This window comes from Talpa europaea (assembly GCF_964194135.1).
Source record: "Talpa europaea genome assembly, chromosome: 16".
NCBI lineage: Eukaryota > Metazoa > Chordata > Mammalia > Eulipotyphla > Talpidae > Talpa > Talpa europaea.
Window position 1 is genome coordinate 42,579,170 of NC_140084.1, and position 68,103 is coordinate 42,647,272.

The 68,103-nt window shown below is 45.4% G+C and overlaps 3 protein-coding genes across 3 annotated transcripts in view; all 3 read right to left on the bottom strand.

Annotated features, from left to right (window-relative positions):
- The window catches only part of LOC311186036 (cytochrome P450 2B4-like), a gene marked incomplete at both ends in the record, with an annotated part of 12,593 nt that extends 12,249 nt beyond the window's left edge, over positions 1–344 (bottom strand). The window contains one exon of the mRNA XM_084256923.1: positions 186–344. Coding sequence (XP_084113049.1) covers positions 186–344 — 159 coding nt within the window. The remainder of the gene's footprint in view (positions 1–185) is intronic.
- Positions 345–24,997: 24,653 nt separating this feature from the next.
- Positions 24,998–38,961, bottom strand: LOC311186037 (cytochrome P450 2B4-like; the record flags this gene model as incomplete). Its single annotated transcript, XM_084256924.1, has 9 exons — positions 24,998–25,128; positions 30,184–30,325; positions 31,200–31,387; positions 32,493–32,634; positions 33,423–33,599; positions 34,118–34,278; positions 34,982–35,131; positions 35,225–35,387; positions 38,800–38,961. The coding sequence occupies 9 exons, from the start codon at positions 38,959–38,961 to the stop codon at positions 24,998–25,000; spliced, it is 1,416 nt and encodes a 471-aa protein (XP_084113050.1).
- A 7,271-nt stretch (positions 38,962–46,232) lies between these two features.
- On the bottom strand, positions 46,233–59,121 carry LOC311186629 (cytochrome P450 2B11-like; the record flags this gene model as incomplete). Its single annotated transcript, XM_084257742.1, has 9 exons — positions 46,233–46,414; positions 48,548–48,689; positions 48,817–49,004; positions 50,772–50,913; positions 51,300–51,476; positions 51,983–52,143; positions 54,237–54,386; positions 54,531–54,693; positions 58,951–59,121. The coding sequence occupies 9 exons, from the start codon at positions 59,119–59,121 to the stop codon at positions 46,233–46,235; spliced, it is 1,476 nt and encodes a 491-aa protein (XP_084113868.1).
- Between the last annotated feature and the right edge of the window lie 8,982 nt (positions 59,122–68,103).

Genomic DNA, 68,103 nt, shown 5'->3' on the forward strand with positions numbered 1-68,103 from the left:
CACATTCCCGCCAATCCTTCACATAGGAATTCCAGAAACTTCTCTAGTTAGCACATTGGCCAGGCCTGGCCTGGAAGAAGACAATCCCCAAGCTGTCCTTCCAAGTCCCAACTGCTTTGCTGCCTTGGACCTGCTTCCCAGCCCCCCACCTCCTGCTTTCCATCCCCTTGCCCCACCCATCTCACCATCTGGAAGGACTCGAGCAAACCCTTATGGTTTATTTGCAAAATGTTTCCCAGGAAGGGCAGAGGCCAGGGCCCAGGTGGAAGGCGGCCCCTGGATTTCGGTTGGCCCCAGAGTACCAAGAGACCAAGGAGGACGATGAGAAGGACGGCCAAGAGCATCATGGATCACGCTGCGCCTGTCTCTATCCAGATGTTCCTCTTAAAGGTAGGCTGCTCAATAGTTGGTGGTTGTTTTTTTGCTATGATGGTTGAAAGAGGGTTTCCTGGAACCTGTGTTAACTCTCCAGAGACAATAGAGCATCTAAATGTGGCAGGTGCTGCAGATGCCTGCAGGTTGAACTCAGGATTGGCTCTGAGGGAGGTCTCAATGAGCAGTGCTCTTGAATGGAGAGCACCTCCCTCGAGGTATATGATGGGGTTGTGCCAGCTGGAGGAACATGAGGAGGCTGGGTCTGGGGTGGTTGCACTGCATGGCTGGCTTGCAACCAGTATTGTCCAACTGTGGCGTTACAGCACAGGCGATTGAGAGTCACTGGCAGGCATAACTGGGGCATTCAGTGTCCCCTTGGGACAGGGATTTATTCTGGACACAGAAGAGAGACATATGGAAGAGACAGGGACTGATGGGAGACATTGAGCTCCAAATTGGGTGTGTTGGGGATTGGCAAATTTAGCCATTCATTCATGCATTCATTCTTCAGTAAATACTTGCAACACCTGTCATGTGCCACATGCTGGCCCAAGTGCTGAGAGAACAGTGATGAGCAAGACAATGGGTTGAACTTCATGGAGCTGGCATTGAGGTGAAGGAGAAATTCTCACCTTCCATACACACCCCCAATGACCTGATAAAAAATGGGTCATAGATGAAATGGCATCATCACCTCTGACTCGGGATGTCAGGGCTTGGAAGTTTGAGTCTCAAGGAACTACAGAGGATTAGCAGGAAATTCAATGAACCGGTTTAGAATCACCAGCACAGGGGACCTTGGGCTGAGGAGGCTGGGAGAGAAATGAAGAGGGGGTCTCTGTCCCTTTACTTCAGTAGCCCTGCAAACCTTCAGTAGCCCTGATGATCTTGGGAAGGTCACTTCAAGGGTGAGACCCCAGGCACATCTGAGGCCTTTCAAGTTGTCGGGCACTGAGCCGTGTGGCTGTGTCTTTGGCAGATCCAGACCCAGGAGACGTGAGCTAGAAATGCTCAGGGCGGGCCTCTGGGCTGGGGTCTGTAACTGCCTCCTTCCAGAACCCCTGAAACCTGTTCTCTCCCTCCCAGCAGGGAATGGTCTTTTCAGCAGCTGACCAACTCACCCGTGAGGTCTTTAACTTAGAAGTCAGTGCTCCCGTTAAACTTTCCCTAACAACCCACCAAGATAGCTTCCTATTTGCTCCCAAAGCTCCTGTGAAGCCCTTCTCACAATTAGATTAATTATAATCACAATAATCATTGTCCCTATGAGAAGTTACTTGGACTCCTCAGGCACCAAGCAGCTCTAAACACACTGTAATCATTTATTTCTCTAATTGATAATTGTTTTGTGACCATATGATGAACGCCTCTGGTTGACTGTGCATTTCCTGGGGCAAGAACTGTATCTCTCTCTAGGTGACTTGTCCAGTGTATTATCTTCACTCCCCAATAGAAATTTTGGCTCAGAGTATTAGTGCTCAACAGGTTTTTTTTTTTAAGATGTATTTATGCATGCATGCAAGAACTGGAGTGTGTGTTGGGGCTGGGGGCAGAGAGGATTCACCAGAGACAGAGTGGGGAACAGAACAGGTGGATTGAGTGAAATACACTGCTGAGGGGAGCAGCGGGCGAGACAGGAGAGGTCTTCTGGGCCATGTGGGTCAGCTCCCTGGCTGGGGATCGATAGCTTGCCTGAGTCTTTAACCCCTGTGCCACCAGGGAGGGCCCAAGATGCTCATTTTCAAGGATATATTATCCCCTAGATGAGGCCAACTGAGGTCCCAAATCTCTCCTGTTTGTGCATTCTGTATTCTCTTAATCTCTGAATTTGCCCTGTTATTGGTTTTTATCACTAGGGTTCTCTTGTTTTGATATTTCAGGGGTGGAGGAGGAAATGGTAATATCTTTTGATCTTGCAACCTTCCCTCAGGGGGCTTAAGTATTTCCCATCCTGAACTGTGGCTCAATGTCCCACATTACACTAAGAAACCAGACACTGGCAACCCTGACCGCTGTCTGTATGCCGATGGGGTATTAAAGAACACTGAACGGGCCTCCCCGGTGGCGCAGCGGTTGAGCGCTGGGTTGCGAAGCTGCCCGCGGCCTCTGCGGCGCCGGTTCGATCCCCGGCTGCTCCCCGGCCACCGGAGGCGGGTCCCACATGGCGCGCAGACCTCTCCTGCCGCCCGCTGCTCCCCTCAGCAGTGTACCTCGGTCCTTCTGCCTGCTCTGCTCCCCGCTCTGGCTCTGGTGAATTCTCTCACCCTCCCGCACTTCTGACTGTACCCAGTGCATGTATAAACAAAACAAACAAATAAATAAATAAAAAATAAATAAAGAACACTGAACTATGTATCCCCTTCTCCACAGGGGAGATGATTTGATTGTCACTGCTTGATGAGATTTATGAGATGATATGATCATAAATTTAAAAACAGCACCTCCAAACAATCTAGTTATCATGCTTCTAGATGTTTACCTAAAAAGTATGAAAACACTAACTCAAAAAGTCATACATAGGCCTCCCTGGTGGAGCAGGGGTTAAAAACAGTGCTGTCAAGCTATCGCCAGCCACTGCAGCACGATTTTGATTCCCGACCAGGGAGCTGACCCACATGGCACAGCAGACCTCTCCTGTCTTACCTGCTGTTCCCCTCAGCAGTGTATTTCAATGGATCTGCCTGTTCTGCTCCCCACTCTGTCTCTGGTGAATCCTTTTACTCCCCTGCACCTCTGGCTTATATCCCAGTTCTTGTATACATAAATAAATCTTTTTTAAAAAATGTCATATACACCCCTATTTTCATAACACTATTTAAAATATTCAAGATACGGAACCAGCCCAAGTGCCCAATCATGGAGCAATGGGTAAAGAAGATGTGGTCTATATATACAATAGAATACTATTTGGTCATAAAAATGATGAAATACTGTCATTGGTGACTACCTGGATGGACATAGAGGGTATTATACTACCTGAAATAAGTCAGAAGGCAAAAATTCCATTTTTGGAATAGAAAAAAAAAAACCTTTAGACTCTGACAACATAAATGTGGTTACCAGGGGTAAGAAGGGTGGCATGAGTGGGGAGGAATCCATTTGTTATTGGTGGGTGGTGACTGAATATTTGGTAATGGGCATGGTGAGAAAATGTAATTGTGGAACCTATACAGTGTTATAAACTAATGTTATGTCAGTGAAAAAAAACTCCCTCTAAAATGAATAGAAAACTATTACTTATTGTATATAATAAATGAGGTAGTTTGTTAGGTTTACAGGAAAATAATGGGAACAGATTAATGTTAAGTCATGAATAATTGGATCAATAACTACATCACTCAAGCACTAGAGCAATTTATGAACACAAAGATTGATGAGGGCCTCCTCGGTGGCCTAGGAGTTAAGTCCCAGTGCTATCACTGGGATGGCCTACTACAGTGGCCCAAGTTCCATTCCTGGCCAGGAAGCTGACCCACATGGCACAAAGACCTCTCCTGGCTTGCCCACTGCTCCCTCAGCAGTGTATTTCAGTGAGTCTGCCTGTTCTGCTCTCTACTCTGTCCTAGTAAATCTTCTTACACCCCACACCTCTTGGGAAGTCCCTAAAAGTTCACCTGGAATTGCCTTTTGTTTCTCTTGTTCCATGTTTCCTTATTTGGCTGGCCTATTGGTGTCAATCTGTATTAGCAGTTTTGTAATAACAGAATGACGTCAATTTTCTAAGTAAAATCAATGTTCAGTTCCACTCCCTCCCCAAGCAACTGCTGATCTGCTGTTTATCAGTACAGATTTGTTTGCATTTCTAAATTTTATCATAGTGGAATCCTAGAGAATGTACTATTCCTTGTCTTCCTCCACTCAGAATAATTATTCTGAAGTCTGGGGGTAGCTGAATAACAGCCCCCCAAATATGTCTCTGTCTTATCCCCATGAGTGACGCTACCTTAAACAGTCAAAGGGATTTTCTAGATGGGATTGTTCTGAGAACAATGGGAAGAGTGCTTAGATTATCTAGTGCCTTGACTGAACTCATCAGACTGATTTTGGTGTGACCTCCAGAACTGTAAGAGAATATATTGTGTGTATTAAGCCACTAAGTTTGTGGTGACAAGTAACATCAAACTAAGGAATTAATATATGTTTCATTTGAGTTTTTCAGATAACAGTAGCTAATTCTTGTAATTGCTCAGTGTATTCCATTGTATGGATATGCTACAGGTTGATTACCTATTGATGAGTTGGTAGTTGGGGTTAGTTACAGTTTGGTGCTATTACAATACAAGCCATTAATGATTATTTGCTTGCAAGTGTTGTATGTACATGTGTTTTCATTTCTCTAGAACAAATACCTACCAACGGAAAGGCTGGGTCATACAATAGATGTGTGTATTTTGTAAGAAACTGCTTATAAGATTTTACATTTTTATTTTACATTTCATGCAGCAGTATATGAAAGTTTGAGGTGCTCTACATCCTTGACAACACTTAGAATAGTCAATATGTGCTGCACCTCCCCCTGCAGTGACCTTTAGGGCTAACCGTCCCTAGGTCCGGCTGGGCAACCAACACGCAGGGGGAGAACAGCAAAACACCCTGAAGCAGGGGAAGTACAGCGAAGTTCCCTGAAAAGACAGAAGCTTATCAAAAGATAACGACCACCAGGAACCACTACAAGAATGCTAAAAAACCTTATCCCGTCTTTCTAGAACTACAAACTTGAATCCCTTATTGTCTTTCTAAAATTCCTTCTTTCTTCTATAAAGGTCATTGCTTGTTTTGCTTGTTTTTTTTTTTTTAATTTTAAAAGCGTGGGTTTATTCAACCTAGGTAACATATACTTTTTATTTTATAACTGATGTGGCTTTTTTTTTTCTGTGACAACTTGTTTATTTTTTTTAAATAATAAATTTTATTTTTATATTCCCCCATACAATTGCAAACGCCCCATTCTGACCCCAATCCTTCCCCTCCCGCCCCCCACCCCCCAAAAAGTGTCTCTGGTTCATAGTTTTTTGTTAATTTTGATTTTCACTTTCTTATATTCATTTTCCTGGTCCCTTATTTAAGTTTTCTAGATTCCTGCTATGAGTGAGACCATCCGGTATTTTTCTTTTTCTTTTTGGCTTATTTCGCTGAGCATGATCCCTTCCAGCGCCATCCATGTTGCTGCAAATTGCATGTGTTTATCTTTTTTGAATGCTGAGTAATATTCCATGGTATATATGTACCACATCTTCTTGATCCAGTCATCTATTTTTGGGCATTTGGGTTGTTTCCAAAGCTTAGCTATTGTAAACAGTGCTGCTATAAACATAGGGGTGCAGGTGCTCTTTGGAATTGATGTTTCTGTGTCCTTTGGGTAAATACCTAGGAGTGGAATTGCTGGATCCTATGGAAGCTCTATGTTTAGTAGGTCCAAAAATCTCCACACAGCTCTCCATAGTGGTTGGACCAGTTTGCACTCCCACCAACAGTGCAGAAGAGTTCCTTTTTCTCCACACCCTCGCCAACATTTGTTGTTGCTAGTTTTTTTAATATGTGCCATTCTCACTGGTGTAAGATGGTATCTCATGGTAATTTTGATTTGCATTTCCCTGATGACAAGTGATGTTGAACCTTTTTTCATATGCCTGTTGGCCATTTGCATTTCCTCTTCAGAGAAGTTTCTTTTTAGCTCTTCTGCCCATTTTTTGACTGGATTATTTTCTTTGTTGTTGCTGAGTCTCGTCAGCTCTTTGCAGATTTTTGTGATCAGTCCTTTATCATTAGTGTTGGGTGCAAAAATGTTCTCCCAGTTGGTGGGGTTTCTCTTTGTTTTTGTTATTGTCTCTTTTGCTGTGCAGAAGCTCTTTAATTTGATGTAGTCCCAGCTGTTTATCTTTGTCTTCACTATCACTGCTTTGGGTGATGTGTCTGTAAAGATGTCTGACAAAGACATTTTATAAACATACTATTCACTATATAATTCACCTGTATGGTGCCATAATATATATATATATATATATGTTGCCTATGTGGCTGGTAACAAAGGGAGCTGCCATACCACCCTGCAATTCCACTACTAGGGAACTACCCAAAGGACACAAAAACATTGATTCAAAAGAACATCTGTACCTCTATGTTTACTGCAGCACTATTTATAATAGGTAAAACCTGGAAACAACCCAAAAGCGCAAAAATAGATGACTGGCTCAAGAAGATGTGGTACATATACACAATGGAATATTATTCAGCAATCAAAAAAGATAAACTTAAGCCATTCGCAGCAACATGGATGGAACTAGAAGGAATTATACTCAGTGGAATAAGCAAGAAGGAAAAAGAAAAATATCAGATGGTTTCACTTATAGCAGGAATATAGGGGAACCCAGTAAGACACCAGTGTAAAAAAATATTAACAGTACAAAACACAACAAGGCAAAAACAGACAATTATAAATCAGAGATATACTGCAGGGAAGGAGAGAGACAAATCAGAGGGATGGAGGGAGGAGCACAGGGGACTGTGGTGATGGTGCACGGGTGACTTGGGGAAGGAAATTCTATGGGACTCAATCTGAGGGCGGGGGAGAAACAGATATTGTTTTAAAAAAATAAAAATTAAAAAAATGTGATAACTTAAAAATAAAAAAACTATTAAAAGAACCATCACTAGGTGGAGGAAAGGAAAAACTTGGTTTTCTGAGTGGAATGTTGAAGGTTAACCCGGGAAAAGCAGTCAAGCAAGGACAAATATGACAGTTAGTTGCTATTTCTGTCCCCTGACAAGTGGAATCCAACATATACTGTCAGCAGGCAACTGTTTTCAGAAAACAAACCAACAAACCAAAAAACCTTAATGAAGCAAAATGGAATAGCAAAAAGGTTGGTTTTTGAGGGCATAGGATAGCTACCTAATGTCCTGAGACAGAAGGATATACATTCATAAACTCAAGGGATCATAATCTGTGGCAGATGAAATCTATGTGTAAGTAAATCAAGAACTGAAGAGATAACATCTAAAACAAGTAAATGCCTACATTTTAGAGATGTAGGTGGCTCTTCATGAACTCTTAGAGGTACTTCTGCTCAAGACTGCGACACCAGCACTGCAGTCTGCAGGGTGCTTCACAGCGAGGTTGCTTTGATATGTTAGCTCAACTTCTGCACACCTATGTTCCTTTGTGGCTTTACTGATGTACTTCTGTTGTAGAGCAACCCCGATACAAAACGGGGTGCCTGACTGTGGGGTCCTCACCCGCGCGCTTAAAAGGACTTATCAATGCTCTACTGCAGGCACACGTGAAAGGTTAATAAAAGGTTTATTTACAAGGGAAGGGGAAATGAGGAAATGTACAGCTCTGGGAGAAAAGTGGGAGACAAAGTTTTAAATGAGTCCTACCTGATCCGCCGATCAGGAATCCCAAAATGGCGCTCTCAGAGTTCGCCGCCAGCCAGGAGCGGTGAAGCCAGGAGGCGAGCGATCGCGAGCCAGAGAGAGAGCCCAAGGCCCACGTGTTTGTTTTTTTATATCCAACCTGGCTGCCCAACTCCACCCTCAGGTCCCAGCCACCCTCCCTTGGTGGTGATGGGATTTGTCTTTCCCAGAGTCTTGATGGCTTTAGTCTGGAGTGGGGGTGGGGTCCACAAAGCCTGTATGGGATTATCTCAGGACATCATTTCCCCCTAACACTTCCACAGTTATGCCCAAGCTTGATTTTCTCTCACATTCATTATGGAAGTTGAAATTAACATTACAAGGAGATACTATTATTCACCAATCTGAATGACAAAAATTACATATTTGCCACGGACCAGCACAGCAGTAGACAATGAGGCCACCTCAGGGTTGAGAGAAGCGTGCAGGGTGGTCAGGGCGTCGGTGAAAGAAATGACAAACAGCCACACTTCAAGAGTGAAAATCTGAGTGTAATTTTCTTTGAGTTTGTGACTAGTATATATATGTTTTCCAAAAGCACAGGAACAATGAATATCAATGAAATCAGCTTGCTCATGGGCTCAGCCTATCACCAACAGGGCGGTGATCTACATCTGGACTCAGCCTCATTCCTAAGTAGATAGACCATTAGTTTTGTTTTTAAACTATATAATCGCATTTTTTATTAACTACTTTTTTACCTAAACTATATTTTAATTATTACAGGGTTTAGTAATGTTTCATTTGAGTCAGCCTTGTTTTAAGGATTTCATATGATTTTTTAATTAACAAGCAATGACCGGACAGAGGGGGCGGAGCAACATGGCGGCGAGGAGACGCTGCGAGTAAGATCTCCCATTAAAAAAAGTTAATAGGGAGGAAAAGCGGCAGGTCCCAGTGAGAACTGGGACACGGAAGATAAACGGGTGACTCCAGCAAACTACCCGAAGAAGAAAGTGGCCATAAAAGAGGACTAGAAGGGAGGGAAGCGCAGAACCCTGCTCCCCTCCCCTGCCCACAGAGGCGGCACTCTCCGACAGGCAGAGAGGAGGAAAACAACAAACCAAAACGGCCAACAAGAACAAACGACGCAGCAAGCGGGACTGTGAGTGGAAAGGAACTATTGCAGCCACCACACCCCGTGAACGGGAGCTGAGGCGAACCCTGCAGGATTTGCCGCGGCGGTGAGCAAACGGCTCCGGGCGCCATTAGAGAAGAACAAAGACCCCGGGAGACGCGCACACAGCCTGGGCTGCCGGTAAGCTTGCGCGGAAAAGCGGCGCGCTGGGCGCGCTTGAAAAGCAAGTGCAGACCAGGATCGCGGCTGCCCAGGTCCCCGCGCCTGCGACCTAGGCTTGCGGGGAGACACGCAGAGGTCCTCACTGAGGTGAAGGTCCCTCCCTGAGTAAGCAGGAACCAGGCGCCCAGGCACGGGAGCGGTACAAAAGGCGCCATTTCCGCGCCACTGAACTGGGCTACAGCCCGCGTCCTGGAACTGAGGGCTTTGAACTGAGACCCGGGGCACGAAAATTCGGGGCGTGGGTTCTCCACGACGGTGGGGCACAAGGCAGACACACCACCCCAAAGCTGTTGAGGTGTACCCTACCATTCCCGCTCTGTTCCCTGTCCCATGGGGTGGGGGGAGGCGAAAAACAGCCCCCCAAGGACAATAGGAGAGATCTCTGGCGCCACCTAGCGACCAGGAAAAAAAAGTCACTAACACCCCATAGAACAGGAAATTTCTTAAGACTGCTTGAAAAGGGCAGAAGGCTTCTGGAGGACCCAGTGGCCAGCCGGGAAGTTAGCCCACGCCAGGCCCCTTCCAACCAGCAGTCTGAGCCCACAGAGGGAGCAGGCACCCACATCTGGGGCAGACCGGGTGCGCAGAAGAGTGTGCCTGAAACCGGAGGCGCAGGGACTGCATCCCGCTTCGCCATTTTAGAACAGGGACATTTCTTCAGTAAAAACTGCCTAAAACCAGCAGAAAGCTCCCCCAGAAGACAGAGATGGCTCCTGGAAGAGCCAGAGGGGAGCGGAGAAGTTCACCCAAGATGCCAGTCAGTCCGAGCAACACAGTGTCCCAACGCATACGACAAATTAGAAAACAGACAGTAGGGAATAGAAGAACCACACGCAACCTAACAACTCCTCAGGAAAGAAGCACACCACAAAAAGAAAACCACTCCCCAGATTGCAACGACAGCAACTTGGAAGAACTTCTGAGCCTTCCAGAAAGAGAATTTAAAATTGCCATGATTAAAAAAGTGATAGATCAGAAGAAGGAAATTGAGTCCCTAAAGAGGGAAGTAAAAGAAATGCAGGAGATCAAAGAATTAATGGAGGAACTAAAGAACTCTGGGAAAAGCAATGAAAGCAGAATAGGTGAAATGGAAGAACGAATAAGTACTCTTGAAGACACAGAAATAAAAAGAACCAAAACAGAAAAGGAAAGAGAAGTATGAAGGAAAAATAATGAAGAAAGACTTCGGGAACTATCTGACTCCATGAGGAAAGGAAATATAAGAGTTATAGGAATTCCAGAAGGAGAGGAGAGAGATGTAGGAACAGAGAAAATATTCATGGATATAATTGAAGAGAACTTCCCAAATGCGAAGAAGGAGCTGAAAATTGATATACAAGAAGCAAGAAGAACACCAAACTTCCACGACGAAAGGAAAAACACAGCAAGACACATAATAGTAAAGCTCCCAAGAATCCAGGATAAGGAAAAAATAATGAAGCTGACAAGAGGGAAGAAACAGATAACATTCAAAGGAAAACCAATCAGGCTGACATCAGACTTCTCTGAAGAAACACTACGGGCAAGGAGAGAGTGGAGGGACATAGTCAACAGACTCCAAGAAAACAGATGCCAACCAAGAATACTCTATCCCGCAAAGCTCTCTTTCCTCCATGAAGAAAGAATATGGACCTTCCCAGACAAAAAGAAACTCCGGAATTTCATTACGACTAAACCCCCACTCCAAAAAATACTACAAGGAATCCTAAAGCCAGAACCTCAGAGGGACGAATAACAACGAAAGAAGACCAAAAAAAAAAAAAAGTTATTAAAAGAATAAATAAATAAAATCAAAGGAAAGACAAACATAATGGCAAATACAGATGCTAACATATCAATATTAACTCTAAATGTAAATGGACTAAACTCTTCAATAAAAAGACACAGAGTTGCAGCCTGGATTAAGAAACAAAACCCAACCTTTTGCTGTCTCCAGGAAACACATTTAGCTACAAAAGATAAAAATAGGCTCAAAGTCAAAGGATGGAAAACAATCCTACAAGCAAATGGGCCAAAAAAGAAAGCAGGAACAGCTATACTTATATCAGATAAAACAGACTTCAAACTCAAAAAAATAAAAAGAGACCCCAATGGTCACTACATTATGATTAAGGGGACAATACTTCAAGAAGAAATGACACTCATTAACATATACTCACCAAACGAAAGAGCACCAAAATATATCAGACAACTGTTGTCCTCTCTGAAAACAGACATCAGAGAAAACACATACGTAGTGGGAGACTTCAACACACCACTATCAACAATGGATAGATCAACAAGACAAAAAATAAGTAAAGAAACTAAAGCTCTAAATAAGGACCTAGAGCATTTGGGCTTAACAGACATCTATAGAACACTAAACCCCAAAAAAACGGAGTACACATTTTTCTCAAGCGCACACGGATCATTCTCCAGGATCGATCACATACTGGGGCACAAGACAAACATCAACAGATACACCAAGATTGAAATCATACCAACCATCTTTTCTGACCACGAAGGCATCAAACTAGAAATAAATCATAAAAAGAAGGCAAGGAACTATTCTACCTCATGGAGATTAAAAGCCACACTACTGGAAGACCACTGGACTAACGAGGAGATCAAAGAAGAAATTAAAAAATTCTTTGAATTGAATGACAAGGAGGACACCAATATCCTAAATGTATGGGATGCAGCAAAAGCAGTAGTAAGAGGAAAATATATAGCAATAGAAGCTCACATCAAAAAACAAGAAAGAACTCAAAGAAACAACCTAATATCGAAGCTCAAAGATCTAGAAAAAGAACAACAAAAAAACCCCAAAACCAGTAGAAGAAAAGAAATAATAAAAACCAAAGCAGAAATAAATGAAATTGAAACTAAAAAAACAATCCAAAAGATCAATGAAACCAAGAGCTGGTTCTTTGAAAAAAATCAATAAAATAGACAAACCCCTAGCCAGGCTCACAAAGGAAAAAAGGGAGAAAGCACAAATACACAGGATCATAAATGAAAGAGGAGAAATCACAACGGACACAGCAGAAATCAAAAGAATAATCAGTAACTACTATGAACAGTTATATGGAAACAAGTTCAACAATCTAGAGGAGATGGACAAATTCCTACAACTCTACAATCACCCAAAGCTAGATAAAGAAGAAATAGAACACCTAAACAGACCAATTACAAGAAGCGAAATTGAAATGGTAATCAAAAACCTCCCCAAAAACAAAAGCCCAGGACCTGATGGATTTACAAATGAATTCTACCAAACATTCAGAGACGAATTAGTGCCTATCCTTCACAAACTCTTCCAAAAAATTGAGAAGGAAGGGACAATACCAAACACGTTCTATGAAGCCAATATTACACTAATACCAAAACCGAATAAGGACAACACAAAAAAGGAAAACTATAGGCCAATCTCCCTAATGAACACTGATGCAAAAATCCTCAATAAAATTTTAGCTATCAGAATCCAACAATGTATCCATAAGATAATTCACCACGACCAAGTTGGATTCATTCCAGGGGCACAAGGATGGTTTAACATCCGAAAATCAATCAACGTTATCCAACACATCAACAAAAAGAAATATAAAAACCATATGATAATATCAATAGATGCTGAGAAAGCTTTCGACAAAGTGCAACACCCATTCATGATAAAAGCCCTTGAAATTCTTGGGATACAAGGAACATACCTCAACATCATAAAGGCCATCTATGACAAGCCAACAGCCAGTATCATTCTCAATGGTGAAAAGCTGAAAGCAATTCCATTAAGATCTGGAACAAGACAAGGATGTCCACTCTCACCACTGCTTTTCAATATAATACTGGAAGTCCTAGCCAGAGCAATAAGACAAGAGAAAGACATCCAAGGAATCCAAATAGGAAAAGAAGAAGTCAAACTATCACTATTTGCAGATGATATGATAATATACATAGAGAACCCCAAAATCTCCACAGAAAAACTAATTCAACTCATCAATCAATTCAGTAAAGTGGCAGGATACAAAATCAACACGCAAAAGTCAGTAGCCTTCCTATACACAAACAATAAATCTGAAGAAGAAATCAAAAAAACCATCCCTTTTATTATCGAAACAAAAAAAATCAAATATTTGGGAATTAATCTAACAAAAGAGGTAAAGGACCTATACAAAGAAAACTATAAAACACTGTTAAAAGAAATAGAAGAAGACACAAAGAAATGGAAAGACATCCCCTGCTCATGGATTGGAAGAATAAACATTATTAAAATGGCCATCCTACCAAAAGCAATATACAGATTCAGTGCTATTCCAATCAAAATCTCAATGGCATTCTTCAAAGAAATAGAACAATTACTGATGAAATTCATATGGAATCACCAAAAACCCCGAATAGCCAAAGCTCTACTGAAAAAAAAAGAAGGAAATGGAGGCATCACACTCCCAGACTTCAAACTATACTACAAAGCCATAATCATCAAAACTGCATGGTATTGGAACAAGAACAGACATACAGACCAATGGAATCAAATAGAAAATCCAGAAATAAACCCACAGATTTATGGTCAACTAATCTTTGACAAAGGAGCAAAGACTATGCATTGGAGCAAAGAAAGTTTGTTCAATAAATGGTGCTGGGAAAACTGGGTCGCTACATGCAAAAGAATGAAGCTTGACCACTACCTCACACCATACACAAAAATCAACTCAAAATGGATTAAAGAACTAGACATAAGACCTGAAACCATAAAATACATAGAAGGATATATAGGCAAAACACTACAGGATTTGCACATCAAAGACATCTTTACAGACACATCACCCAAAGCAGTGATAGTGAAGACAAAGATAAACAGCTGGGACTACATCAAATTAAAGAGCTTCTGCACAGCAAAAGAGACAATAACAAAAACAAAGAGAAACCCCACCAACTGGGAGAACATTTTTGCACCCAACACTAATGATAAAGGACTGATCACAAAAATCTGCAAAGAGCTGATGAGACTCAGCAACAACAAAGAAAATAATCCAGTCAAAAAATGGGCAGAAGAGCTAAAAAGAAACTTCTCTGAAGAGGAAATGCAAATGGCCAACAGGCATATGAAAAAAGGTTCAACATCACTTGTCATCAGGGAAATGCAAATCAAAATTACCATGAGATACCATCTTACACCAGTGAGAATGGCACATATTAAAAAAACTAGCAACAACAAATGTTGGCGAGGGTGTGGAGAAAAAGGAACTCTTCTGCACTGTTGGTGGGAGTGCAAACTGGTCCAACCACTATGGAGAGCTGTGTGGAGATTTTTGGACCTACTAAACATAGAGCTTCCATAGGATCCAGCAATTCCACTCCTAGGTATTTACCCAAAGGACACAGAAACATCAATTCCAAAGAGCACCTGCACCCCTATGTTTATAGCAGCACTGTTTACAATAGCTAAGCTTTGGAAACAACCCAAATGCCCAAAAATAGATGACTGGATCAAGAAGATGTGGTACATATATACCATGGAATATTACTCAGCATTCAAAAAAGATAAACACATGCAATTTGCAGCAACATGGATGGCGCTGGAAGGGATCATGCTCAGCGAAATAAGCCAAAAAGAAAAAGAAAAATACCGGATGGTCTCACTCATAGCAGGAATCTAGAAAACTTAAATAAGGGACCAGGAAAATGAATATAAGAAAGTGAAAATCAAAATTAACAAAAAACTATGAACCAGAGACACTTTTTGGGGGGTGGGGGGCGGGAGTGGAAGGATTGGGGTCAGAATGGGGCGTTTGCAATTGTATGGGGGAATATAAAAATAAAATTTATTATTTAAAAAAAAAAGTTGAACTGGAAACAAAAAAAAAAATGTCTTTGTCAGTAATTCTGTATTATCATAAACTTTCTTATATTCCCTTTTAAGGCATATTGGGTCACAAAGTTCACCTTCTATGGTTCAGGTAGTATTTTAGAATTATGTTAATAAATGCTAAAGAGAATTTCTCATTTCTTTCAGAATTAATCTGTATGAATATAGACAAAAGGCTAGAGAGACATTCTATTTTCTAAAGAAGGACCATTGTAAATGTATAACAACAGGTGGCCTTCGATGCCTCAGTATGTACATCCCTTTACTATTTTTGCTTCTTAGACTTTGATGTTTATGAGGTTAGGTTGGGATTCAGCATGGAATTTTGTTTGTTAATGGCTAGGGTGACATAAGGGTGTTTGTCCCCCTGTTTGGCTTTAATAAGAAGGGGTTATTTTCTTCCTCTGATTGCTAAGTAATTGCCTGGTGTTCTGTGGTTAGTGTGTTTGCTGAAGCATGACTTTGGAGTTGTGGTTATATTTTCGAGGCTTATTCTTTTTTTTTTTTTTAAGTCTTTTTTTTTTTAAGTCTTTTTTTTTTTTTAATAGAGGCATGTTTTTTTTATTTATTTGTTTGTTTTTTTGTTTATACATGCACTGGGTACAGTCAGAAGCGCGGGAGGGTGAGAGAATTCACCAGAGCCAGAGTGGGGAGCAGAACAGGCAGAAGGACCGAAGTACACTGCTGAGGGGAGCAGCGGGCGGCAGGAGAGGTCTGCGCGCCATGTGGGACCCTCCTCCAGTGGCCGGGGAGCAGCTGGGGATCGAACCGGCACCACAGAGGCCGCGGGCAGCTTCGCAACCCAGCGCTCAACCGCTGCGCCACCGGGGAGGCCCTCGAGGCTTATTCTTATTATAGGAAATTGTCCATAAAAATTTCTGCCGAAGTGGTTACTTTTCTTAAATTCTCTTGATGTGTTATGACTTCTAAACTCAGGGAGAGATGGAAAAGATCTAATGTTCACCCGCTAATGTTTTCAGGTTTGTTTTACTTAAGATTCTATGCTAAAATGAGAGATATTTTTCCTCATAGTTTATGTCATTAAGAGTTTGGAGGTGTTCTATTTTGAAAGTTTATTATAATATTGTAGTTGTATTAGGCTTATATTTATGTTATGTATATAATCTGTAGGATCAATAATGAATCCAATCAATGGTTAATTAATTTGATGAACTAATAATCAACTAATATAATTATTGTGAGAATTTATTATAAGATATTCTAAGATTCCACCATTGCTAACATTGGATATATTTCCATATAAAAGAGTCCCCTATTATTGTGCAATTTTATGACTTGATCAAAATTTGATCACTCTCTTTCACTGTATAAACCCAATGCTCTTCCCCATAGTGTTGCTACCCAGCCCCAAAGAAAATAGTAATATTCTGGCTAATCTGAGCCATAGTCATTTATTCATCATTTGTGGTAGTATTATAAGATAGGTGAGATATTCAACCTATTTTCATACCTGTGGACTATACAAATTTACTGAATTTAGTCCACAAATCATGTAAGAACTCTGTCAGATTTTTTACCCTGATTTGTGAATATCTTGTAACTCCTGTCTATTAAATAGCTTATTTTCTGTCATCTTAATATTTCTATATCATGACCCTGAGGAACACTTACTGATAGTGTCAACTGGGTTTCCCAGGGATTTGCATAATCCCCTGGGTCTCCAGAATTTCTCCATTGAAGCTCATATTCCCTGGGGGGTAATTTGTAAGACTTTTCAGGGCTACAGATTTCCCTTTCTCTCTGTTCAAGTCAACAGCCTTCAAGTGTTTAGAAATAAGAATGGAATTTCATTTTTCTTGGATCTGTTGATAGGAAGAACAAAGGTAGTAGGTTGGGCAATTGGGCCAACATCATTAACAAAGAGTTTTTAGAAGGCACTGAACTCACCATTACCCACCAACGCACACAGCATTTCTTAACAACCATGGGCATTTACAGGTATCTGTGAACTGGTAGAGACCATTACTTTTATCTTTTTGTAGATGTGCCTCAACATTTGGATGACAAGTTTATACATTTATCTTATCAAAAGCAGGATATTTGAGTTCTAAGACCCTGCTGACTGGGCCAGTTGTTACCCCAGATTAGAATCTTAAAAGTGCTCATTTCCCCTGTAGTGCAAAGGTTTCCAATCCAAAGCCAACAAGCACAGTGCAAACAAACTGGAAGAAATGTGCATGACAACAGGGAAAGGACAGTCGCTTCAATAGATGGCATCTGAAACTGGAATGCCACGCGCACAGGAATGAAACTCGACCACTACCTTACATACAACAAAATTAACTCAAACTGGGTTAAACTCTTCAATGTCAGACTTGCAGCCATAAAGTACCCAGAAGAAACGATAGACAGTAAATCCCTTGACATTGGTCTTAGTCATTTTCGGGGCGGGGGGGTTCTATTTTGGCAAGGCAAACAAAAGCGACAATAAAGAAATGGAACTAAACGTCTTCTTCCCTATGAAGGCAACTATCAACTACATGAAAAGACAACATACTGATGGGTTAAGAGATAAATCAGGACCTCCCTGGCGGCGCAAGGGGTTAAGACGCAACCTGTGAAGCTGTCCGCAGCCATTGTAGCATGAGTTCGATCCCCGGCCAGGGAGCAACCCACACAGTGCAGCAGACCTGTCCTGTCTTGCCTGCTGCTCCCCTCAGCAGTGTATTTCAGTCAGTCCTCCTGTTCTGTTCCCCACTCTGTCTCTGGTGAGTCCTCTCACCCCATTCCCACCCCCAACCCCTCATCCTCTACCCTCCCCCCATACCCTAGTTCTTGTATGCATAAATCAATAAACCTTTTAAAAAAGAGAGATAATCAAATCTAACATCAGACAAGGAGTCAATAGGCAGAGATAAGGAGAACTCATACAAGTTCTCCACCCGCTTGCCTCACCCGTCTCATCCTCTGGAAAGACTTGAGAAAACCTGTGTGGTCTATTTGCAAAATGTTTCCCAGGAAGGGCAGAGGCCAGGGCCCAGGAGGAAGGCAGCCCCTGGGTTTGGGTTGGCCCCAGAGTAGCAAGAGACCAAAGAGGACGATGAGGAGAAGGATGGCTGAAAGCATCTCAGTCTCACTGTGCCTGCCTGTGCTCTGCAGTCCTGCTGAAGGAGCAGGCTCTACTTTTTTGCTTATCTTTTTATTGCTGTGATGAGTGGTGGAGGGTTGCCTCCACCACTTGGCAGAAACCCTGGTAACTCTCCAGAGTCAATAAGGGGTAAAGGTGGCTGGTGCCGCAGGTGCCAGGAAATTGAACATCTGAAGTTTGGGCCCCAGAGAAGGTCTCAGGGAGTGATGACCTTGAAAAGAGAGCCCCTCCCTCAATAGGGGCAGTGGTACCAGCTAGGAGAGTGTGAGGAGCCTGGGTTTGGGGTGCTTTCACTGCAAGGCTGGTTCTTCGCCAGTGTTGTTGAGCAGTGGCATTCCACATTGGGATTGCAGGTCACCGGGTGGTGAATTGCAGCATTCTGTGTATGCTTGGAATAGGGTGAAGAGACAAGATCTGGTGGGGGAATCTTAGCTCAGTGGGGAGTCATTTGGAGATAGGCTGATCTAGCCATTCATTGATTCATTTCTCAGCAAATATTTTGAACACCTGTTTGTGCCACACGCTGCTCAGAGGACAATAATGAGGAAGCCCATGGGTGTGACCTTCATGGAGCTGGCATTGAGGTGAAGACGTTCTCATCTTGCACACACATCCCTTGTGACCTGACAAGAAATGAGTCACAGGTGAAATGGCATCATCACCCCCTGACCCAGAGATGTCACTTCCTATATGTTTATTTAAATCTCAGAGGATTAGAAGGGGTATATCAGGAAGCCCAAGGCACTGGCTTGGGATCACCCATCTGTTTATGCATTTGCAAAATGGGCCTGATTGTCGCACCCCACCCCACATGGGGCAATTGCGAGGATTCGAGTGGGGTCTATGTGCACTCCACATAGGTGGTGTTAAAGAAGAGGAATATTGGGTTTGGGCAATGCCTTTGCTAAACCAAGTTCACTTCCCTGTGGGCACAAAGAATCAGGTGTGGCAGGAGGAACATGTCCTTCTTTTGCCCTGTCTTTCCCAAAGCCCAGACACCTGTGTCCATTGCAACAGATTTGCCTGGGTTGACCTTTAAGCTGCAATTCCAGGTGAACACTTGGGGGCTTCCCAAGCCCTGTGAAAATAGGCATAAATCTTCAAGTGGAGGTGCCATAGACAGGGCAGGAGAGCGTTTGTGGCTTCTGTTAGATTCCAAATGGTTCAGTGCCCTTCAGAGTGTATGTACTCACTTCTGGTTGGTATGCTCTGTGTGTGGGGGGGGGGAGGGTGTGTATGCGTGTTAAAATGGATTTTTTAGATGTGATTGAGTGAAGGATCATCAAATTAGAATATTACCCTAGATTATCCAAGTGAGCCAATGACGTGATCACAAGGATCCTTTTTTTTAAAAATATTTATTTATTTATGCATACACTGGGGTGTAGGCCAGAGGTGCGGGAAGTAAGAGGATTCACCAGAGATAGAGTGGTGAGCAGAATAGACAGATCCACTGAAATACACTGCTAAGGGGAGAAACGGGCAAGACAGGAGAGGTCTGCTGTGCCATGTGGGTGAGCTCCCTGGCCAGGGATCGAACTCGTGCTGCAGTGGCTGTGGATAGCTTCATAATCCTGAGTCTTAACCCCTTGTGCCACCAGGGAGGCCCCCAAGGATCCTTATAAGAAAGAGGCAAGAGGGTCAAAATGATTAGTAGAAGTGATGATGGGAAGGAAAAGCTTGGGGAGACAGGAAGAAGGAGCCACAAAACAAGATGCAAGGGACCTCCAGAAGGTGGACAAGGCAAGGAACACTGTCTGCTCTGAACTTCCAGAAGGAATGCAGCTGCCAGTGCCTTGACTTCAACTTCATGAGACTGATTTTGCCTTGACCTCCAAAACTGTAAGAAAATTAATTCTTTAAGTCACTGCGTTTATGGTGAATTGATACACTTAGTGGACGCATTTAAAAGGGCAAGTTTATTAGGAAAAGAGAAGCGTGGAGGAGGCAACTCGATAGACACTGGGCAGAGCTGCATTTGACAGTGACAGGTTTATTAAAAGAGGTGCCTGAACAAACAAAGGTGGGCACCCTTGGGAGAAGGCTTGTGTTTTGCCAGAGCAAGGGATTTTTGCAGGGGGATTCATTCCCTTGTGGAATTTTGTCTCCTGTGCAATCTGTCACATCTAAGGTCTGGTTGGGTTCATCTGCAAGGGCTATTGTTTCTTGGTAATGATCAACAATTCTCCATATCCCCACCTCTGGGTCTGCGCCTACAGATTTTCCATGGTTTAACAACTCCTTAATCATTTCTAGCCCCACCTCTAGTTTCTGTCCTTGTGAAGATCCCAGCCTCAATTTTCTACTCTTAAGCTTCTATTAAAAACTTTGTGAAGTAGGCCTTTAATGTTAATTTTTTCCCTGAAAATAACTTCCCTACCTTTGGGATTGGAGGAAGCAGTTGGCTGGGGCACTGGCTCTGGCTTGACTGCTTTTTGCAGGTCCACCTTCAACATTCATCTCCGAAAATCAAGTTTTTCCTTTAGTCCATCAGGTGGTGGTTATTTTAGTTTTACATGTAGTTAAGATGCTTTGCATCTTTTCCATGAGCTAATTTCTCCCAAGTAGTCTTATTTTGTGAAGTGTGTGGTCAAATCTTTTGTTCCATTTTTCTATCTGGCTGTTTGTTTTCTTTTTTCTTTTTTTTTTTTAATTTTTTTTTATAGAGGCATGTTTATTTATTTGTTTGTTTGTTTGTTTGTTTTGTTTGTTTATACATGCACTGGGTACAGTCAGAAGCGCGGGAGGGTGAGAGAATTCAGAGCCAGAGAGGGAGGCAGAGCAGGCAGAAGGACCGAAGTACACTGCTGAGGGGAGCAGCGGGAGGCAGGAGAGGTCTGCGCACCATGTGGGACCCTCCTCTGGTGGCCGGGGAGCAGCTGGGGATCGAACTGGCGCCGCAGAGGCCGCGGGCAGCTTCGCAACCCAGCACTCAACTGCTGCGCCACTGGGGAGGCCCTGGCTGTTTGTTTTCTTGCTATTGAGTTTGGAAAGTGCTTTATCTATGAGGATGCAAGTCCTCCGTCATATAGATGATTTGTAAATATTTTCTCCTGGTCTATGACTTGACTTCTTGTTCTGTTAACGCTGTCTTTGAGGGAGCAAACTATTTAAATTCTGATGTAGTTCAGTTTATTACCCTAGTGATGAATGGCAGTTCCCTTGGTCCATAGGTTTTCAGGCCTATTCTCCTAGCCAGTAACAGATCCCAGGCTGCAGGGGCAGCGCTGAGTCCCAGCAACTGGACCACCACGGGTTGGTGTCTCACAAAGCCGCAGCAGGAACTTTGCTGGCGCTCAGGCAAGCAAGTGAGAACAGACAGATTTGTTTAGAGAAGAAAGTTTATTAGGGAGAAAAGGAACAGATATAAAGTGGGACTCCCAAACCAGTGGAACCAGGACAGGGAGGGGCAAGGAAGCCGGAGTGGAGTCGTGTCTCAGGGAATATACGCCTTCTTCCCTAATTATTCTAAAGCTCCACCAGTTACTTTGTATTTGGTTAGTTCTAGGTGTTCTCACTCACTGCCCTAACGTTTCTGTACCCAGAATTAAGTCTCTGTGTCCCAGTTCTTATCTGAGCATACTTTTCTTTATCATCCTTATTCCAGAATGTCCTGTTGCCTCTAGTCCTGGGGTGTTTGATTTTGCCAAACATTTCATTTCTAAATCCTGAGAACACGCCAAGGTGCTATAACATGGCCAAATGCCAAGTGAATTGTAAAATAAATACTTGGTGAAGAGTCCAATGCAACAATAAATGATTTCTTAGGTCAATACATTGGTAAAATGACTTGCAAATCATAAATTATTTATCAGCAACCCTGCGTATTTTCTAACTAACTTTACAAGGTAAGGTGGTTTAGCATTTAAAATACCGAGAATCCTGAAAAGTGTTTGAAAAAGTTGAAGAACCATGTAAAAAAAAAAAATGTTCTTCAAAATTATGAAGCACCCTGTGCATGGTTTGAACGGTGCAAAACTACTTAATCCATTGTAAATTATTTTGTAACTCATAAAGTGATTTGTAGACACTAAGATATGTGTCTGCCAGGTGACAGCTTCAGAATTACAGCAGAAGCATCACAACACTCTGTTGTAACAATAGTGTTAGAAAAGAGAGGAGGCCAAGAGTATCAGGCTGAAGCCCGCTTTATTGTAAGTCCAGGAGGTGACGGACTCTCTGCAGGCCAAGAGTTGCACCCCAAAATGGAAGCATGGGTCTTTATAGGGTTAGGCAACTGGCTGAAATTTTTGGTTTAGTGAGGGGGTCTCTTCTGCCTGAGGGGGTCTGCTGGAATTGTTTACTCTTGTCAGCTTTGTCTCTGATTCTGCTTATCTCAGGTTCCCTGGGGCCTGGTTTTATGGGGGGCCTGCAGTGTGTTCTCTTTAAATAGCACAACACCTCTGGTGTTACAGCCGTGTTTATTCAGGCACAGAAACACTTGAGCTGAAAGCCCATGCAGCTGGTGGAGAGCATATTTATACAGACAAAAGGCGACTAGACTACTTTATGCAAAGGAGGTTCTTGGTGCAGTTCTGATTGGTAGAAAATCTGCCAAGTGGTGATTGGTCTAATTTCAGTTCTGGATGTGGCTTGTCAGTATGGCGTCTTCCTCTGCTCACCTCGTGCCCCTACAGACATGGGCATCTATGAGGTCTTTGGATCTGACCTTCAACAGCCTCTGTCTGATTGTTACCCAGACCTGGAATGGCTCCCTACTCACTTTCCTTTTTAATTTATGTAACACATGTGTTAACTGGAGAGAGTTTGATATATGGCAAAGGGTTTTCTAATGTTCCAATCACTGCGGGAGATCATGCAAATTTTACAGCCAGTGCAAATAGCATTCTCTTCCTCGCCCATCTCACGTTGTGATGTGGAGACTTCGGTCACAAAAAGTTGTATTTCTGATACAGCCTTCCATTTGTAACATGAGAGTGATGGAGAAAGGAGAGAAACCTTGGAGGTCTCTGTACCTACAGAAAGAGTGAGAGAAGAGGAGTGGGGAGGTCCTGACACTGACATATGCTTACTAGGGTAAACTGCAGGTCTGGGTTTGCAGTCATCAGGGTTGGGATGAGAAGGTTACGAGAACAAGCTGATAAAACAATCAAGAGATTGTCTAGTAGGATAGATTAGGTTGCTTGAACCTGTCTCATGGGGAACCCATGAGTTGCAGGGTGGAGCAAAGCTTCCTGAGAGTGACAAAGTGGAAACCTTACTGCCTCCCATGACCTCACCTTGGAAGTCACACAGCTTCCTATGTTCCCATATGAAGCCAATCCTCCCAACTCCCCTCCCCAGAAACTGGCAGAAATTGTATTTCTCTGCTCATTTAAAAGTAGATTTGGCCACATAACTTGTTTTGGTCATATGAAATATAATTTAATATGATCATTATCATTATTGAAAGGGGCGCTTTTATTATGTTGTTGCTGCTGCTGCTGCTGTTATTTGTGGACTTACAGTGAACCCTGGACCTGACGTGAGGGTGAAAGAAATCAGATATGGGGGACTGTCATGTCCATCATGCAGTAAATCTTTAATTTTTTAGTGTTCTTTTATACACTATTTTAAGTGCAGCAAGTGTAACATCAAAGCATACCATATAATGACAGTATATATGATTGATTATTCTGCTTTCTTACTATTATCTATTTCAGACAGTAGGGTGCCAGGTGGTTAGTTCTCAAGCACATAATCTCATCGCCCCCTAGCTAGAGCATGGGAACTTCGCTCATTATTTCTTGTTATTCTAAGACTGTGGAGACATAGAGGCCTGACTCCCCGCAGGTCACATTCCGGGCACTCAACACCAGGTCTGGTCACTCAGAGGTTTTCCTCTGAGACGCATGTGTTTTCATATGCCTTTGGGACTCAGGTTAAGGCCCTTCTGCTCACTGCGTGGGGTCTCTTCCAACAGTTATTAAAATAGAGAAAAACTCAGACCTGCAAGATGGTCTCAGTAGTTAAAGAGACAGAGCCTCAGACTGACGTTCACAGAGAAGTAAAAGTATGAGAAAAATGGTGAGAAGGAGAGAGAAGCAAAATGGATTTCTCTGTACAATGGATTTTATTCAGCCGCAAAAAGGAATGAAGTATTGATACATGTTACAACATGGATGAACCTTGAAAACAGGATGGTAAGCAAAAGAAGCCAGACACAGAGTCACTTAACATAAGCTTCCGTTTATTTGGAACATACAGATAGGTAAATTCATAGATTCAGAAGAAGCATTCTTTCCAGGGGCAAGAGGGAGGGAACACTGTTGGGATTGGGACTTCCCAATGGGGTAAAGGTCCCCATTTGGAGTGATGAAATAATTTGTAACTAGAGAGAGACAATTTACAGACAACTGTACCCTGTGGGAATTAGTGGTTAATTCCATGTTACATTATTTTCATTTCAAAAAAAGTTGTGCGAAGTAGAAAATATGACACAAAAGTAGAAGAACTTGATTTTTATCATTCTATTGCAGGGGACGGGATCAGAGAAGTAAGGGAAATATTTGGGATTCACACAGCACAAGCTGCAAGTCCTTTCAATACAAGAAAGGAACACAAGGATGTGGATGTGGGATATAGAAGGGGAAGAGAGAGAGAGGATGGTCTCCTGGTCCTGCTGCTGCTGTCCTGGGCACCCTTGGATCTAAATCTTTCCCTCCTCTGGCCTCAGTTTCCCTAACTGTGTGATGGGTATCACTAAGTTATGGAAGGTCTTAGTTTCCCCTCAGTCAACAGAGAAGACCTTCTGGGGATGGTGGCTACAGCAGCAGGTAGAATGGAGGGGCGACCACAGAAAGGACTTTCCACAGGAGAGTGTGAGGGTGGATTCAGGAGGCCTTCCTGCATTCACTCTGCAATCACTCCTGAGGGCATCTGCCTTGTTTCGCCCCCTCCCCGGTGGGGCAGGAAGCAGAGCTGGAAGTCAGGGGGCACTTTCCACATCCCATTAACCCCCCCGTATGAGTTCAATATCTTCTGGGGCCTTGGAACATCCCAAGGAGAAGTTCTGTAGAATCATGGTCAAGAAGAGGAAGAGCTCTGAGTAGGCCAAGCTCTCTCCCAGACAGAGGCGTTTTCCTGAGGGCATAAGGCTGGGTGTCATTGTGGGGATCCCAGGCAGCCCCACCCCATTGTGCAGTGGTATTTTCATGTTATTTGCACATATTTACATACAAGATGTTTCTGCTCCTATTCTTGTTCTGAGTGCCCATAATAGTATGAGTGAGAGTTTGCACGCGTGCTCGTGTGTGTGTGTGTGTGTGTGTGTGTGTGTGTGTGTGGTGTCCCACTTCCTCCCAGCCTAATCCATTATCTTTCCATCTTCTGTTTCACTAGGTCCTTATTCTAGCATTGTCTATCTTTCTCTGGGTATCTCTGCTTAAGTGTATTCTCAATTAAACCAGTTCATGAGAAAGTATGAAAACTGACACAATTTCTGCTAGTGTATGCAGGTATGCCTTGGGTATGAGGTGCTATGAGCAAGAGGTGAGAGGTAGAGGGAAGCAGAGATCTCCGTGGTCCTGTTCTGGACTGACGTGCACGAGGCAGCCACCATTCCTGTAAGGGCTGTTGAAACATTGCATCATCTGAATAGGTGGATATGAAGCTGGTTGGTGTGGAAGCACACTTTTAACTGTGGGGAGACACTTGTGAAGGTGTTGGGGTGAGCCAGGTGGGCAAGGTTCCCAGTAAAGAAAACAATGTTCAGAAAGGCTGACCCTCCCTACCCTACTTGGGACTTGAGCTGAAATGGTGAAGAGGCACTGAAAGTCTGGGCTGCATACTGTAGAGACATGGATGAGGAAACCCAGAGAGGAGAGCTATCAGTGGTTAACACAGGCATGAGCTGCCCCTGCACAACACTTTTACCACTTTTGACCAGACTCCTGCAGGTTCCTACCTCACCCCAGACATAGCAGCAGCAGATTAGTTTTCCCTGACCTACAGCGCCATCTACTGCAAAAGTGGAAGTTCTGCACCCAGAGGACATGAGAAAAAAGAGGACCTAAAAAAACTGAAAAGGGGAGAAAGAAAAATATAACACTTGGTCTCCTGAGTGCTCATGGGATTATTTCGCCACAGAGGAAAAACAAATCTCCAAGAAGCCAACTACCAAGATATTAAAGGTCTTTTCTTCTTCCTGTGAGATACAGAGTTCAAAATTGCCATAAGGAAATTCAAAGAAATGGAAGAAAACGCAGAAAAGCTGATCAGTGACACACAAGAAAGCTCAGAAAAATAAATGAATATTCTGAAAAATAAAACTATAAAACACAAGATAGAAATTGAATCTTTAAATAAGAAAAGAATGGAGATGCAGGATGTAAAAAGATTCATAGGGGAGAGTGAAAACTCTGGAGAAAGTTATGGAATTAGAATAGACCAAACGGAAGATTGAATCAGTGGCCTCAAAGATGATAATATACAAAGAATCCAGATGGAAGAAGAAAGAGAAATATGAAGGAAAAATGAAGAAACACCTTGAGAATTATCTGGCTCCATGAGAAAAGGCAATTAAGGATAATGGGTATTCCAGAAAGGAAAGAGAAAGAGAAGGGAAGAGAGAAGTTGTTCAAAGAGATAATAGAGGAAAACTTCCCAAACCTGGAAAAGAAACTGAATATACAACTCCATGACGCAAAAAGAACACTTGGTTACCTAATGTAATGAGATCTATAGATCTCTCTCTATGTAATGAGATCTATAGATCTATAATATGATAGATCTATATCTATCATATTAGTGAAACTTCCAAGAGTTCAAGATAAAGAAGATTGAAGCTGACTAGGAGGAAGAAGTAGATAACCTATATGGCTACCCCTGAATTCTCTGAAAAACACTGTGGGCAAAGGGAGAATGTAATGACATGATCAAAATACTTAAAGTAAAAACTGTCAGCCAAGAATACTCCATCCTACAAGATTCTCCTTCCTATATGAGGGAGAAATAAGGCTTTCTCAGACAAACAGAAGCTAAAGGAGTTTGCAAACACTAGACCTTCTCTCCAAGAAATGTTGAAAGGAGCTATCATAGCTAAATAGAAGGAAAGAACACCCACAAAGAACTGAACAAAGAAATAGATAGTACAAAACAAAGGACAAATTGGCAGTAGCAGACCATAGTATATCAATAGTCACCTTAAATGGCAATGGACTGAATAGACCAATCACAAGGCACAGAGTAGCTTCATGGATCAGAAAACAGAATCCAACTTTCTGCTATCTCCAGAAATATACCTGAGTTCCAAAGATAAGTATAGACTGAAAGTAAAGAGTTGGAAAACAATCCTATAAGCAAATGGGACCCAAATAAAGGCAGGGACAGCCATACTTATCAGATAAGATAGATTTACAGCTAAAAAAGATAACAAGGGACAGAGACACTATGTAACGATTAAGGGAACAATACATCCAGAGACATAAATTTGGTGAATTTCAAAGGAAGGATCCTCAAAGTAAACAAGGCAATTACTAGCAAATCTGGAAACAGACATTAGGAAGAACATTTGTAGTTTGGGACTTCAACACCTTGCTTTCACCAGTAGGCAGATCAACCAGACAAAATAAGAACACAATAGCATTAAACAAAGAATTAGGACACATGGGCTTATTAGTTATGTATAGGGCATTTAGGATAAAAACCTTCAAAAGATTGAAGGTAGAGAAATATACATGAACATAATAAAGGTCATACATAAATGGTGTTAGAAAATGGGATAGCCACGTGCAAAAGAAAAAAAACTGACCTCTATCCCACACAATACTAAAAAATTAACTCAAAATGGAGAAAAGACTTGGAGGTAAGACTTGAAACCATAAAGCACATAGAAGAAAACAGGCAAAACACTCCACGCCATAGGCTTCAGAGTTGTCTTTGTGGATTTGTCAACACCAAGGAAAAAAATTATAAACAACTGGGACTCAGCATACTGAAACACATTAAACTAAAAGACTACTTCACAAGCAAAAAACAAAACAACAAACAAACAAAAACAACTGTCACTAACATAAAAAGACACCCTACTGAATCGGAGAAAACACTTGCACAGCATACATTGACAAGGGACTGATATCCAAGATCTACAAAGAACATATAGAACTCAGTCAAAAGAAAACAAATAACCCAATCAAAAACTGGACAGGAGTGCTAAATAGACACATCTTCCAAAGAAGACATACAGATGGCCAACAGGAAGATCAAAAGATGTTCATCATCATTTATCATCAGGGAAATGAAAATCAAAACCACAAGGAGGCAACATCTCACATGTGTGAGAATGGCCCATTTCACAAAGTCCGAAAACAACAGGACATGGAGAAAGGATCCATTGCATGCTGTTGGTGCACTGTTGGGCACATAGACTACTATAACAGTGTTGGGCACTGTTGGGTCCAGCCCCTGTAGAAAACAGTATGGAGATTCCTCAAAATGTTAAAAATGATTCTGCTGTATGATCCAGTAATTTCACTTCTAGGCATCTATCCAAAGAATGCCAAAATGTTAATTCAAAGGAATAGATGCACTCCTGTGATCATACAGCATTACTTACAGTATCCAAGCTATGGGAACAACCTATGTGACCAAAGAGAGAAAAGTAGATTAGGAAGATGGGGGCTATTTTTCCACACAATGGAAAACTGGTCAGCTCTAAAAATGATAAATTCTTGCCTCTTTCGACACTAAGGGTGGAAATGGAAGGGATGATGCCAAATGAAATAAGTCAGAAGGAGAAAGACAAATCTGGATGGTGTCACTTATATGTGCAATATAGAGAATTAAACAAATGGTCAAATCAAGCCAAATCAATAACAAACTCTAGAAATGACTGTTGATCATCAGGTACCGCAGGGCGAGTGGAGTAGACAGAGTGAGGAGGGAGACACTGGACTGGGATGGAGGACTCTGGGGGTTTTGGTGGTAGAGTCTTCAGTAACAACATCTAAAGGGATGATCCTACACCACTTATTCAGATACAATGTTGTAAATTAATGTTCCCTTGGTAAAAAAAAATTAAAATAATTTAAAAAACAAAATGTTAAGGGGCCTCCCCGGTGGCGCAGCGGTTGAGCGCTGGGTTGCGAAGCTGCCCGCGGCCTCTGCGGCGCCGGTTCGATCCCCGGCTGCTCCCAGGCCACTGGAGGAGGGTCCCACATGGCGCGCAGACCTCTCCTGCCGCCCGCTGCTCCCCTCAGCAGTGTACTTCGGTCCTTCTGTCTGCTCTGCTCCCCGCTCTGGCTCTGGTGAATTCTCTCACCCTCCCGCACTTCTGACTGTACCCAGTGCATGTATAAACAAAACAAACAAACAAACCAGCAAACAAATAAAGCATGCCTCTATAAAAAAAAAAAAAAAAAAACAAAATGTTAGGGTATGAAAATTTCAAGTCAGAGGCTAAAAGTTGAACTATGGCAGGTGGTTGAACCAGGCACTTGCCGAACACTCCTTAAAATTTCATCCTCAAGTAACTCCTGGGTCTCACTACTCCCAAGCTTGGATTTTAGCAACTGACTAATAAAAAATAATGATGAATTTTCCTTCTATTCTGTTCTCTTTCTACCTTCCTGCCTTCCTTATTTCTACCTACTCGTTGGCTGTCCTCTATCACCTATAAGATAACTATGTATCTAGTGCTATCCATCCTCTACCTTACATAAGCCTACATAATTAAAATTTGGGTCATGAATTATCAAATGATATTCATTTTCAAATTTATTACTTTCTTGTTTGTATAAAACCTAGAAAAAAACAATAAAGTTAATTCAATTTGGAAGAAAAGCTGAAAGTGCCTTTTCCAAATCTTGGCACATGGCAGGATTCAAAAATGATTCACTTGTCCATTTGTGTGTGTGTGTGTGTGTGTGCGCGCGCGCGTGCACGCGTGTGCATGTGCAGGTGTGCACATATCACAACTTGATCTATATCATCAGTTTAGTGTTTGCCTTATTCCCATCCACCTGCTGTCTTTCCATCCTGCTCAAATTACTTTTCTCTATAGATGTCTTGTATTTACTTTCCTCCACAATTTCTCATCTTTTCCAAAACCCAGCACTTGGACTTGAACAAAGGGAACAAGTCACACACAGAAGAGGGGGTGAGCAAGCATTCACATTGGGGGAGGAGGGCCCAGCTTACCCATGGAGAATGGAATGAAGGCTTCCTGCTTCCGGAAGTTGCCCTCGGCATCAAGGAAGTGACCAGGGTAGAAGGTATCTGGCTTCTCAAAGTGGTGTGGGTCATGGAGGACGGAGCTCATAATGGGACAAACACGAGTGTCCTAAGAGGGTGTCAAAAGTCAAGGGGAACCAATAGTCATTGACAAGGACTGGTGGGTCAATTACAGGACTCCTCCTCTTGATGATGAGCTTCACCTGCTGTGTGCTGTGTGGTTGATGTAGTTGATAATGAAATAATTCCGTCTCATTTGTTTAATAGTTGTGTCCCTAACCATCCAAGTATCCCAACAGCCTTCTCCAAAGACCCCATTCCAGCAGTAATGTGATGGCTTGAGGTCCAGTGGGGAACTAGATATTGTCATTACCCTCTAGGTACTGGGGGACATGTGCAAGCAGGGAAAAAGTGAGTTCGAAGCACAAGCTTTAACCTGTAAATCCACCTACAGCAAGGACATTGTTCCATTATAAAAGGAAAAACGTACACACTAAAACAACATTCAAATTGTGGGCATGAACGTAAAGCCAGCTGGGGAAGGGAACGTGGCACAGTGGACACAGCGGCTGAGTGGGAGATATAATGTGAGCCAAGCTTGTGTCCATGTGGATATACTTGGCATATGATCCGGTGACCTTTAAGAAAGTGTGAGGGGAGAAACATCACACTGTGGATACCTCCTCATGAAGGAGCAAGCGGGAGGAGATGATAAAATCACTTTTCTTAAAAAGACAGTCCTGTGGTGCTAAAAGTTCCAATGAGTATTATACTTTTCCCAGCAAATCTAACATTTAATGCAGGTTAAAAAAAAAATAGAACAGATAGAAGAGGACTTTTCTTTCTGAAATCTACCTCCCTCCCATAGAGTCTAGGGGTGAATGTTCTCCTTATAGTTGCAACAGCAGAGACGTGAGCCCTAAGAATACAGCCGACAGCACCCCCCCCCACCCAAACAAGGTTCAGTGGCCCTGCAGCCTCACCTTAGGGAGATGATATCCCCGGAAGTCAGTGTCCTTTGTGACACAGTGGGGGATGCCCAAAGGCGTGATGTCACTGAACCTCTGAATCTCATGGATGACAGCATCTGTGTAAGGCATTTTGGCCCGATCTTCAAGGGCTGGGGGCTGGTGGGAGCCGATCACTCTGTCAATCTCCATCTGGACCTTTTCTAGTAGGGTAGGGGAGAGGGGCCATCAGTGAGTGCCCAGCACAGTGGGCTCCGCACAGTCACCCAAGAAATCCCTGTGGACAAGAGGACAGTCTCGAGAACCTGTTCCACCATGTTACATGTGGTTCCTTCTCGACTCTAGAATCGAGACAAAGTCAGTGTCTCCTTTGCGGGGACGTACTGTATGACACTTCAGCATGGCTGTGAGAGGGGCTGACTGGGTAAGGACGGATGGATGGAAATCATTCAATACTTAAAAGGCTGTTTTTTTTTTTTAACTTAAAATGAGTAGTTGGGGGCCTCCCCGGTAGTGCAGTGGGATGAGCGCAGCGCTGTGAAGCTGTCCGCAGCCTCTGCAGCATGGGTTGGATCCCTGGCCTGCCAGGGAGAGTCCCACATGGCGCAGCAGACCTCTCCTGTCCCCGCTGCTCCCCTCAGCAGTGTACTTCGGTTGATCTGCCTGTTCTGTTCCCCGCTCTGTCTTTGGTGAATCCTCTCACCCCCCAACACCTCTGGCCTGTACCTTACATAAGTCACTTCCCCACTCTGGGCTCTTAATTTATTTCCTATAAAATAAGGGAGTTTAACTCCATGAGATTTTCTCCAAGACTGATCTTCAGACATTTGCACAAGAATCAGCTGCAGGACTTCTTAATGAGTGGCAAACCAGCAATACACTCCAAATAGTCAAATTCATTGTAAAACGACAATATTAAACTACAGGAATCATGTGCTTTTGTGTTTGCAAAATATTTTGGCAAAGGTAATCCTTTGTGACTGGACCATGTTCTTGTAAACCATGAATCAACTTACCCCTGCCCAAATGTTATGGAAATTACAGAACACTTCATAAGTATAAAGTACCTTGTCAACCACTGCAGACTGCCTTAAATGAAAAAATACTTTCTATGTTAAACTGTAAAGTACTTTTTCAACCTCAAGCACTTTGTCTGCACCAACGATTGTTAATAGGTACAAATCCCTACAAGGATGAAGCTATTTTTCAGACTGAATGGGACAGAAGTAGTTTGACTCTCCCATCAAACTCCTTCCAGCCTGACTGACCCTTAACCCTCCAGCCCCACCCAGCCTAGACCCTTCTTACCTGTGACATCCGGGTGCTTCACAAGGATGAGCAGCCCATAGCGGAGAGTGGTACTGGAAGTCTCCGTGCCGGCGACGAACAGGGAGAGCACAGTGTGCACGAGATTTTTTTCATGGAACTCAGTGTCAGGGTTTGAGCGCTCCTGGAGATGGGAAGCACAAACCCTAGGGTCCCCTCTTGCCAAGATCCCAAGTGTCTGGTCTCCTTTTGCGATGCACCCCCATGTCATCTGTGACAGTTGTCTTTAGCTTTACTTCCTTTTTATTTATTTATTTAGCCCATCTTTCCAAGGCCAATAATGTAGTGAAAAGGTGGGCTCAGGGGTTCAGCTGTCTGGGTTTAAATTCAGGCACTGTTGTGAATAGCTGGGTGTCTATGCAAAGAAATTTGACCTTTTGGGTATAATTTTTCATCTAGGAGTGTTTTAATATGTCATATATATATATGTGCTCATTGAATAGGGATTCATTTGTTTTTGTTGTTATTTAATCTGTCCTTGGGTGTCCTTGCTCTCCTTTTTTGGATATTGTAGCTCTCTAGGCAGGATTGATATCGAAGATACTTAACAACCTATATGGGACTTATCATATAGGTTGTTATATGACAGCCTCCAGCCTATCAGAACAGACTTGATCTCTGACCAGTCAGAACAGACATGGGCTTCTGACCTTCAATGGCAGGAGGGACTAGGTCCTCTTCAGCTCCCTCCTGGACCAGATGTCAGCTCTTTAGTGTTACCACTTTACAGGGGTTCTGGGAGTAGGGTAGAAACCTAGTCCGGAATGCAAGTGGGGGCTTGAGCCAGTGGCTTTCTTACCAGCCTAGGAAAGTGTTTCAATGTTCAGCAGCACATACATTATACTCAAACTTACTCCCTAATATCAGTAGAGTGCCAACACTCTTACCCACCCAACCCTGCACAGCCCTTGCCTTTTCCATGCGGAGCAGGTAGCAATCAATGAAGTCCTTGGGGTTGCTGGGGTCCAGGGTTCTCCTGTGCAGCTCGATATTCTCAGTGATGAAATCTTTCACTTCTTGAATTTTACTGTACAGATGCTTGTGGGGCCCCGGAAAGTGTTTCAAGATGTCAGAGAGGAGTTCATACACCTATAGGGAAGCAGGAGAAGACCCCAGAGCTTGTTCTACTCAATAGATTGTGTTGCAGATCCAAGGTTTCCCTGGTGCTCAGCACAGAAACATGAGAAGGAACCAGTCCCCCATGAACTTGGATTGTGCCTCCCAGATTGCTCTGTCTCTCTCTGTCTGTCTCTCTCTTTCTCTCTCTCTCTTTGTCTCTCTCTCTCTCTCTCTCTCTCTCTCTCTCTCTCTCTCTCTCTCTCTCACACACACACACGCACACACGCACACACGCACACACTGTATAACTGTACCCTGTTCCAATCTCTTTCAAAATTTTCTGAGGTTTCTTCTCTCACTGTTCACCCTTTAGGAAGGATGAGCAACCCCCGTCTGACTCAGTACCCCAAAAGGGAAGATATAGGGGATGATCTGTTTAGCAAGAAAAGTGACCACTTCATAGGCTCTTACTTTTCTGCTCAGGACAGAAAGTAACTGAACCCTTCCCAGGGCGCACTCACCCATCCTGGCCCACCATCCAGTCTCACCTGACTGTAGAAAGAGCTAACGATGGTGAAGATGTCATTCAGTAAATTTAGCAGATTTAAGAATCTGGGGTCCTGGTAACTGAAACGCTCACCAAAGACAATGGAGCAGATGATGTTGGCCATGATGGAGTGAAAGAGAAAAGTGGGATCCAGATAGGCCCCTGAGGATGAGAAGTCTGTCATGGGGTGCGGGATTCCCTGCACTGTCCTCTGGGTGGCTCTGACCTTGTTGGTGCTGTCTCAGCTTGTTGACTGCTTTCTCTCTGACCCTTGGCCAGTGCTATTTTCCTGGAGCTCTGCGCCCACCTCGTTATCCCTGTTGGTTTTCTTGGACGCTATTTGGTGGGACTTTCCTGGTGCACCTTTGTCTTCCCCTGTCTTGCCTCTGACTTTGAGACTCATCCCTTTCATGCTGTCGTTTTCATGTCCCCATCTGTCTTTGTGGTCCTCTCCTTGGCTTCATAGATTCTTCATAGGTCCTCTCCTTGGCTTCCCCCCTTATCCTATTTCACATTTTCTTTCAAAAATTTTTCTTTCAAAGCTTTTTCCATGAAATTTACTGCTGGTTGTATCTTTGTCAGTGTCCTCAAATTTTCTCTTTCTTGCTTTCTCCGTTACTATCTGCTTTCTCTGTCTGTCCCTCTCTTTCTGCTTCCCAGTGTCTTCCTCTCTCTGTCTTCTGCATTTTTCTTTCCTCTTTCTGATTCTTTCTCCACTCTTTCCCTGAACCTTTTTCCTTTTCCTTCTATATATCTCTACCCCCATTATGTTTGCTTGTTTTTCTCTCTCTGTTGCAACGCCTGCCCCAATCTCAGTGGCCCTCTGCCTGCTCATTTGCAACTGGACCTTGAACCTGGGGCTCACCCTTGTATTTCCGCAGTTCCTTCACCACACACTTAGCTTCCTCCTTGATTCGCTCCTCAATGGTCCTCCTCCCCATGCCAAAGTCTCTCATGGTTGCCACAGTGAATCGTCGATGTGTCTTCCAGGACTTTCCATTGGCAAAGATCAAACCTGATTGGTGGAGCATAGAGGGGAATTTTGTAGGATACATGGGATGGTCCCTCATCCTCCCCTAAAAACCATACCCCTTCATCCTCCACTTACCAGTTCTCTCAAAGATTGGGTCAATGATGTCTATAGATCCTCGGCCAGAGAAAGCCTCAGCCTGATCCACCAGGGCCTCCCGCACTGCCTTGTACCCCCACAGGATGACGTTAGGTTGACATCCCAGGTAGAATGTGAAGACATCCCCATATTTCTCGTGAAGCTGTGGGGGCAGGGTCCAGATCTCATTCTCTATCTTAATAGAAAGGGCTCCAATCTCACCTCTAGATTGTTCCTTCCAATGTAGACTAAATCCCACTGGCTGCGGCTCAATCAGGTAAAAGGAATTTGTAATCAGGTAACAGGAATTTGAACTCTAGGAATCCCTCCAAGTTTCCCATATGTGCCCTGCTCTGGGCTCTCCTAAAAACCCTCCTAGTTTTAGTTTTTAAGATGTGCCGACAGAATGAAATGTGAGGAAAGAGAACATCTCAGTGGAATAATTAGTAATATGGAGATTGAAATGGTAATAATAATAAAAAAAAACCCTCCCAAAAACAAAAGCCAGGACAAGACTGCTTCATTAGTCATCTTACCAAAATCTCAAAGAAAACATACCTGTCTTTCTTCAATTCTTCAAACAACTGGAAGAAAGAAAGTTTCCAAAGGCATTCTACAAGGTCAGATTACCACGATTCAAAATCAGATAAGGTACCACACGCAAGAAAAATAATATCACAGGTCAAGCTGAATGTAGTTGCAAAATACGATACAGTATTAGCAAACTGAGTTCAAGAATGTATTAAAAAGGTCATATGTCGTGATCGTGTGGGATTTATTTCAAGAACACAAGAACGGCTCGACATATGTAACTCAATCAGCACATCTACCACCTTAACAAATGAAGGTGAAAAACTCACATGATCATCTCAACAGATACACTAAAAGCATTTCACAAAATTAACATGCATTTATAATAAAAGATCTCAACAAAGTGGGTATGGCAAGAATGTACGGTCAACGTATAAAGGTCATGGATGATAATCCCACAGCTAATATTATACTCAATGGTGAAAAAAAAAGTCTTTCCTCTAGGATCAGGAACAATGTGAAGGATGCCCACCATCCTCACTTTCATACAACCAGTATGGAAAGTCCTTGCCAGAGCAGTAAGATAAGAAAAAGATATAAAATCATGAAAGATTAAAAAAGGTAAAAGCATCCAAATGAGAGCAGGAAGAGTAAAATTGTCCCTGTTTGCAAAGAAAACCCAAGAGACACTTAGAATTAATCAACTTAGTAAAGTTGCAGTTTACAAAATCATTAGTCAAAGGAGCTTGCAATCCTATCACTTATAATGCACTAATAGAAAAATTACAAAAGCAACCCCAATGACAATCATGAAAAAGAATAAACTACCTGCTAATAAGTTTAAATAAGGAGGTAAAATACCTGAGATACTGTTTTTTTAAGATTTATTTTATTTATGCATACAAGAACTGGGGTGTAGGCCAGAGTTGGGGGTGTGAGCGGATTCACCAGAGACAGAGTGGGGAACAGAACAGGCAGATCACCTGAAATACACTGCTGAGGGGAGCAGTGGACAAGACAGGAGAGGTCTGCTGTGCCATGGGCTCACCTCCCTGGCCAGGGATCAAACTCATGCTGCAGTGACTGGGGATAGCTTGATAGTGCTGAGACTTAACCCCTTTTGCCACCAGGGAGACCCAAGTGATATTATTGATAGAAATTAAAGAAGACACAAATAAAATGGAAAGATATTCCGTGCATGTGATTTGGAAGACTTAGTATTATATAGCTCCATATCACCCAAAGGAATATACAGAATCAGTGCCTGTCAAAAGTCTGTGGCATTTTCCACAGAAATAGAAAAAGACAAATCTAATATTTGAATGGAACCACAAGAGATCCCAAAGTCAAAGCAATACTGAGAGTGAAAACAAGACTGAAAGCATAGTGCTCCCTGCTTTTGTTGCAGGGAGAGGATGTCCTGAAGGAACTCCACAAACTCAGGTTTTATGGATTCACCCCCATCCCAGGCCAGAGAGATTCAAGAGACTAAGGACTGCAAACCCCATAATGTAATCACCACTGAAGAGAGGATTGCTGGGAACTAAGGGTAGAATTAAGCAGCCAGGCTTGGTATAGACCCAGACGTGGGCCGTGGGGGTCTCTTGGTTTTTCGCCAGCCTTCTGCATACTATTGGGGTCCCAGCTCAATGGAACTGGTAGGACGCATTCACCAATTAGTCTTGCTCCCGGTTATTCCTCTCTTCATCCCCTTCCCCCCAATTTTTTAAGATGTATTTATTTATTCATATAAGAACTGAGGTCTAGGCCAGAGGTGCGGAGGTCAAGAGGATTCACGAGAGACAGAGTGGGGAGCAGAACAGACAGATCTACTGAAATACACTGCTGAGGGGAGCAGCGGGGAGACAGGAGAGGTCTGCTGTGCCTTGTGGGTCACCTCCCTGGCTGGGGATTGAACTCAGGCTGCAGTGGCTGGTGATAGCTTGATAGCACTGAGACTTAACCCCTGCGCCACCAGCGAGGCCCCAACTCTCCCTTTTTGTAAATAAGCCCTTATTAACCTTTTTGTGTGTGCCTGCACTTGAGTCTCATTGTAAGTCCTTTTAAGCGCAGGTGAGGACCCACATTCAGGCCAACCCCTTTCACATTGGGCTTGCCCTGAACAGTTTCAAACCATATTACAGACTTACTGTCATCAGTATAATTGACATTGGTATAAAAACAGAGCTATAGGGTCTCCCCGGTAGTGCAGCGGTTGAGCGCAGGGTTGCGAAGCTGCCCATAAGCTTCCACGGCACCGGTTCAATCCCCGGCTGCTCCCCAGCCACTGGAGGAGGGTCCCACAAGGCGCACAGACCTCTCCTGCCTCCCGCTGCTCCCCTCAGCATTGTACTTCGGTCCTTCTGCCTGCTCTGCTCCCCGCTCTGGCTCTGGTGAATTCTCTCATCCTCCCGCGCTTCTGACTGTACCCAGTGCTTGTATAAATAAATAAATCTTTAAAAAAAAAAAAACAGAGCTATAGGTACGTGGAACACAGAGCCCAGAAATAAACACACAGAAATGATCCATTAATTTCGGACTAAGGAGTTAAGGAGACACAACGGGGAAAGGACAGTCTCTTCAATAGATGGCATCTGAAACTGGAATGCCACGCGCACAGGAACAAAACTGGATCACTACCTTACATCACACCAAAATTAACTCAAACTGGGTTAAACTCTTCAATGTCAGACCTGCAGCCATAAAGCACCTAGAAGAAATGATAGACAGTAAATCCCTTGACATTGGTCTTAGTCATTTTCGGGGCGGAGGGGGAGCAGGTCTATTTTGGCAAGGCAAACAAGACAATAAAAAATGGACCGCATGGAACTAAACATCTTCTTCCCTGTGAAGGCAACTATCAACTACATGAAAAGACTACATACTGATGGGTGAAGAGATAATCAGATCTAACATAAGACAAAGAGTCAATAGCCAGAGACATGGAGAACTTGAACAAGTTACTCCCCAACTGCTTTGCTGCTTTGGACCCATTTCCAGCCCCCCACCTCCTGTTTTCCATCCCCTTGCCCCACCCATCTCACCGCCTGGAACGACTTGAGAAACCCCTTGGGGTCCACATGCAAAACATTTCCCAGGAAGGGCAGAGGCCAGGGCCCAGGTGGAAGGCGGCCCCTGGGTTTGGGTTGGCCCCAGAGTAGCAAGAGACCAAGGAGGACGATGAGGAGCAGGATGGCCGAGAACATCTCAGTCTCACTGTGCCAGTGTGTACTCTGCTGTCTCTCTTAAGGGTAGGCTCTCAGAGGTGTTGCTTTATTGCTGTGATTAATGGTAGAGGGCTTCCAGCAATTTGCCTTGGCAGAACTCCTGGTAACTCTCCAGAGATGACAGGGAGTCTAAAATTGGCACTTGCAACAGAGGCTAAAAGTTGAACATTTCAAGCTCGGGCCCAAGAAGAGGTCTCAGTGAATTTTCACCTCAGATGGAGAGCTCCTCCCTCAAGGAAAGGTGGTGTTACTAGCTGGGAAAGTGTGAGGAGGCTGGGTTTGGGTGGTTGCACTGTGAGGCTGGCTCTCAGTCAGTGTTATAAAAGGGTGGTGTTATCTCAGGAGACGAGTGCAAATTATTGGAATTGAGGAATTCTGGGTTCACTGAAGGGTGATTCTTGGCATCAGAAGAAAGTGAGGTAAATGAGGAACTATGGTCTAATGGCGTATGACTGGCTCCATGTTGAGTGGGTTGGGGATTGGCTATTTAGCCATTCATTTTTCCTCATAAAGTATTGTTTGTTGCTTATTGTTTATTTCCTAATCATAAACTTAACTTGCAATACAGATAGACTTGGAAGTGATAAGTAAGATATGGATCCAGTGAGAATGGCACATATTAAAAGAACTAGCAACAACAAATGTTGGCGAGGATGTGGAGACAAAGGAACTCTCCTGCACTGTTGGTGGGAGTGCAGACTGGTCCAACCACTATGGAGAGCTGTGTGGAGATTTCTGGACCTACTAAACATAGAGCTTCCATAGGATCCAGCAATTCCACTCCTAGTTATTTACCCGAAGGACACAGAAACATCCATTCCAAAGAGCACCTGCACCCCTATATTTATAGCAGCACTGTTTACAATAGCTAAGCTTTGGAAACAGCCCAAATGCCCCAAAATAGATGACTGGATCAAGAAGATGTGGTACATATACACCATGGAATATTACTCAGCATTCAAAAAAGATGAACACATGCCATTTGCAGCAACATGGATGGCACTGGAAGGGATCATGCTCAGCGAAATAAGCCAGAAATAAAAAGAAAAATACCGGATGGTCTCACTCATAGCAGGGATCTAGAAAACTTAAATAAGGGACCAGGAAAATGAATAACTCTAAGAAAGTGAAAATCAAAATCAACAAACAACTATGAACCAGAGACACTCTATGGGGGGGTGGGGAGCGGGGAGGGGAGGGATTGGGGTCAAAATAAGGGGGTTGCAATTGTATGGGGAATATAAAAATAAAATTTATTTTTAAAAAAGAAAAAAAAAGAAAAAAGCCATTAAAAAAAGCCTCCCCAGTGGCTCAGTGGTTGAGCACTGGGTTGCGAGGCTGCCCGCAACCTCTGCAGCGCTGGTTCGATCCCCGGCCGCTGGGCGAGGGTCCCACATGGTGTGCAGACCTCTCCTGCTGCCCGCTGCTCCCCTCAGCAGTATACTTTGGTCCTTCTGCCTGTTCTGCTCCCTGCTCTGGCTCTGGTGAATTCTCTCACCTTTCTGTGCTTCTGAATGTACCCAGTGCTTGTATAAATAAATAAATCTAAAAATAAATTTAAAAAAATTTGCAGTTAAACATTAAAAAATGAAAAGATATGTGTATGGGGCTGGTGGGGAACAAGGGTGAAGAAATTGAGTTCTGGAGCCAGACAGGCAGACTGTATCTTACTCGTCCCTCACGAACTATGTGACGTCCAAGAACTAACACCCTGGTCCAGACTCTGCTTATACATCTGCAAGATGGGCATGATCATTGCACCCCACACACACAGGGCAGCTGGGAGGAGAATTCAGGGGAGGATCACCCCTGCATGATAATAGAGCACCCAGAGGTGATAAATGGATTCTGAAGAAGTCACACAGAGTGCAGTATGGCTTGGGAGGCAGAACTGCCATGAGAACCTGAGCATCGGTACCCTTTTAATCTTTAGTCTGTACATGAGCATCACTCCTGGAGCTCCACTGTGAAGGCTTTCTTGAGTCTTTCCATGGCTGCAGCCTGATAGAAGAGATAAGACTGCAGAAAAGACTTCCCTTTGGAGGCAATAACCAAGGAAAGAGGACACTGCAGGTCTCTCAGAGGAAAGAAAACATGGAGAAAGTAGAGGCTACTTTTTTCAGAGCTGGGGACAAGTAATGACCCCAGAGTCTTTTGAAATACTTCCCTGGGGCCCCTTAGTTGGATGGGAAGTGAATCTGGTACTTCTGGGGAAGTTCCCACACCAAATTCTATAGCTGTAAGTTGATGTCCTTGGGGGTCACATGTGAAGTTCTGGAAGATGAAGGAGGAGTAACGTGATGTGGGCAATGCCTTTGCCTAGACAAATAAGCTTCCCTGTGGCAAAAAGAAAAGCAATGTGGGCAGAAGAAATACCCTTTGTCCTGTGTTGCCCCACAGCCAAGAGATCTAAGTTGTTTGCAACAGATTTGCCTGGGGTTGACCTTTAAGCTGCAACTCCAGGGGAACTTTTAGAGGCTTCCCAAGCCTTCTGAAAACACACACCAATCTTCAGGTGGAGGTGCCATAGACAGGGCAGAAGAGCATTTGCGGCTTCTGTTAGATTCCACATGGTTCCGTGCCCTTCAGAGTATATGTATTCACTACTGGTTGGTATGCTCTGTGCGGGTGTGTGCATGCGTGCGTGTGTGTATGTGCCTGTTAGAATGGACTTTTTAGATGTGATTGAGTGAAGGATCATCAGATTAGAATATTACCCTAGATTATCCAAGTGAGCCAATGACATGATCACAAGGATCCTTTTTTTTTTTTCTTTAAAGATTTATTTATGCATACAAGAGCTGGGGTGTAGGCCAGAGGTGCAGGGAGTGAGAGGATTCCCCAGAGACAGAGTGGGGAGCAGAACAGGTGAATTGACCAAAATACACTGCAGAGGGGAGCAGCAGGAGAGGCAGGAGAGGTTGTCTGCGCCATGTGGGTAGCTCCCTGGCCAGGGATCGAACTCGTGCTGCAGTGGCTGCGGATAGCTTCATAGTGCTGAGACTTAACCCCTTGTGCCACCAGGAAGGCCCCTCTGGGGTAATTTTATTTTTTTTAAGTATTTATTTATTTATTTATTTATTTATTTATTTATGCAAGCACTGGGTACAGTCAGAAATGTGGGAGGGTGAGAGAATTCACCAGAGCTAGAGTGGGGAACAGAACAGGCAGACTGACGAAATACACTGCTGAGGGGAGCAGTGGGCGGCAGGAGAGGTTTGTGCGCCATGTGGGACCCTCGCCGGCAGCCGGGGACCGAACCAGCACTGCAGAGACTTCGGGCAGCCTCGCAGCCCAGCAGCGCTCAACCGCTGCGCCACCAGGGGAGGCCTGCTCTGGGGTAATTTTGAAGGATTTTTCTCTGCTAACATTTTTCTTTTTTTTTTTTTTTTTTTAAATTTTTATTTATTTATTTATACAAGCACTGGTTACAGTCAGAAGCACGGGAAGGTGAGAGAATTCACCAGAGCCAGAGCGGGGAGCAGAACAGGCAGAAGGACCGAAGTACACTGCTGAGGGGAGCAGCGGGTGGCAGGAGAGGTCTGCGCGCCATGTGGGACCCTCGTCAGTGGCCGGGGATCGAACCGGCGCTGCAGAGGCTGTAGGCTGCTTCGCAGCCCAGCGCTCAACCGCTGCGCCACCAGGGAGGCCCAACATTTTTCTTTTTTGTCTATCCATTTCATAGCACTGATGTTTTAGAAGTAGAGGGACCTTATTTTTATTGGATCTGATCATAAGAGGCAATAGGTTACAGGCTACCTATCAGGCTAACATCTGCCTTGTCCGTGGAATGTTTTTCACGAGTACAGTCACAGGTTTTTGTGGACTGGGAGGAAATCAATGTAAGCTCAGGGGTAGGGTTTTTTTGGCCTATTATGCTGAGCCATATCAGATAGAGAAAGACAAATACCGTATGACTTCACTCCTATGTGGAACCTAAAATGCAAAAAAAAAAAAAAAAGACTAAACCAAACAACACCAAGACTCTTGAAACAGAGAACAGACTGGTGGTTGCCAGAGAGGAAAGAAGAGGAGAACAAAGGGAGGGAACTGGGTGAAGAGAATCAGGAGCTAAAAATCACCTGTCATAAAAGAAATCATTAGGGCCTCCCCGGTGGCGCAGTGGTTGAGCGCTGGGTTGCGAAGCTGCCCGTAGCCTCTGCAGCGCCGGTTCGATCCCCGGCTGCTCCCCGGCCACCAGAGGAGGGTCCCACATGGCGCGCAGACCTCTCCTGCCGCCCGCTGCTCCCCTCCGCAGTGTCCTTCGGTCCTTCTGCCTGCTCTGTTCCTCGCTATGGCTCTGGTGAATTCTCTCACCCTCCCGCGCTTCTGACTGTACCCAGTGCTTGTATAAATAAATAAATAAAAATAAATCTTAAAAAAAAAAAAACTTTAAAAAAAAAAGAAATCATTAACGGGAATGTGACACACGGCGGCCGACTACAGCCAATAATAATAATAACAACACTTTTCAAGAAAGTTGAAAATGCCACTGCGTGGTGAGCTATGATAACTATACTTACTGCGCTCATTTTGTAATATATGCAATTATCAAATCTTGGTATCCAGTCTACTTCAGTTTTCTTACAAATAATGATAATGATGAAGGAATTGCAGAGACCTGGACAACCAGCTCCCTCCCCACCCCTTCAGCACCACAGCATCAAACCTCAGGTCTCTCAGAGGCTCTCCCTCCAGACTACATTCCCTCCACTCCTTCTCATAGGAATGCCATGGGGGTAGCTCCCAGGCCGGGGCTCAAACTCGTGCTGCAGAGGCTGCAGATAGCTTCAGAGTACTGTGCTTCACTCCTTGTGCCACCAGGGAGGCCCCTCTCTGTCCTATTTCTCTGCTTCTCTAGGGAGCATATTCGGCCAGGTTTTGACTGGAAGATGAGCCCAGGCTGTTCTGCCAAGTCCCCTACAGACTTTGATTCTGCCTTGCTGTCTTGGACCTGTTACACCACCACCCACCTTCTGCTTTCCACCCCTTTGCCCAACCCCACCTCACCACCTGGATGAACTTGAGAAAGCCCTTGTGTTCTATTTGCAAAATGTTCCCCAGGGAAGAGAGAGGACAGAGTCCAGAAGGAAGGCAGCCCCTGAAAGGTGGCCTCAGAGTAGCACTAGACCATGGAGAATGAGGAGGAGGACCACCAAGAACCTCCCTGGTGGAGCAGGGGTTAAAGTCTCAGCGCTATCAAGCTGTCGCCAGCCACTGCAGCATGAGTTTGATCCCCAGCCAGCAGACCTCTCCTATCTCACCCACTGCTCCTCTCAGCAGTGGATTTCAGTCAGTTCGCCTGTTCTGTTCCCCACTCTGTCTCTGGTGAATCCTCTCACCCCCCGCACCTCCAGCCTATACCCCAGTTCTTATATGCACATATAAATAAAATAAATCTTTAAAAAAAAAAAAAGAAAAGAAAGAACCTGACTGTACTTGCTACTATCCTGATGTCCCCCTCTTCAATAGTTGGCCCTCTATTGTTTGTCGTTTTATTTCTGTGACTGCTGGTGAAGAGTTTCTAAGACTCTTACCCTGGCAGAACTGGTAATTTCCAGAAGCAACAAGGACCCAAACATTCTGTAGAGAACAGCATGTCCAACATCTCACTGTCCGATCTCAAAGGAGCTTTCAAAATGAGATTTAAGACTTGCCTCAAGGAAGGGCCATACCAACAGTTGGTGGAGCATGAGGAGTCCAGCCCAGAGGTTGCCCCTGAGGCTGGCTGTTATCAGTGGTGTCAAAGGGTGGCATTGCAGCATGAGAAACTAAGTCACTGACAAGCAGAACAGGGGCATCATGTGCTCACTGGGAACAGAGATTATTCTGGGCATCAGAAGAGAGAGCTGGAGACATGTCTGCTGGGGGATGTTAAGCTCCATGGGGGCCCAGATGATTGAATCACTTGCTCAGTCCTTCATTTTTCCTTGGTAACTACTTTGATCACCCATCATGAGCCACACAAGCTCCTGCGCTGAGATGAGGGGGTTAGGAAGGCAGTGGGGCCTCCATGGAGCTGCACTGAGGGGAAGAGAAATTCTCCACTTTTACAGATGTCACTAAGTAACCTCACAGTACATGGGTCTCAGGTGAAACCGTGCACCCCCTGACCCAGGGTGTCAGGGCTGAGGAGGTTGTTGGGAATAGCTGGGAGCGTGAGGCATCAGTTGTGAATCACATGGTCTCTGGAGGCCCTGGGCTAAGGAAAAGCTTCCTTGGAACTGAAGAACTGAAGGGACCGGGAGCAAGAATGACAATGGTGAGGACAACCAAAGGGGGACAACTGCGCCCTAGAACCTGGATGAATCTTGAACGATTTTTCAGTCCATTGGCTAACTGAAAGAACCAGACACAAAAGGTCGCATGTGGTATGAGATTCCATTTATAGGAGATATCCCAAAGAGGCCATCCATCGAGACAGAACACAGGTGGTGTTTGCCAGGGGTGAGGGGAAGAGGGAGTGGGGAGTGACTAGAAGCGGGTAGAGCTTGCTTTGGAACTAGGTAGTGGTGATGGCACAGCAGCAAGAAGTAAATGCCTCTAATCTATGCACCATACGATGCTAAAGTTTTATGGTATTTATGTGAATTCCACCTGAATTCAAAAATTTCTGGGGGAGGGGAAGTCAGTGAGGAAACTGAGTTCTGTCTGGAGTTAGGCTGACTGTGCATCTTGCTCCTCCCACATTAGCCATGTGACCTCCGATGACTGAGGTCCCCACCCAGCCTCTGTTTGTTTATACATCTGCAAAGTAGGCCTAATCACCACTCTCTCACACACACACACACACACACACACACACACACACACACACACACACACACACACACGGCTGTTAGGATGATTCAAGAGGCATCAGCTCTGAGCAGTTCCTGGAGCCCCTACAGTTGATAAAGGAAGCGTGATGGTTCTTGGGAAGGAGCGGTCGCTCTAGATGAGCTGTGGCCTGGGAGGCAAAACCTCAGAGAGCCTGAGCCGTGGTTCCCTTTAACCCTTGGTCTGTACACACACCATTCCTGGAATTCTAGCAGCAACATTTCTCGAGCCTCTGGGGAACTGCAGCATGACGGGAGAGGGGAGACTACAGAAAGGATGCCCCATGGAGGAGGCCACCAGGGAGGGAGAAGGACACTGGCTTCCTGCAGGCCTCTGAGAGGAAGGAAGACATGGAGAGACTCAGAGGCATTTTCTGCAGAGGTGGGGCACGTGAGGAACCCAGAATCCTAGACCTCCCTGCCCCAGCTCCCTTAGCGGGGCAGGAAGCGGATCTGATAAGCCGGGGGCAGTTTGCCCACACCACACTCCATGGGTGTGAGGTCGATGTCCTCAGGGGCCACAGAGCTGTCCACGTTGAAGTTCTGGAGGATGGTGGTGAAGAAGAGGAATAACTCTGTGCGAGCGATGCCCTCACCGAGACAAATGCGCTTCCCTGTGGGCACAAAGAATCCTGCGTGGGCAGGAGGCAGCTGCCCGTCCTGTGCCCGTCTCAGCCCGAAGCCCAGCTCCCCCGCCCACTGCACACGTCTGCAAGGGGTTGACCTTTCAGCCACAGTTCCTGGAGGGCCTTGGGGGGTTTCCCAAGCCCTCTGAAGCCAGGCAGGTGTGCCCTGCAGCAGTTTCCGGGAGTCTGTGGCCTCAGTGAGGATCCCCCAGGGTTCAGGCCCCTCAGAGTAGAAGCACCTGCTTCAGCTTGGACGGGCCTGGGGGCACCAGCTCACACATGCCAGGGCTGTGCTCATGCTCACCTAACATTTTGAACGTCCTTGTCCTTGTAAGGGATCTCTGTGCCTACCTCATAGGCTGTTTGAGCTTAAAGAATGTAATATTTGTAATTAGATTCACACCTGGTGTCTATCAAAGATCCTACTGGTGTAGTATTTGCTTTGTGATAGTGATGGGGGAGAGCCATACCCTTCTAAAGTCTCAGTCCCCCCGCCCCACCCCTTCAACAGTCTTTTCTCTCCTGCACTGTTCTTCCACCTATGCCGCTATTTTCTGTCTCCTTTTGTTTCTCTCTCTGTTGCTCTTCATTTCCCTTAACCTCCCTCTTCCTCTCACCACTTGCCCTTCCTTCTCTCTCTCTCAATCTGTTTCCTCATAGTCACTGTCTCCCAAGTCTACATCTCTGTGTCTCTTTGTCCCTCTTTTGGTTTCTCACTCACCAGCCTTGTCTGTGTCTCTCTGTCCTTATTTTTGGTTTTTCTTTTTAAGATTTATTTATTTATACAAGAACCAGGGCACAGACCAGATTCGCGGGAGGGTGAGAGGATTCACCAGAGACACAGCAGGGAACAGAACAGGCAGAGTGACGAAATACACTGCTGAGGGGAGCAGTGGGCGCGGCAGGAGAGGTCTGCCGTGCCATGTGGGACCCTCGCTGGCCGGCCAGGATCGAACTGGCACTGCAGAGGCTGCTGACACCTTCACAGCACAAAGCTCAACTGCCTGCACCACCAGGGGAGACCCTATTCCTTTTTGTTTTAAAGATCTATTTATGCATGCAAGAACTGGGATAGAGGCCAGAGGTGTTGGGGGAGGGGGACAGTGAGAGGATTCACCAGAGACAAAGTGGGGAGCAGAACAGGCCGAATGACTGAAATACACTTCTGAGGGGAGCAGCGGGCGAGACAGGAGAGGTCTGCTGTGCCATGGGAGTAGCTCCCAGGCCGGGGCTCAAACTCGTGCTGCAGAGGCTGCAGATCGCTTCAGAGTTGTGCTTCACTCCTTGTGCCACCAGAGAGGCCCCTCTCTGTCCTTATTTCTCTGCTTCTCTCTAACCTTAGGGCAGGACGAGTGCTCAGGGAGTTACCCTCCTTAGTTCTCAATTCAGAAGAACTAAGGTGCTCAGTGCCCTGGGCGGAGCACAGCCCCGGGGCCCTGCAGTCACAGAGGGAACCCGGGATTAGGGGCTTGTTGCTGGAGCACCCCATTCCCCCAGAGGACCAGCACCTGAGCATCAGGGTTTTCTCTGGAAGAGCCAAGGTGGAGAATGGGGGGCGGGGTGGAGCATCTGCACACGCCCAGCCCAGTCTTTACCCTCGTGCTGCCTGTACCCACACCCAGGCTCTCTGTGCTCCCAGAGCCTGTCCAGGGCGCCGTGCTCTGTCCACCTGCAGGCGGTGGCCCTGCTCCTCTGCGGGGAACGGTCTTTGCAGCAGCTGACCCAACTCACCCCTGAGGTCTTTAACTTAGCAGCCAGTGCTCCCATTCAGCTTTCCCTCCGACCCGCCCAGAGAGCTTCCCCTTTGCTCCCAAAGCCCCTTGAGAACGCTTACTGCAATATGACTTTATAATGATCAGAGTCCTGGCCCTTCACAGCAATTACTGGGCGACCTCAGCCCAAGCCTGTCTAAGCTGCCCGTGCTCTAAGCTGTTTTGTGAGCACAAGGAGAGTCCCCTGGCGGGGTGTCCTCAGCTCAGGGCAGGCGCTGTGGCTCAGGCCCCTGGGCCATGTGTTATCTTCGCCCCCAGAAACTGCTGAGGAAGCACAGACCCTTCTTGGGTGTCAAAGGGGGGTTGGCACCTGCACACTGGTCCCGGGAGGCCGGGTGTGCCATCTTACCTATGGAGAAGGGCAAAAAAGCGTCGCACTTCTTCAGTGCCCCACTGGCATCCAGAAAGTGGTCAGGGTTGAAGGTTTCTGGTTTCTCAAAGTACCGCCGGTCATTGAGAGCAGAGTTCAGGATGGGAAATACTTCAGTGCCCTGGAGGAGTGTTGCAAGATCAAAAGATATTGCCATTTCCTCCCACATGCTACCCCTGAAATATCAAACCCTAGTACAGAAAACTAGTAGCAGGTCACTTTAGAGATTCACACCAAACTGGGCTCACCTTGGGGATGATGTACCCTCGGAAATGAGTGTCTTGGGTGACTATATGGGGCACCCCGATGGGGAGGAGGTCTCCGAATCTCTGAATCTCATGGATGACTGCGTCAGTGTAAGGCATGTTGGCTCGGTCCGTGAAGACTGGAGAGCGATTGGAGCCAACCACCCGGTCAATCTCCTTTTGGACCCTCTCTGCGCATAATAATGAGACCTGTGAGTCTCATTTCCAAGAGACAGTTTAGCAAAAACACTGCATTCTCTGCGCTCTCAAGCCACGGAAAACCTATAGTAGAGGGTTAGATCATTGACCCCCTTTCGGGCAACCAGGGTGGGGAAGGATGAGCGCGGCAGCAAGAAACCTCACCCTTTGAAATACGATGAATGGGATGGATTTTCTCACTGTGAGAACAGGGGGACACACACACACACACACACACAATTTCAGATGAAGAGCTGAGGCTATGAACTTGATGAATAGAAATTAACTATCTTTCTAAAAGATTGATTTGTGTGTGCATCTAAGAACTGGGGAACAGGCCAGAGGTGCGGGCGGTGAGAGGACTCTTCAGAGACAGAGAGGGGAACTGAACAGGCAGACTGACTGAAATACACTGCTGAGGGGAGCAGCAGGGAGACAGGAGAGGTCTGCTGTGCCATGTGGGTCAGCTTCCAGGCCCAGGGATCAAACTCAGGTTGTGGAGGCTACGGATAACTTTGTAGTGCTGTGCTTAACCCCTTGCACCACCAGGGAGGCCCAGAAATGAACTGTTAATATAACAGTGACTGGGCCCTCCCTGGTGGTGCAGGGTTAAAGTCTCAGCACTATCAAACTATCACCAGCCACTGCAGCATGAGTCCAGTCCCTGGCCAGTGAGCTACCCACATGGCACAGTAGACCTCTCCTGTCACCCGCTGCTCCCCTCAGCAATGTATTTCAGTAGCTCTGCCAGTTCTGCTCCCTACTCTGTCTCTAGTGAATCCTCTACCTCCCCCCACCTCCCGCTACACACACACCTAGACCCCAGTTCTTGTATGCATAAAAATAAAATAAATTTTAAAAATATATATACATATATAAAACAGTGACCCAAGAACTGTGTTTAAATAAATAAATCCTTGGACCAGTTGAAAAACGGAAAGATAGATGAAATGAAGAACAACCAACCAAAAGATACACAGATTTACTTATCCAGATGAATTACTAATCCAAATAAATTAATGAGTCATTAATGAATTAATGGCCCAGAAACCAATAAATGAGTGACCTTGGTCAGTCAATCCCATGAATGGATGTGATTGTACAACTAGGGAAGGAATGAGTAGGGAGAGGAGTAACTGAATAGATGGTTTAATTGAAGAGCGGTGAATAATTGAGTGGATTGTTCAGTGGGTTAATGAAAGAAAGATGGATGTAGGTACAAGTGAAAAACGGATGGGAGGATTAAACTCACAGCTCAAAGGACAGATGGACTCCTGATTTAATTAACGAATGAGGCAGTAAATATATGGGAAAGGTTCATTCAATGAGTCACTGTTTCAGTGGATCAGTAGAGCAATACTCAGTCCAAATAAGTGAATGAAAGTGTGTAACTGTGGATGACTCACTGAGAATCAGCATATAAAGAGTAGCTAATAAATGAAAGGACTGGTAGGTCAGTGGATGGGCGGATAGGTAGTTGGACGGAGGAGAGGGAGGGAGGGGTGAATGGATGGAAGGTTGGATGAGTTGATCTTAAAGTGATGGGAGAAAACAGTGTGGGAGAAAACAGTGGGGGACAAGTCAAGGGATCCCTCCTTCATCCATCTACCCGCACAACTGACTGAGTTGGGGCCTCCTTCCTGCAGTGCTGGCCTAAGAGGGGCCGCTGAGTCTCTCATTCGTGTGAAATCCCTGGCCCCACTTCTGCTGCCCAAAAAGGGGTCTGAAGACCCCTTCCTATAATTGTCCTTGACCCCCACCTCTGATGTGGGGATATTTGAGCATGAGCAGGAACCCGTAACGCAGGGTGGTGCTGGTCGTCTCTGTGCCGGCGAAGAAGAGGGAGAGCGTGGTGATAATGAGGTTCTTGTGGTGGAACTCGCTGTTGGGGTCGGACTTCTCCTGGGAGCAGAGAGGTGGAGTTTGTGTGAGAAGATCCTGGAGCCTGAGCTCTCTCCCCTCCCTGGCGCCCTCCCTGTGCAAGACCCCGGCACCAGCTCACACCCTTGACTTTTCTCTGTCCTGGCTGCAGCCATCCAGTCAGCCTGTCTCCATCAGTCCCTCTCCACTCTGTCTGACGTGCTTTCCATCTCTGTATTGACCTCTTGGCTGGCCTTGTGGTCTCTCCGCCTCAGGGTGATTATCCCCCTCAGTTCCCCTTGCATCTCCCCTCCCTTTTCCTGTTCTCTCCTGCCACCCTCTCTGCTTCCCTCTGCTCCCCTCCCCCCTCCCTTATCCCACCCCATCTTTTCCTCCCTCCCCCAATGCCTATCCCCCCCAAGCCTCACATTTTCCATGCGGAGCAGGTAGGTGTCTATGAAGTCCCGGGGCGCATTGGGATCCAGGGTTTCCCGGTGCTTCTCCACACTACGGCCAATGAAGGCATTGATTTCCTCCAGGTGGCTGCACACTTTCCTGTGTGTGCCAGGAAAGTACTTCATGACGCCAGAGAAGAGCTCATACAGCTGTGGAGGAGAGAGGGTCTTTGAGTCCACCTGGGGCTGAGGAGCAGGTTACAGGGAGGAGCTGCCTCCTGGTGCTTAATCCTGCACTGCCCGGAAGTTCCAGAGGGGGTCGCTCGCTCACGCTCTTTCTCACCCTTCTCCATGGTGGCTCTAAGAATTCCTTTATCTCTGTCTTTTGTTGGTTTTGCTCTGTCTTATCTCTTTCCCTCTCTTCTCCCTTTCTCTCCTCTCTCTCTATTAAGCCCTCACCTCAGTCTCTCTGATCCTCTATCACTACCCCTGACACTCCCTCCCCTTTCTTTCTCTTAGTCTCCCCCACCATCTCTCCCCTCCTCCAGGTTTCTGCATCCATCACTGTCTCTCTTGCCCATCTGTGTCTTTCCCTGTCTAGCACCCCGGCACTGTATTTCTGGGGACTCAGAACAGATGACCCTTTCCACCTCTCCCCCCAACCCCCCCCCCCAGAATGTGCACCTCATCCCGCCCTCGCTCAGCCTCTCCCCAACCTGGCTGGACAAGGAGCTGATGAGCGCGAAGGATCTGTAGAACAGGTCCAGCAGCCTCAGGAACTCGGGGTCTTTGTACTCAAAGCGTTGTCCAAAGACAATGGAGCAGATGATGTTGGCAGTGATGGCATGGAAGAAGAAGGTGGGGTCCTGGAGGGTTCCTAGGAGGGAGAGGTCAGGTCAAGGCGCAGAGACCTGGGATGCCTGTGGCTGCCATCCAGGCTATATGGCCACCCGCCCTGGCTCCTTGCTCATCAAGGGAGCAAGAACAATGGCAGCTGCCACTCACTGGCTTGTATTGTGTGCCAGGGCCGAGTCGGATAATACACCGTGTTTCATTTCATCCTCACCACAAGCCAGTGCCGAAGATGCACTTCTGTTGTTGCGATTCATAGATGGGTGGAAAGGTTAAGCAGTTTGAGCAGGGTTACCCACCTCTCATCTCTGAGACAGGGTCAGACCTGGGGGCCCATCTGCAGAGGGTGAGCCCTGAGCACATCAGCCCACCCGACCCCTGCTGGACTCTGGGAACAGGGCAGGCAAGTGCCAGGGCGAGCTCCATCACAACTACAGATTTTCAAACTCTGCTCTCCCTCTCCCTCATTCTGTCCCTCTCCTTCATGTTATCTATCTGCTTTGAGAGTTGTCTGTCTGTAGACTCCGGGTGCAGACCTTGCTCTAGCGGGAGAGGCTGTGAGCCCAGAAGTTCAGCCTGCAGGTGGCTGCAGCAGGTCCCACCCGTCTGTCCCTCTCTTTCCATCTGTCTATAATTTTCTCCTCCTCAATTTCTCTATGCCTTTGTCTCTTTCTCTCTTAGTGTCTTCCTCTGTCTGTCCTGTTCCCCCATCTCTGCCATTCTCTGTCTTCCTGTCTTTCACTGCAATCCCCCTGATTATCTGCTCTCTTGCTCCCTGTGCTTCATCATTGGGAAAGTGGAGTGCTCAGGCCCCTTCTCACTGCCACCAGCACCCATGCTTTCCTCCCAGGTCTCATTGCCCACACGTGATACCGTGTTGGTGCAAGTTGCACTTAGAAGTACGAGCGTGGTATACACATGGGCACCCAGGGCCTATGCCTAGAAGCCAGCAGGTAGGGGCGCACATACCTGTCAGCTGGGATGCCCCAGAGAGATCATTGCAAGAGGGAGATAGAGAGAGAATGCTAGAGAGAAGCCCGAGAGAGGGCGAGGTCACTTTGAGACTAGGGGGCTCAGTTGATACCTCCCTTCCTGGTCTGCCTGTGTCCGGTTCCCTATTCAGCATTAAAGGCATAGTAGAGGGCCTCCCCCAGTGGCGCAGCGGTTGAGCGCTGGGCTGCAAAGCTGCCCGCAGCCTCTGCAGCGCCGGATTGATCCCCGGCTGCCGGGAGAGGGTCCCACATGGCTCGCAGACCTCTCCTGCGGCCTGCTGCTCCCCTCAGCAGTGTACTTTGTCAATCTGCCTGTTCTGCTCTCCGCTCTGGCTCTGGTGAGTTCTCTCAACCTCCCGTGCCTCTTGACTGTACCCAGTGCTTGTATGAATAAATAAATAAATCTTTAAAAATAAAAAATAAATAAATAAAATAAAGGCATAGTAGAATACTGAAGGCTCCAAAATTCTCTTTTCATCTGCCCGGATCAACAAGGAACCTGCCCAGCCTGGAATGGTTGCACAACATTCATCCTCTACTTTTCCCTCCCAGACTCCACAACTATGTCTGGCAATATCTGCCTAGGACCCTGTCACTATGCGTCTCCTAAACACCCTCGTAGGATACTGCAAGACCACCAGAGATGCTTCTTTGCCAGTCTTCACAAAAGCAAAATACCCCAACTGCCTTCTGTGATCACTGCCAGCTCACCAGCAGGTCACCCCCAGAAAGGAAAGCTCAACTGGTTGTTTTCAAAGGTCTGTTGTTTTCCTTTGACCCTATTTGCTCTCTTGTATCTAAGACCCACTTCCACCTTTGACAGATACGATCAATCCATGCCTTGGTTTCCATGAACCCAATAAATGGTGTGCTCATGTCTAAGTTTAGTCTTGGGGTTATTCTTGCCAAGAATAACTCATTATCTCTCCTGGTTCTTCTGGCTCCCTCCTACCCCTATCTGTCCCCAGTCTCTGTGTCCGCATCCTTCTGTCTGATGTCTCTAGGGTTGTCTCTCTCCCTGGGAGCTCTTTCTCTGCCCACTTCATCCCTCTGGTTTCCATTGCTATTGCTCTGCTTGTCTTTGGTGTTACTGTTTTTCTCTCTGACCTGGTCCCCCTGGCCTCACCCTTGGTCATCTGGAGTTCCTTCACCAGACACTGAGCCTCCTCCTGGATCCGCTCCTCCACACTCCGCTTTCCCATCCCGAAGTCCCTCATGGTGGCCAGAGAGAATCGCCGAAGGGCCTTCCAACGCTCCCCATTAGCAAAGACCACACCTGGGAGGAGAGATGGAGAGGAGGTGTGGATTATAGAAGAAGGCAATTCTGCATCCACTCCACTGCACCTCCTGCCTTTTCAGACTCACCCTCTCTAGCCCCTTCTTCCCTCCCATCCCTTCCCGGGCCCCTTGAGCCTCTTACCATAGCCCTGGAAGACTGGATCAATCACAGCAATTTTTCCTCGACCAGAGAAGGCATCAGCATTGTCCACCAGGGCCTCCCGTATGGCCTCAGTCCCACATAGCATGACCACTGGCCTTGGCCCCAGGTACACCGTGAAGACATCCCCATATTTGTCTCGGAGCTGCCAAGCACATGACACCCACGGTTGATATTAGAGTGCAACTCAGTGGCCATCCCAGCTGTTAAACCATTAGAACACTTACAAATTAGTCACCGCCCCAAGAGTCTCCACCTTGGTTTCCTTTCCCTGTCAGAGGAGGCGGACATTAAAGGATGAACCATGTGTCAAGGCGAGTCTGCAAGATCAGTGCCCGCAGCAGTATATGTCGTTAAATATTTCTACTACCAACGTTGCCCACACCCTTGAGTCTGGTCACATCTCTCTGCCATTGGAACTAAAGATTCATCCTTCTTATGGCCCAATCTCAACCTGTTACCTACCTCTTAGAAGATTCACTGGAAAACATCCCTGTGCCACCTTATTGGTAGACATGAAGGGAGAATGATAAACTTCTGGGGGATAGTGAAGGCTGAAAAGTTATAATATCAGCACAACCACTTGGGAAACTGCTCAGCAGTATAGTCATTCATCACATGATGAAGTTTGGGTCAATTCGGGCAGCATATTACAGTGGTCTGAATACATGGTGCCATTGAACATATGTGCATAGTAACCTCTACATTTAGACTTCTGTCTATATAGAACTGTCACAACGATGAACTCTCCTAACAACACTATCTCAGAATGTATCCCATTGTTACTTGATGCCTGATTGCATTTACTTAAGCCAAACATAAGTATACTCAGTGACTCAGCAACTCCAACACCCAGATACTTGCTCAACAAAAGCTTGTACATATAGCCATATAAAAATAACAAGGGTTATATAAATTTTATCAATAATATGTTCAGCAATAGATGTAGAATAAATAGTATTGTATTTATGCTGTGGACTACTATGCAGCAATGAAAAAGAAAACCCACTGCTACACCCAACAACATGACTGAAATTCACAGTTGTAACTGTTGAGTGAAAGCAATGACACAAAATGTCCATACGTCATAATCCTATTTATAAGAAGTTTGAAAGCAGGTAACTTGAGACTATAATTAGGGTAGTGGGAGGGTAGTGACTTGAAGGGGGCATGAGGAATATTTTAGGCATAGACCCTGTTGCTACTTCTCTGTATGTCAGTTACTTGAATTGAATATGCTCGTTTGAGACATTCACTAAGCTGGGTACTTAGGAGTGTGTGCTTTTTAGGTTGATATTAATTGCAATAAATAGTTGACTTATAATCATGAACAGGTTAATTTTGTTAAAAATTTTTCTTATTGCTCCCTGGAAATCTCACTAGTCTCCCTACTTCCATTCCTCTGTCCCCTATAATCATCTTGCCACCCAGACCACTCCATTCTGAAGCCAGAGTACGCCCGTTGATGGAAAGTGATTAATGTCCCTAGCTTGCTCCATCCCCCAAGGCTCCCTCCACACTGAAAATAAGACTGTCTCCACTGTGGTACATATCACCCCTCTGCTTCTCATCCCACTCACTCAGACCCAGTCTCCCTGTTCTCGCTCACACATTAAGAGTTTCTCCACTTCAGATTCCTTGCAGCATCCCTGCCTCTACCAGTGCCTTCCACCTGCATCTCTCAGGATCTCTCCGCACGATCAAAGCAAGACTGAGCTTTTCTTTACCCACTCAATCAAAAGGAACTCCCACTACTCTCTGAGGTAGCATCCTGCTTTATTTCACTCACAGCTCTTATATACCTAATATTCCCTTCTTTTAGTTTATAAGCCTTGTCCAACACCTAGAAATTTCCCCCAAACAGAATCTACTCTGTTATTATTGAACGATTGAATAAATGAAAGAGTGGATCAAAGTAACTGCATTTAATGAGCACTTACTATACACCAGGCCCTCTGCTCAACCCTGATTAATCCTCACAGAGTCTTAGTGGGCACACAGTCTTAGCAACATTTCATTTTACATAAAAGGAAACTGAGACTCAATGAGTAAGAGTGGAATCTAGAACATGAACCTGTGTTTGCCTGCATCCAAAAATATTTGGGAGCTTGTAGGAGAATTGCCACTCTCCCCAACCCATTCCATTCCATCATGTCATCACACACCCAAGTCTCTCCCCTCCTCTCTTCTTCTTCTCACACACCCAAGTGTCTCCCCTCCTCTCTTCTTCTTCTTCTCCTCTCTCTCTCTCCCCCCCCCTTCTCTCTCTCTCTCTCTTTCTCTCTCTGCTTCCCTCCTGCTCCCCCTTCCTCTCTCCCTGCAGTTCTGCTTAGAGATGCAATGGTACTGGAGTCTCTTGGACTCCCAGAGGGTCTTTGAATGTCCGTGGAAGAGCTTTAAGAACTCTCGATATTTTATTCGTAAGAAAATATGCTTGGGGGCCTTCCTGGTGGCGCAAGGGGTTAAGACGCAACCTATTATCTATGAAGCTATTCCCAGCCACTGCAGCACGAGTTCTATCCCCCGGCCAGCCAGGGAGCTACCCACATGGCACAGCAAACCTCTCCTGACTTGCCCTCTGCTCCCCTCAGCAGTGTATTTCAGACAATCCTCCTGTTCTGTTCCCCACTCTGTCTCTGGTGAATCCTCTCACACACACCCCTACCTCTAACCTGTACCCCAGTTCTTGTAAGCATAAATAAATTTTTTAAGATTTATTTATTTATACAAGCGCTGGGTACAGTCAGAAGCATGGGAGGGTGAGAGAATTCACCAGAGTCAGAGCAGGGAGCAGAGCAGGCAGAAGGACCGAAGTACACTGCTGAGGGGAGCAGCGGCAGGAGAGGTCTGCTGTGCCATGTGGATAGCTCCCTGGCTGGCCAGGGGATTAAAATCATGCTGCAATGGCTGCGAATAGCTTCATAGGTTGCATCTTAACCCCTTGCGCCACCAGGAAAGCCTCCTCCGGTGGCTGGGGAGCAGCCGGGGATCGAACCGGCGCTGCAGAGGCTGCGGGCAGCTTTGCAACCCAGCGCTCAACCGCTGCGCCATTGGGGAGGCCCAATAAATCTTTTTTTAAAAAAAATATTCTTGGATGTTTAGAAAGAGTGAACACAACAGTTTTAATCAAATTCTCAAAGTAATGCCCCATTGAAGTCAGCTCCACGTGAGGACACTGGAGATGAAATTACCTCTGTGTGGATCCTGGCTTCATTCTGTGCAGCCTGACTGTGTGAGGACAGACACTATCCCCAGGCTGAGCCTCCCCGTCCTACCTCTATGGCTGGATAGCACTTCAGGTAGTGACTGGGGGTTGTAAAGGGAACTGAGGAATTCTCCTGACAACGTAGATAAATCCTATTCACACAATTCTGAATATATCCCTAAGTCCAGAGTTATAAGAGTACAGCACCTTGTGATAGAGTGAAGACAACAGGAACTTAATACTATGCCTCAGTGGCCTCCACCTATGGAGAAAACTCTATTCAAGAAAAGAGATGACAAGTTCAAAATACAGGAGCATGGTTGCCCTGGCAGGCGGGAGGGCACTGAGGAGCACGGGTGCCTGGAAGTTATTGTCAGTTTCCACTTGACCGTTGGTGCTGGGTTCATGGTGTTGATTTCATTGTTCATGAACAAATAGATCATCAACAGTGAAATTCTGGACCTCCTTGGTGGCTCAAGGGGTTAAGACGCTGCCTGTGAAGCTGTCCGCAGCCTCTGCAGCATGAGTTCGATCCCCGGCCGGTCAGGGAGCTACCCACATGGTGCAGCAGACCTCTCCTGCCTCACCCACTGCTCCCCTCAGCAGTGTGTTTCAGTAGATCTGCCTGTTCGGTTCCCCGCTCTTGTCTCTGGTGAATCCTCTCATCCCCCACATATCTGTCCTTGTATGCATAAATAAGTAAATCTTAAAAAAAAAAAAAAGTGAAATTCTGCCTGGAGAGTCATGGTGCAGAGCACAGCCAATGCCCCATGAGAGCCATCCTGCTGCCCCTCCTCCTCCCCCAGTCCTGGCACTGACACCTGGCCAGATTTGCTCTCCTTTGTTAGCTGGGGACAGCCTTACTTGATTGGTGCCGCCACCCCTTCTTCTCTCCAGTGGCAGGCAGGGACCCAGGAAAGTGACAAAGAGGTGGCAAAGCAGTGAAACACTACACCAGTGCACACACCCGGCCTTCTCTCCAAACCCACTTCTTTGCTCCAGGAACAGCACCTGCTCACCGCCAGCCAAGCAGGGTGCCTCTGGTTCTCTGACCACCACCCACCAGTCTTCATCCCCATGCCCTGCCCACCACCCTCCACACCCCACTCCCGAGCCTGGACGGTGCCTCCCTCCTGCTGAGTGACTCCCAAGTGCCAAGGCACGGAGCCCCCTGAGGCCCCGTCCATCATGTCTCACCTGCAGGAAGGATTTGAGAAGACCTTTTCTATCCATCTGCAGAAGGTTCCCCAAAAAGGGCAGAGGCCGAGGACCTGGTGGGAGGCGTCTGTATGCCTTAGGCTGGCCCCTGGCCATCAGAAGCAGGAGTCCCGTGAGGACAGCCAGGAGGAGGAGGACGCTGAGCTCCATGGTGCTGGTCTGCCTGCCTTCCAATGGCTGCAGCCAGGGGTGGGGCCTTTTATCTAGAGTCTGCAGCCCCACCCAGTTGTGTAACTTCACCCATTCTCCGCCTCCCCTCTCATCACTGCTCAGAGTAGGGACTGCTCAGGCAGCCCCGTGGCTGCTTACTCCCTGCCCTGCGCACCCTACCTCATGGGGCAGATACTGTGGCAGGGAAACCAAAGTCCAAGAGAGCGTGTGTGCTTATGTTTGTTAAGTTGTGGGTATGTGTGCAGAGCATGCTTGTTTTGTTTTTTGGGTTTTTTTTAAGATTTATTTATTTATGCATACAAGAGCTGGGGTACAGGCCAGAGGTGCAGGGGGTGAGAGGATTCACCAGAAACAGAGTGGGGAGAGGAACAGGCGGATTGACTGAAATACACTGCTAAAGATGAGAGAGGGCTGCTGCGACATGTGGGTCAGCTCCCTGGCTGGGGATCGAACTCGTGCTGCAGTGGCTGTGGATAGCCTCATAGTGCTGAGACTTAGCCCCTTGTGCCACCAGGGAGGCCCAAAGCATGCTTGTTTACCTATTTCTGCTGTGTTCATGTGCTCGTGGGTGTGTGTGTGTATGTGTGTGTGTATATGTTATTTTTAAATGGGATGAGGGCGGTTGTGAGCTTGTGTGTTTGTGTGTCTGTGTCTGCATGTTCTTTTGTGTATACTTTTTAAAAAAGATTTATTTACTTATGCATATAAGAACTGGGGTACAGGCCAGAGGTGAGAGGATTCACCAGAGACAGAGTGGGGAACAGAAAAGGCAGATCTACACTGCTGAAGGGAGCAGCGGGCGAGTCAGGAGAGGTCTGCTGCACCATGTGTGTATCTCCGTGGCTGGTGGGGTTTGAACTCCTGCTGCAGAGGCTACGGATAGCTTCACAGGTTGTGTCTTAACCCCTTGCACCACCAGAGAGGCCAATTATGTGTATACTTTTGCATGTGTGCTGGCTTAGAGGTATTTTGATGGTTTCCTGGGTGAAGGTGTGTTCACACGTATGTCCCTGTATGTGTGTGTGTCCCTGTGTGTACTTGTGTGTTTGTGCACCTCCCTGTCTTCTTAGCAGCTCTGTCTCCCCAGTTCCCCTCCTTCACCCTCCTTCTTTGATAGCCACAGATGGGAATGATAGAAAACGGAGGGCTGGGAGGTGGAGGGTGAACAGAACTGGTGAGGCTCAGAGGTGCGTGGGTTCGGGGAGCCAGCCTAGACCCAGCAGGTGATTGGAGTCTGTGATTCTTGGGTTGTTCTGACCACTGGGGTTGTCAGAGGCCTCCCCGCCTCTGGTTCTGTCTTCACTGTGCAGTATATTCCTCTGCCACCTTTGGCCACCTGTATGTGTGTGTCTCCCCGCCTATCTGCTGCAGTGTACCTGAGCTCTCCTAGAGACTCTCAGCACCTGGAGCACAGAGACAGGGCCCAGTTAGATCGCATCCCCTCGGCTTCCATCCATCTCCATCAATGCTCTGAGCCTGCCCTGCCCAGCCTCTCCCAGGCTTGGTCTGTTTGTCAAATACGTGCGGGTTTTGTATTGTTACAATTTTTTTCACCTGATGCCTCATTTGGTTCCCCTATATTCCTCCTATAAGTGAAACCATCTGATATTTTTCTTTTTCCTTCTGACTTATTTCACTGAGTGTAATTCCTTCCAGCTCCATCCATGTTGCTGTGAATGGCATCTTTTTTGATTGCTGAATAGTAGCCCATGGTGTATATAGACCCCCATCTTCTAGTCTTCTATTTTGGGGCATTTGGGTTATTTCCAGGTTTTATCTATTATAAATAGCGCTGCAATAAACATAGGGGTACAGGTATTTTATTGAATCATTGTTTTAGTGTCCTTTCAGTAGATCCCTAGGAGTGGAATTGCATGGGTTCATTGGTGAAGGAAATTCTATGGGGACTACACCTGAGGGGTAGGGCGGGGGGAGCAAACATCATTTAAAAATACATGAGTGGGGCCTCCCCGGTGGCGCAGCGGTTCAGCGCTGGGTTGCAAAGCTGCCCGCAGCCTCTGCTGCGCAGGTTCGATCCCCGGCTGCTCCCCGGCCACCGGAGGAGGGTCCCACATGGCGCGCAGACCTCTCCTGCCGCCCGCTGCTCCCCTCAGCAGTGTACTTTGGTCCTTCTGCCTGCTCTGCTCCCCGCTCTGGCTCTGGTGAATTCTCTCATCCTCCCGCGCTTCTGACTGTACCCAGTGCATGTATAAACAAAATAAATAAATAAATAAATAAATAAATAAATAAATAAATAAATAAATAAATAAATAAATAAAAAAAACATGCCTCTATAAAAAAAATAAATAAATAAAAATAAAATAAATAAAATAAAAATACATGAGTGAATGTGTCCATATTCATCTGTTGTAACTGGGGCTGGGCTTTCCACCTCTCTCTCTTGCCCTCTTCCAAAGGGGCATGGGGAAAATAAAGGCAGGTGCTTTGTTAAGTAGATCCCTTGCTAGACCCAGAGTCAGGGTCAGAAAGTGAGTCATACTTCTTTGACCCTGGAGGATGGAGCCAACGATATGGTAACCTTATAATACTCCTGATATCCTGAGGAGGTGGAACCTGCACTTTCCTCACCTTGTGGGGGGTGGTGCCAGCATGGACTCTCCTGGCTCTTGGCCTAGCTACTACTGTGCTGTGTGCTCTGTCCCTGGGATCTGGCCAAATGCCAGCTCTGGGTGACTGGTGGGAGACTGGGAGTGCTTCACATGGAGGAGCTCACTGAATATTCACCCTTTGAGATGGGTATTACTCTCACTCCCAGATTACAGGTGAAGAGTGTGAAGCACAGAGAGTTGAGAGTTCTCCCCAGGCACACAGCATTGTCCAATGTGACAGCCACTTGCTTTAAGCACTGAAGTATGGCAAATACATTGAATTTTAATTAGAAAATTGATGCTTAATAGTAATTGAAAAACTAAATATTTTAGAACAACTTGGGTATGTGAGTTTGGGTTGTGAAACTCTAAAGTTTCACAAATCTATACGCAAAGAAAATTTGAGGTCCCTATTAAGATGCCCTATAAGTACAAAATAGACACCACATTGCAAAAACTTATAATAAGAAAAAATTGATATGATGGTATGGAGGGGCAGACACAACGAAATTATGATTGGACTTGCACTGAGTCATGTTCAACTGACAGCTTAACCTCCTGTGTCTTCTGACCTATGAAGCCATTATGTTTTTCCATTGATTTAGGTCTTTGTGATAGGCAGGATAATGCCTCACACACCAAACTGTTCACAGACCAGTCCCCAGAACCTGTGAGTATTTTAGGTGACATAGCAAAGGAGGGTTCACATTCAGGTATAATTAAGGTCGCTAATTTCAAACAGCGATATTAGTCTGAAATACCAGTTGGGTGCAGTGTTATCACATCTAGACCACTATCTCACACTGTATGGAAAAATCAACTTAAAAAAGACTTGGCTGTAGACCTGAAACCATAAAATATATAGGAAAAAAACATAAGAACACTCCATGACATAAAATTCAGAAACATCTCTGAGGTCTCCTCTCAACAGCCAAGAAAAAACAAAGGCAAATAGAAACAACTGGAATGATATCAAAATAAAAAACTTCTGTACAGCAAAAGAGACAGTAGCCAAAACCTAGAAAATATTTGTTTTCACTATATTCCACATAGTATAAGTGACACTATCCAGTATTTGACTTTCTTCTGACATTTTCCCTGGCATTATCTCCTCCCATGTGGTTACAATTCCATTCCAGTTCCACCCAATTTGTGAATGGAAAATTTCTTATTTTGTTATGGCATAGTACTCCATTGTGGGTATGGACCACATCCTCTTAATCCACTTATCTGCCCTTGAGCACTTGGGTTGTTTCCATAATTTGGCTGTTGTTGGCAGTGGACCTAGCAGTACATATATCTCTTCCATTGTCATTGGTGCTGTTGTATTCTTTGTATGCATACCCAGGAGTAGAACTGCTGGGCTGTATTTTGAGAAACCTCCATATTGATATTTTGATATTTTGAGAAACCTCCATATTGTATTCCATAAATGTTAAATGTTGATTTAGTGTAACTTACCTATCTTTCACTATTTTGCCTGTGTGTTTGGTGTCATATCTGCTGGGGAGCCTGAAAATTCAATAACTTAGCCTTTTATTTTTTTTTTTTTAATTTTTTTTTTAATAGAGGCATGCTTTATTTATTTGTTTGCTGGTTTGTTTGTTTGTCTTGTCCACACATGCACTGGATACAGTCAGAAGCGCAGGAGGGTGAGAGAATTCACCAGAGCCAGAGCAGGGAGCAGAGCAGGCAGAATGACTGAAGTACACTGCTGAGGGGAGCAGCGGGCGGCAGGAGCGGTCTGCACGCCATGTGGGACCCTCCTCCGTGGCCGGGGAGCAGCCGGGGATCGAACCGGCGCCGCAGAGGCCGTGGGCAGCTTCGCAACCCAGCGCTCAACCGCTGCGCCACCGGGGAGGCCCAGCCTTTTAATTTTTATAGAATTTATAATGATGTGACCTTTCTTTCCTAATATTTGTAAATTGTTTCCTTTTTTCTGATCAAACTGATTAAGAGTTTATCAATTTTATTGATATTCTCAAAGAACCACATTTCTATTTCCCAAAATTTGCTTTATTGTTTTGTTGTTTTCTGTTTCATTGGTTTCTCCACTGATTTTCATTATTTTATTTATTTTACTTGTCTTTGGATTCATTCTCTCTTCTTTTTTTTTTAAAGATTTATTTATTTATGCATACAAGAACTGGGGTACAGGCCAGAGGTGTGGAGGTTGAGAAGATTCACCAGAGATAGAGTAGGGAACAGAACAAGCAGGTTAACTGAAATACACTGCTGAGAGGAGCAGCGGGCAAGTCAGGAGAGGTCTGCTGCGCCATGTGGGTCAGCTGCCTGGTCAGGGATCAAATTTGTGCTGCAATGGCTGGGAATAGCTTCATAGGTTGCGTCTTAACCCCTTTTGCCACCAGGGAGGCCCCTCTTTTTTTTTTTTCCCACTTCCTTAAGAATAGCACCCAGGGCCTCCCTGGTGGCGCAGTCAGTTGAGTGCAGCACTGTGAAGCTGTCTGCAGCCTCCACGGTGCTGGTTCAATTCCCGGCCGGCCATTGAGATTCCCACATGGCGTGGCAGACCTCTCCTGTCTCGCCCACTACTCCCCTCAGCAGTGTATTTCAGTCCTTCTGCCTGTTCTGCTCCCTTCTCTGTCTCTGGTGGATTCTCTCACCCTCCCATGCCTCTGGTCTGTACCCCAGTGCTTGTATAAATAAATAAAAAAAATTTTTTAATTGAAATTTTATTTCTATATTCCCCATACAATTACAACCCCCTTATTTTGACCCCAATCCCTCCTTTCCCCACCCCACCCCCATAGAGTGTCTCTGGTTCATAGTTGTTTGTTGATTTTGATATTTTCTTTCTCATAGTTATTCTTTTTCCTGGTCCCTTATTTAAGTTTTCTAGATTCCTGCTATGAGTGAGACCATCCGGTATTTTTCTTTTTCTTTCTGGCTTATTTCGCTGAGCATGATCCCTTCCAGCTCCATCCATGTTGCTGCAAATTGCATGTGTTTATCTTTTTTGAATGCTGAGTAATATTCCATGGTGTATATGTCCCACATCTTCTTGATCCAGTCATCTATTTTTGGGCATTTGGGCTGTTTCCAAAGCTTAGCTATTGTAAACAGTGCTGCTATAAACATAGGGGTGCAGGTGCTCTTTGGAATTGATGTTTCTGTGTCCTTTGGGTAAATACCTAGGAGTGGAATGGCTGGATCCTATGGAAGCTCTATGTTTAGTAGGTCCAGAAATCTCCACACAGCTCTCCATAGTGGTTGGACCAGTTTGCACTCCCACCAACAATGCAGGAGAGTTCCTTTTTCTCCACAACCTCGCCAACATTTGTTGTTGCTAGTTTTTTTAATATGTGCCATTCTCATGGTGTAAGATGGTATCTCATTGTAGTTTTGATTTGCATTTCCCTCATTACAAGTGATGTTGAACATAATAAATAAAAATCTTAGGGGAAAAAAAAAAAAAGGAATAGCACCCAGTACAATGAAAAATACAGAGGTGTCCTGATAGCTTCCATTTCTGTGACTGCAATACCTGGCCTGCTAGTGGCACCAAAGAAAACGGCTTTGATTTCAAAATGCAAACGTATTCTCCAAAGTATTAAACTTGAGATACTGATCAAAAACCTAGCTACTTGTGTTCCTGCACTCGCTGCTAATGGTGCATTTGCGATATCTTCCAGTTTGCTTCTTGAAATAGCAGAAATAAAATTTAAATAATATGGCTCATAGAGTTGATAAAGACAATCCTAGCCTATTCTGTCAGCAGTTTCTTCAGCTGGCATTGCAAAGTTCGTGGGAGAGCCATCTGTAATAGTCTCAATCAGAATACCAAAGCAAGGTGGTCACCTTGCCTCTCAGCTCCTTCAGAGACAGCAGAGAAGAGATTATGTTTTGTATTATTATGTGCCTCAACTATTTTTGTCTTTGCTTGATTATTCTTTGCTTTGACTATTCTGTGCCTCTCAGTGTGCAGAAACAGGGAAAGTTGATAAGGAACCTCTCAGGGCAAAAGTCCTGGAGGATCTATACATGCTGAAAACAGCATGTGCAGAAACAGCAATAGGTGTTATGGCTAGAGTAGCCTAAACACTGAGACTTTCCTTGACTTTCTCCTTATTTATCCACATTGGCTGGGGCCAGCTGGTTATGCATCCCCCATACACTTGTGCATTCCCCTTTTGCCTGCTTGCTTCTTTGATCTTTTTACTTTCTGTCTGATTCTAAATAAAAACGAGACTGCCCTTAGAGGTGGGCTGCACTTTCTTGGTGTACTCCCTCTAGGTGTTTCATTGTTCTGGTCACGGACTCTGAGTAATCCATTTTCATCCCGCTGCCACGTGTCGTAACGAGACAATTATATGCTGGTTCTCCAGTGTTTTTTACATGTTTTATATTGGGGGTATGTGAAATTCAACTTACACGTCAAGGTCACAGTTCTCTCTTGAATATTGACCCCTGCAGCTGCCACAAGCTTGACTGCCAGTAGCCACTTTCCTGGGGTTCTTTAGAAATATGTTATTTAGTCTCTATTTGAGGATTTTCTAGAGATCTTTCTGTTACTGATTTCTAAGTTAAATCCATTGTATTCAGAAAACATACTTTGTATGGCTTGAACCCTTCTGAACTTATCAAGGCTTGTTTTATGGCTCAGAATATGTTTGTTGACACTGTTTTTTGTATTTGAAGAAAGTGAGTACCCTGTGGTGTGGGACCCCCCCCCCCCCGTCCTCAGAGCTATAGGCACACAAGCAGGGGCCTCTCACTAAGGACAGAAGTCCTGGTATGAGGAACATACTGGGAAACTAGTGTCTAATGAAAACAGCAGCAGATAGGGCCAGGAGTTTAAAAAAAAAAAAAAAAGGTATTAACACTGGTTGGGCAAGAATGTTCCAGAGGGGATGATGTGATATCCAGAACTGGTTATCATTAGGTTGATCTGTCCAGTAGAGTCTGAGTCAGTGAGTCTGGGCAGCACCTGAATCCCTTAAGCTGAAAAACTGCCTCTTTCTAAAATCAAATCAGCATAGCTGTGGGTAAGGATACCTAGGTGTCAATGGGAATGATTTTCTTTTTTTTTTTTTTTTTTTTGCGTGGAAGAACTGGGGTACAGGCGAGAGGTACAGGAGGGTGAGAGGATTCACCAAAGACAGAGTGGGGAGCAGAACAGGTGGATTAACTGAAATACACTGCTGAGGGGAGCAGCAGGGAGACGGGAGAAGTCTGCTGCACCATATGGGTCAGCTCCCTGTCCGGGGATCAAAATCAGCTGGTTGAGGTGATGGCGCTGAGACTTAATCCCTAGGCCACCAGGGTGGCCCTCAGTGGGGTCAGTTTTAACCTGACCCGCCTCATCTAAAATTAAGTGCTGTGAAATTTCTAAGTCCAGCCCTATGCTGCCTGGCGTAGCAGCTTTTAATTTTGAGATGTGTTTACAGCAAAGTGGCTGTAAACTGTCTGTGGTTTCCATGATGGGGCACGCATGTTGTAGGTTTGGCTTCCGCCCCTCACAGAAACATGTCTCTATCATGGGCTCATAATCAGAAGCAAATCACTGAGGAGGCTGAGGCAGAAGTGCCTGAGGCAGTTTGGGCAGAATCAAAGGAGGGAGAAGAGAGAAGGGAAGGTAGGTAGACTGAGGCAGTTAGTGGAGCTGAAAAAAAAATTTTTTTGGCAGTCAAAGATGCTTACATTTTTTATTTTATATATATTTGCATTCTTCATTTTCGCACAATATATGCTTTCTCCTCTCTGGTGTGGTCCCCGTGATAGTCCCACCACCATTTCACCAGTGTCCCATCACCATAGTCCCTTGTGCTCTCCCCCGCCCCCCATTTTGATCCTTCTCCCTCCTGGAGCAGGAAATTTTTTAGGAGAAAATAGAGTGGGTTTTTTGGTAATGTTCTCAGAGGGGGGAGGGTTTATGTCCCTGAATTAGCTTGAGCACTAAAATGCACAGATTCCAAGGGATGAAATGAAAGACCTTACCTGTTCTGCTGCTTGCAGTAGGCATTGTCCTACCTTTCCCAGTCATTTAAATCCAAGTTTCCTTCCCTAGAATGCCAGGGGCATCTCTTTCTGATGGAAATCAAGAGATACTCTATTTTTTTTTAAAGATTTGTTTATTTTATGCATACAAGAACTAGGGTACAGGCCAGAGGTGTGGAGAGTGAGAGGATTCACCAGAGACAGACTGGGAAACAGAACAGGCAGCCTGACTGAAATACACTGCTGGGGTGAGCAGCGGGTGAGTCAGGAGAGGTCTGCTGCGCTGTGTGGGTTACTCCCTGGCTGGGGATCAAACTCGTGCTGCAGTGGCTGCAGACAGCTTCACAGATTGCATCTTAACCCCTTGTGCCGCCAGGGAGGCCCACTAAGAGAT